Raw genomic sequence first — 72,089 nt, 5'->3', positions numbered from 1 at the left:
AATTAGAATTTGTTTCTCTAAAATATTTGTATAAAACTCATGTATAATTTAGTAATGCATGAATACATCATCCTCATTTAATCCAATAAATTTTTTAAACAAAAGTTTAATTAAAAATATTTAAATTTAGGAAATAATTAAAATTTATTAAATTTCAACGTAATCCATGTTCAAATATTTTAATATAAATTATAAAACTTACATTTGATAATATTAAAAGAAAACTTCTAGAATGGGTGCTTCAAAAAGTATTTACCTTGTAGAACACTTATTCTGGTATATAATTTTTTATCCAAATTATGTGATTTAGAAAATATTTCTAAATTTAAAAATATCTTTCAAAATATACGTTTCAAAAAGAAAACAATGGAAGTGGGTGTTTAGTATATAAAAAAAGAATTCTGAACATATGTTTCGAAAGACATTTTCGGTTCCTAAAATATTTTTCAAAACACCCAGATAAAAAAAATTATATTTTGAAATACATGTTCCGAATGATATTTTCTAATCTAAAAGTATCTTCCAAAACCTCTACTTTGAAAAACATTAAAATTAAGGAGGTGTAGGGATTACATCTATTCTGAAAAACTTTAGAATTAAGGAGGTGTAGGGACTTTGATTATAATTTTTATGAGGTATAATTTAGGAATTATCACTTTTATGTTGGTGCAGAAAGAAAAAAGTCGGGTGCAGGAAGTAGCAGCCTTAAGTTTCATGATCATAGCATTTCCCGATTGTCAGGGCTTTGGTGATTCAAATTGCAATGTTCTGTATGTGTTCCATACTTTTTTATCTTCACTCCCATAATTTCTAATAGAACTCCCATAATTTTTATCAATATAAACCAGAATATAAACAACTTGTAAATTATGTTGACAAACAAATAAAGAAGGATCACACTTGATGGACTAAAACCCATGTTGCTACATATTTAATTTTAGTTTATCAAACTATTGTCTAAGAGCTTCTTTAATATCATGGATTTGTTATGCCTTTTGTTTAATGAGCTGGGTTTTGTTTTTTTGTGTACCATAATAGCTGATGGTGTGGCGGTTGTCAATTCTTTTCTTTTCATGTATGTAAAATGATCATTGGTCTATTACGTGGCTATTTAAAGCCATTACCATAAATGTGAAATATTTCTTCAGTTTTACAGATAATCTAATGAGTGAGTGCAGCGGCTCTCAATTCAACAAAAGAAGGTGGTATCAGAGTTTTATATATTGAATGTCGAGTGAGAGAAAAAGAAAAAGAAGAGAGTGAAAGAGTGAGTGCTTAAGTGTTTGGAAAAAGAGAATGAGAAAGATAATAAAAGTTGTTAACAAAATAAGTGTGTCATAACTGACGAAGAAAATTATACAAGTTCTCATAGGAGAGTTTGAGCATCTGAAGATGGAGCAAAAGAAATGGATAACTGAGTCATAACTCGAGTGGAGAAGGTGGTCAATCAACTCGGCAATAATAGAGAACAAATATCAGGTAATGAGGTTGTAGGAAAAATCTTGAGGTCGCTTAAAAAGATTTCGAGAATATCATGTGTGTCATCAAATAATCGAAAGACTTGTAAGTTCTCACAATGGATGAACTTACTAAATCATTAAAAGCCCATGAGAAAAGAAGAAGGAATTGGGATCAAAGGCATGAATCTTTCAACCAAGCACTATAGACATAACTTGAATGAAACTTGGAATACTTAGGGTCGAGGTCCTAGAGACAAAGGATGAGGATGAGGTGGATGTGGGTGATCGTAGCCAGGACAGTGGTTGAGGTGGTCTGTCTAAGTTAGAATTGGTATGTTTCAAGTGTGGCAAACACAATCATTATGTAAATGAGTACATAATGGGAAAATGCTACAACTATGGCAAGGTTGGCCACATTTGCAAAGTATTGCGAGGTTAAGACAAAGGGGAAGACAAATCTCCTTACAGAGGATGTGGAGAAAGACAAAGCGGAGATAGGGCTCCTATTGATGTCAAGGAGATCGGATGCCAATTTGCATCCATGTTTTGTGAAGAACTAGAGACTAGATGTCGATTTGCATCTGAGGTGTGTAGAATCGTGGAGATTGGATGTCAAGTTGCATTCGAATTGTGCAGAGTTATGGAGACCAGATATCGAGTTGGATTTGGATTTTGCGATGGCATGGAGATCACGAGCCAAACACAATGAGAGCTTGGTGGAGACCTCGGAAGAACGAGTAAAGAGTTTGTTGGAGAGCTCAGAGGAGCAAGTGGAAAGTTCGGAAAGCCTAGTAGAGTAGGTGCGAAACTCGGACATCTTATTGTGGAGGTAAAGTAGCTCATTGTTGAAGGTTCCTGGATAGCTCATTGCTGAAGGAATTGGAGAGCTTGATGTTAGATGTTGTCAACTTACATAGCTTAGAGAAGCATGTAGAAAACATAGACAGTGCAATGCATAAATCGGCAAGTGATGAAAACGAGCTTGGTGAGTAGCAAGGAGAGGTCGACATTGATGGTGGAAATCTTGTACAAAGAATGAAGGTGCTTTGATAGCCTGGCGCAGAGCTCGACAGAGAGCACAGACAACCCTGTGGAGAGGTTGACCAAGCTTACTGAGAAGTCAGACAAAGTAAAAAAGAAGTCTTCCAAAGTTATTAAGAAGTCAGCCAAGATGAAGAAAGAGAACGACCAAAATGAAAGTAAAGAATCTAATTGTTTATAGAAGGAGTAAACTCGATAAAGGATGAAGGAAGGAAAATTTTTAGTTTATAGGAGAGTTTTGTTGGATAAACTTAAAATTCATAGGGGTTTGATTGTAATTCTCTTTATTTCATGCTTTTTGTTTTATGAGTTGTATTGTGCACAATTGTTGGTGAGTGAGTTGTTAGTGTATTATTCCTATTGTTTTGTTTTTTATGTACCATAACAGCTGGCAGATCGGTGTGGCTGTTAGCATTTCTTTTCTTTTCAAGTATGTAGAATGACCTTGATCTATTACGTGACTATTTAAAGTCATTATCATGAATGCAAATGTCCTCAGTTTTACAAAGAATCTAGTGAGTAGGTGCACTGGTTCGTAATTCAATAGAATTTCTTTATTAAGTTTGCAAACCAAAGACTTATCTGATACTTCAATCCACGAGATTGAGTCATCTACATAATGTGATCAAGAGTGCCATTAAGAAAGACATTAATTGTTAATGTTAAGAAGTGAACTTTAAGTTTAACTAAATCTCATAAACTTTAAGTTTACATTTACATATATACTCTAAATTGATTTTATCTTTAGTTGATGTAGGACTTTCAACGTACCCTCTTATGTCGAGGTATATCATCTCGAGCATATGATTAGACATTAATGGGTGGTCTAATATTTGTCTGATAGCGAGTGAAACAATATGTCTAATAAACAACAAATCTCGCTATGATAGATTTTAACAATAGCTTTGATACCATGAAAAGTGGACTTTAAGTCTAACTCAACCACACAAAACTAATTTATAAGGTGAGGTTTGTTCCCACATATATTCTAATTTATCTTATTTCTAGTCAATGTGAAACTTTCAACACATCTCTTTCACGCCGAGATATATATATCTCGTGCATGAGACAAAACATTAATAAGTAATCTGATAACAATCCAATAGTTAATGGAATGATATGCACACAAACACAATTCTCGTTAAGATAAACTTTAACAATGACATGTTAAGAAATAGATTTTAAATTAATTTTTTGAAATTAAATTAGACTTAAAATTATTTTTTAGCCGTTAACGTATAAATGAAATAGTTCCCATCCATTAATCAAAGCAACAATAAAGATTATTTTGATGATAACTAGTTTAATAACAGGAGAAAATGTTTGATGATTAAATCCTTTATAACCAGTTGCTTTATACTTATTCACAGTTCCATCAACATTTTCTTTTACACTAGAAACCCACTTACAGCTAATATTGAGGAAAAAAACTCAAAATAGACACAATTATCAAGGGCAAATTTACTAATACTGAGAAAAATTAAAGAAAATGATGGAACATGCAACAAATTATATAAGTAAAACAAAGTCGTGAGATTAATGAAATGCTTAAAACAAGAACAACCGGAACCAAGGACGCAAACCCTCCCATTGCTAATATAGATTTGATCAGGTCCTTCAAAATGATCAAATTATTGAATGGTCTAAGAATGTCTTGTCACATGAAAACATGTGTTAGAATCTGATATCCAAGTAGATATGTATATCCTTTTAATATTAAATATTTTAAAATATTAAGTTTATATTCATAATTTTTCTTTTTTATAAAAGTAATAAATAATTAATATTTGAAATAATAAGAGATCTAAACACGAGTGGGTATGCCTATTTTCTAATAAGATAAAGGGGAACTTTTTATTTCTTGTCATTCTAATGACACTAGTGGTATACAACAGTGAAAAGGATATTTTAGTCTTTTAATTACTACAGAGATGCACTTAGTAATACAAGAAGTGCTGAAAAGAAAATAAAGTTTGTTTCATGTATATATTCTGAACCTTCTCCATTCAACTTATGGTTGAATCTTCACATGATGCTTTTTCTTTTTGGTTGGTGTGCCATGATCAAAATGTTTGAAAAACAATATTAGAAAGTTTTTATAAATTAATTTTTTTAAATATAATACAACTTTTAGTTTATAAATAAATTATTTTAATTTTTTTCTTATAAAAACATTATTTAATTTCATCCAAATATTTATTAGTCTTTATTTTCAAGCTTCGTATCAATTGTTATTGGCAAAATTTATCCAACAATAATCTCTTGACGATTTTCTCTTATATGCATCTTAAATCTTATCAAACTCAATGCCTAAAAGTATATTAGTGTTTCACTTTAAGGTCACTAAAAATAGCCTTTCTCTCATTGATATTCAAATGAATTTTCTATAGCTATATTATGCATATATTTTATAAAATTTGTGATTTTCTTACCAGATTTTTCTTTTCGAAAAACCAAATGCATAAAACTATTCAGGATATTTTTATTCTAACCCATTTTATTTTTTATATAATTTAATTAAATTCAGTTTTAATTTGACTCACTTCACATATTTTTTAATAACAGTAGTTGTTGGAAGTTCCACTTCGACTAGAGATAAGACTAAATTATAATATATAAGTGAGGTGCAAATCTCACCTTACAAGCCGGTTTTGTGGGATTGAGTTAGGCTTAAAGTCCATTTTCTAATATGGTATCAGAGTCATAATTACAGCCTATCCTAACGATAAGAACTGTTAGATTTTTTTTATTCTATTTTTTAAATCCATTCATATTTAACCGGACCAGATGTTGCCATTATAGCAAGAATTCAGTAAAAAAATGTATGAATTTTTAATTTTTAATTTTCATGTGATCACTTTTTTCTTTGCAAAAAATTAATAATAAACTTTACAAAATCATAGTTCATTATAAAAGTAATTATTAAAAATCATATAAAAAATGTTTTCTACAAAAATTCAATATATTTCATTTTATCGAAATTAAAATTATATTTTAAAATAAAAACTTTAGTTTAATTTAAATTAAATCTATCATCTATATTAAAATTTAATATAACTATTTTATATAATTAACTCTATAAATTAAATGATCAGATATAATTAAAATGTTATATTCACTTTAGGATGAGTTATTATTGATATCGAATCTCACTTAATCAGACCATTAATAAAGACTAATATCAATATCATGAAAATCAATAATATTTACATAATATCATTAAAAAGCTACAACCTAATTTATAAAGAAATTACATTTAAGCATGATGATTGAATTATTTTGATCTTTCCTACATAATTGATATACCTAAATAATGAAATTAGTTAACAAAATAGGTGAGAGAATACTCTTAGGTCGTTGAATGAGTTTGGAAAATTGTTAAAAGGTTTCAATGGTTTTCAAAATTTGGTAAACAATTTATTTTTTAAATTATTGAAAATATTAAGTCGTTGAGTAGGTTTGGAAATTCTTGAAGGTTTCAATGGTTTTGAAAATTTGGTCAACAATTTTTTATTTAATTATTGAAAATCCGGTTTAAAATTTTTATTAATATATGATGTTTATTTATTTATTTTGTTGTTTTTGAAGATTATGTTTATGAAGATTGTTTTGTTGTATCTGAAAAAGATAGTGACTTAATTTTTTTTTAAAGTCTAATTTTCTAAAAAGGAAAATTGGGAAACAATATACTTAAAAATAACGTAGAAGATTCTATAAATATTTTCTCTTATTAGGAAGATTATATTTGTAATAATCTAATATTATAAAAAGGTCTAATATTCTAAAAAGAAAAATAAGCAAACAATATATTTTGCAAAATAAATTATTAGATCCTACAAATATTTTGTCTAATTAGGAAGATTCTATAGATATTTTTTGTAATTAAAAATATTTTATAGATATTTCCTCTAATTACAACAAATTTGTATTAATTTTATATTAAATATTTATTTTTAATTTGTATTAATTTTATTTCAAATGTTGATTTTAAATTTGTACTAATTTTATTTGAAATATTTATTTTAAGTTTGTATTAATTCTTATTTTGTTGCTTTTAAGATTATTGTGTTTATGTAGATATGGCTATAACGTGAAGTGCATCATCTTATTGAGGAGAGAGAGTTCTTTTCAAGGGGAAAGGAGGAGACCCACCGCATCAGCTCGGAGAAGACAAGGAGAAGCCGATATTCTGCACTTCAAAATGAATGTCATTTTCATAGTTGACCTACCTATGCAAAACTTTTGCCTAAAGTCTCCATTTATTTGGCTTTTGATACCAAATGCAGTTTCTGACCATTCATTATAAAACTCATGGAACCATTCTTTGTAAAACTCATGGTGTAGAAACTGCATTAGTATCAAAGGCAAAATAACTTGGGACTTTAGGCAAAGGTTTTGCACAGGCAGGTCAACTATGAAAATGACATTCATTTTGAAGTAGGTCTCCTCCTTGTCTTCTTCGAGCTGATGCGGTAGGTCTCCTCCTTTCCCCTTGAAAACAACTCTCTCCTTGATAAGATGATGCACCTCGCTTTCTAGTCAAATCTGCAAAAAAACAAAATAATCTTAAAAGCAACAAAATAAAAATTAATACAAATTAAAAATAATTATTTCAAATAAAATTAGTACAAATTTAAAATAAACATTTAAATAAAATTAATACAAATTTAAAATAAATATTTCAAATAAAATTAATACAAATTTGTTGTAATTAGAGGAAATATCTATAAAATCTTTTTAATTAGAGAAAATATCTATAGAATCTTTCTAATTAGACAAAATATTTGTAGGATCAAATAATTTATTTTGCAAAAATATATTGTTTCCATATTTCTCTTTTTGGAATATTAGACATTTTTAGAATATTAGATTATTACAAATACAATCTTTCTAATATGAGAAAATATTTGTAGGACCTTCTACATTATTTTTAGTATATTGTTTTTCCAATTTTCCTTTTTAGAAAATTAGATTTATAAAAAGTAATTAAGTCACTATCTTTTTCAAATACAACAAAACAACAAAATAAATAAATAAGCATCATAAATTAATAAAAGTTTTAAAAAATATATTGTTCACACTGAGGAAATCATTCAAAAGTTTTCCAAACTCATTCAACTTCTTAATGTTTTCAATAATTAAAAAAAAATTGTTCGGGAAAATAGCTATATAGTTAGGACTCATAAAAAAATAACCCATTCACCGGAAAAGCTTTTCCCACATCAAGCACTAACCTATTTTTAACGTACAATTAGATGGGGTAATGATCAAAATAAAAAATAAACGAAAACTCGATGCTTTTGGTTTTCCTATTAGAATTAGAACCACCAAGTTCTATCCTTTATTAATCAAACCCAACTGAATTTTTTTTTACGAGCCAAAAATTCAAGGGATTTTCAAAATCATTGAAACCTTCAAGGGTTTCCAAACCTATTCAACAACTTAATGGTTTTCAATAATTTAAAAAAAAATGGTTCACCATATTTCGAAAATCATTGAAACCCTTAATGATTTTCCAAACACATTCAACGGCTCAATAGTTTTCCACTATTTTGCCCTCGTATGCTTTTTAAATCAATGCATCACTATTTTTCCAAACCAAACCAATAATATATATATATATATATATATATATATATATATATATATATAACTATGTAAAATCTAATCATACAAATTTAATCAAAACTATAATAGTACCTGGGTATTGTGGTGATGGAGTGCCACAAGATCAGAGGAGAAGAAGGACTAATACAGGAAGAAGAAAAATGAGAGGGGAGAGCTGCTAGGTCAAAGAGAAAGGAGAGAAGAGAAAGAGTGGAAAAGATTTGAAAGTAAAAAGTAAAAATAAATTCCACAAAATTAAAACCATTCACATAATTGCTTTCTTGGTAAACGAATTTTGAATTTTAATTTTTATAAAAACATTTCAAATTATATAAGTAAATATAACAAACAGTATACTATATGTGAAATTAAAAACGTAATACGTGTCATTAATGAAAAAAACTAAAGTTTGAGTAGCAAAATAACCCGTTATATCAACCTCTCTCATCATAAGTGCCACATAGTGTTTGAGAATATTGATGACAATAAGAAAATACATACTTTGCCTTTTGATTTCCTTCACAAAGCATCTCCTGAATACGAATGAATGCTTTGGTCTTGTACATGTTTAGTTGATGAAGGAGTATATATGTATGTGATGACTTTAATTATGGAATGGATTCTCTGCATTAGTCAAGGAATTCTTTGTTCATGTCATGAAACAATCATACAGACAGTCCATGGCTTCATTTTTAGACCTTTCCCATTCCGACAAATGCAGAGGGATAACTCTATTCTGAAGCAATCAGCAACTTTAAACTTGTCAATATCAGAAACCAACCTCTGGTAAGGCTCGTGCTTCCTAATACAATGTAGCTTGAGTTGTAAAATTAAAGCCTTGGAAAATGCCTAATTTTGCTGCATACTTTGATATGTGATGAGGGAATATAAATAGCTGTATGAGAGAGACAGGCCTTCTCATCCATGCCATGTGAGGCCTTTTACTTGAAAAACTGCCAAAAACAATTATGAGACAACGTCTTTTCCCAAATTCGGCAACTTGGCTACTCAGTTTTGTTCTTAACTAATGGTATACATAATTCAATTCAACAAAAACACTCAAATCCAAGTAGTTGGCCATATAATGAAAAGATAAAATCTTGAGGTGGAACCTCCATATACAAAAGGAAATAATACAACTATGTGTGGAAAGCACGTGTCGATATGCCTTATTTGTGGATGAGTTGAACTCAAGCATTATCTTATCCTTTGATGTAAACAATGGACCCTTTGACGTGATCTAAAAGTCTAACATGGTATGTTCTTGAAGTGAGAGAATGTTGATGGAAACATAGAATTTTCCTTCGTTTGGCTCCCACACCGCATTTCAGTGTTAACCGTTAAATTTATGATGTTTTTCACAATGTTTCTTAACCAATTAAGCCACCTTTCCCTTCACTCAGCCTAGCCTTTATTAATACAACGGATAAATACGATCAACTTTATCCAAATTATAATGGATTAGGTCAATTATTAACAAATAATTTTAAAAAATTGTTCATCTTTATCTCATCATAAAATTTAGTTTAATAAGTCTATATATATAATTTATTCTTTTTATGAATATCTAACTCAATCTCCAACTACTATATTTTTTATCAAAGTTAATTCTAATCAAACTCGATCAGAATCGAATTAAGTCTTACTTAAAGATGTCTCGATCAAACTAATTGAAAAACTATTGATCAAAACATGTTCCATTGATATTAGTAAAAAAATAATTTAATTAATTAAGGTTTTAGTTAAAGATTCTCTAACTTGGATACAAAATTTTGGATTAAGGTAAATCTAAGATGTATAGGCATAAACTAATGTTGAGCCAATAGTCTTACCTAATTAAGGTTGGGTCAAAATTGCTAGTTGGAACTTACACAAAGATGTCTTTAGTCAAACTCAAGTTATAATTAACACCTTAAAAGTTTTAACTCAATAATTAAATAAATATTAGAGTTTAATGTATACGTTGGCAATTACATGTGTGCATTATGAGCAAATACCGAGTCAGTTTGTCTCTTACGTTTATCTATGATAGTTGCTTTGTGAAAAGTTTAGGACTTAATAGAAATGGTAGTGAATTTGGAAAACCCATCATATTGTGTAACCTAATTACACTATGTGATCCTACACTGCATTGTACCAGATTATGCACACTGAAAAATTATACTATATGGAGCTAATTAAGATTTTTCACAAGATTCTAGGTAATTAACATGAATGTATAGGTTAATTGATAACATATTTACCATTTATGTAGAGGAAGAGAGGATTTTGTTGCTTCTTTTGTAATCAACACTTGCAATAATAACTAGATCAAAGTAAGGGGGAAGAAGAGTTTGAATCATTCTCTTTTTCCATTTTTCAAATCTATTTTTTTTAAATGTCTTTAAATTAAATCATTTTCTCCATTTCAGTGTTTTCATGAAAAGCTTTATGCATTTTCAAATATATGAATATACACTTCTTTAGACCTAAGTTAACATATGTGATAAAGTATTCAACTTAACCAAAAAGAAAAGGAAAACTCTCGCGTACCAGGAATTAATTATTTATGTTTGAGTATGTTCTATAGAAATGCATAAATATGTTGGGTGATTTATCTTCTAAGAAAAATATTAGTGAAAGTCTCAAAGAACAAATTAATCAATTGTATTCTATAAAAATTCAATTATTTTGTGCTTCGGAGACTTATTTTAAGTTATGGACATGGAAATAATCAATTATCCAAAATAAAGGATTATATCAAGTAAGTTTAATACATATATATATGCATTTAATTGATTATTTCTAAAAAAAGTTATTAAATGTGGCAATTAGAATAATTCAATATGAGGGTGAATCAATCATGACCGACTAAATTGATTATGTGAATTTGTTTAATATATGTCATCTATTTATGTTTAGAAGATTATGAAATCATTTTAATGTTTATATATTGTTATGAATGTTTAAAATCTTTTATGAATAATATATTATGTTATTGAATTGAGTGTTTGTTACTAAGCCAAAAATCATAGCTAATAGTTATCGTGTAACTTTTTTTACCATTTGGTTTTCATCATAGGATAATTGACATCACTCAAACATAATACTAATAATGCATGAAATATATTGTTTATCCAACTTTGATTTTGAAATAAATTGAACTCCTAAAATATATTTGAATGTTAAAATGAATAGACTCAACACTCGAGTGTACTATGCCTAAAAAAACAAATTCTTAACTGTTAATAAATGGTAATAGAAACAATCATATGAGTAAATGTTTCAATTGTGTGATTATTAATCATAGATAATGTCACTTTATCAAAAGATCATGTAAGTTGAGAAATGTCTACATATATTAAAATAATTTCATTAAACATTTATATCATATACTATTTGACTAAAAGAACCTACATAAATTTTATGAGACTGATCTTAGTAGAATTATGTCATTACTAAAGAGAGGTTATAAGGTGGCTTGGTAGTTAGAAAGGAGGGTGAAAGAGGTTGTCCCACTAATACTTAAGAGTTATAAGATTAGCTTAATGAATTTGGAAATAAGTATGGGAGAGATTGTGGATTCAATTTCTATCCTAACAATTAAAAAATGATAATAAAAAAAAAGTACTCATATCAAAGAATGACCATAATTAATACTTAGAAGATAATTTTATGATGTTTTAACTTTCTGATGTGATCTCAAGAAGAGAAACTAGATAAACTCAAAAGTGCTTATTAAAATCTTAAATGATTAAAGAGAAAAAGACTCTTACGGGATCTAAGAAGAGAATGGCATTTATTCATGAATTTTATTAAAAAAATACATATATTTTAAGTTTGATGTATACAAGTTTGTTTATATTATTGTTCTAAATTTCTTTTTCTTTTTCGGTGTTTGAACATATCTAAAATTCGAAAGTTTTGAATGTAATTGATTTTTTTTAATTACTTATGACTTATTATGTGTTAATTTGATATATGTATAAATACATAATTTTTATTTTGATTAATATTTAATATGATGAATGAAAATCAATCTTAATTTTGAAAGTATAAATATAATATGTTCGATATTATATGAACGTCCAGTACATGTCATTATTCAACCACAAAATAAAAGAAAAAATGGTTATTAATACGAAACAAAATCTTCATTCAGTAATTTCAGTAGAATATGCTTTAAACTTTTTCTATTCCAAATATTTAAACTCAAGAATTTATTTAAAAAAAAAACAATCATATTTAAAATGTTATATTATTCAACAATGAGTGAATCTTCCTGCACCTCTCTCACCTCAGCCTGCACCCCCAAATTTACTTATTTACCCTTTTTTTAATAAATAAATTAATTTTTTTAACTCAAAAAGTAACCACCGCACTTCGAAGTGCGTTTTGCATTTTATAGCCGCACTTTGAAGTGCGGTTACTAAACACTTGCCACCTGGGAGCACTGTATCTAACACCTACCATTGCACAATAACTACTTCACTCTCTAAATTTATATTATATATCTTTTCTCCTTCCACCGTCAAACTCCCTCGAGGTCACCATCATGCTGCATTCATTTCAAATGGGGACAGAAGAAGGAAACAAGATGAAGAAGAATTGCTTAGATTTATATCAAGTATATAATTGATTTCATTAATACGATAATATAAAAAATTAAATCAATTAAATAATATGATGATTAGTATAGGACCATTTGGAAGTGGCACGGCAAGGATCAGAGCCGCAGTCGCTGGAGGTGCACGCCGCATTTGGAAGTGCGGCAAACTTACAGAACCGGACTTCGATGTGCGGCTCGCTGGAGGTGCATGCCGCAGTTCGATCTGCGGCAAACGTAGCTGGAGGTGCACGCCGCAAACCGGACTTCGATGTGCGGCTCGCTGGAGGTGCATGCCGCAGTTCGATCTGCGGCAAACGTAGGACTTCGATATGCGGCAAAAAATGACGTTTTTAATATAGATAATTTTTTAATTCAACATAATATATGTAACACTCTTTCTTTGAATTTAATTGAATCTGTGGTTTGATCACTTCGTGTTGTTGGCATAATCCATGAAAAAAAAATTTAAAATAAATAATCATAACATAAAACAATAAATTTAAATTAAAAATAATAACATAATAACAAAAACATAAAAAAAATATCAAAAAACATGTAAAAAATTGGAAAAAAGATTGCAGGAATTTAACTTAAAAAAAAAACCATGCTCTGGAATATCAATAACCGCACTTCAAAGTGCGGCTACAAAATGCAAAACGCACTTCAAAGTGCGGTGGCTACTTTTTGTGGGGTTAAAAAAATTTAATTTATTTATTAAAAAAAGGGTAAATAGGTAAATTTGGGGGTGCAGGATGAGGTGAGGGAGGTGCAGGAAGATTCACTCTTCAACAATTCACAAAATTCCTTTTATCAAATAAGTTTTTTCTTTTTTTACTAAATATCTATGAAAAGTGTGAATTTCTAAACCTAACTTATCCAAATGCATTGGAATTGAGGTACATCAACCAACTTTCCAACGTCCAAAACGAGCGAAACGCACGTGACTGGTGTGCCGTCGCTCTCTTCATCTGCACACCGTTTCGTTCAACCACTCCCATCCAACGGAAGTCCCAAAGGACGTGCCGGCGGATCACGGAAGTAAGGGTAATTCAGTCATTAACACTCTTTAACGGCTATATAATAATATTCTTTCCTTGTTCAACGTTGATTGGTTCTATTCATGTGTACAGTGTCATCAAAAAGTGATTCACCGCTCAAATATAATGCCAACAATGCCCTCTCACTTCGTCACGAGAATTGTAGATGTTAATAGGTAGTAACGGTTTTGAGTTTTCCAAGATTTACTGAGTAAATATTATAAAAATTTAATTACGTATTTTAAATATGTAAATTATATTATGATAAATAATTTTAGATATATACGTTGTTTTCTTTAATATGTAATAATACTAATTTAAGTTGTGATACTTAATAACTGGTAATTTAATATAAACTATTGCAACTTGATTTAAAAGTAGATTAGAAAGAGACAAAATTATTGAAACTTGATATTTTAATCAAGAGTGGTACTTTTAACAAGTTTGAAATGGTTATTATAAAATCAAACTTATTTAGAAAATACACCAATGGAAGATTGAAACTTTACATCAAAGATTTATTATATGTATACATAAATTATTTTCTCTCTATATTTTATTCTACTTTATGTGTACTAATAAATATTAATCCAACAATTAATTTTAAATATTTTATTATATAAATTATATATACAAAAATTGCAGAATTTAAAAAATCAGTTGATGCTTTAATATTATTCTATTTATTTTGATATACAATTTCCTTATTTTGCATAGATTTTAAAATGCATATCCAAGTGTAAGATTACAAATTTCATATTTAACAGTGAGTGAATTATAAATTTATTTCAACTTTTATTTATTTTACATATTAAATATATATTATTTTAAGTATGTTAACAATAAGTTATTATATTCATTCTAGAAATACAAAATTCGTGGGCACTCACCTACAAAATAAAATTATAGTAAATTTTCATAAAATCAACAAATGAAAATACGAGTTATCAAATAAAAGGTAATTATACATAAATTAATATCATAAGCAAGTTATATTCATAAGATTATAAATAAAAGTTATAATAAATTATTTAATTAATTTCTTTGACCGCAAATCAACACATAAATTTATGTATGAAATAAATATGTATTAAGAAATACTAATAGATACCTTCCATAGTAAGTATATATATTTTATTAGATATCAACATTTGAGTCTTTCTATTGTAAGCATTTCAAGTATCCAAACATCAACAACTTAGTCAAGATAAATTTAAAACATTTAATATTTGACCATGTGCATATTTTCTGGATCTGTAATAAATACAAGTCTTTGTACTTAACATTGATGTATTTTTCATTCATAAGATTATTAGTAACATCTCAATCAAGACAATGTCACTTTAAACCATAACATCATCTTATGTTTGCTTCCTTTGCTTGCAATATTTGACATTAGATGCTTCACGAAAATTGATTTAAACACGAAAATATTTGCAATATTTTTTAAATAATCTATCTTATGCAACACGAATATTGGCAGTGTGAACAATAATATCAAACATATTATAGATTTTGATGAACACGGTTCATGAAAGATGGACCCAGCAGGAAGCAAAAGAAAACAGCACAAAGCACATCACAAAGAAAAAATATCAAAAACACTTTCGCCTTGCCTGCGTGGACATGACTAACCCTCCAAAACCACATTACATTTGTCTCTGTCACAGTAAGAAAAGAGGAAAAAGAAGAGTGATGTGGCAGGGGCATTCTTGCAATTTTAAAAAGTCTCTGAGCCATTTGCGGAAAAGAGAATATTAGATTCCTTCGCTCTTCTTCCTTTATCCACGCAGAACAATCCGGTTTGCTTTTTCATACGCGTTTCCTTTTTCTCTGCAAAACCCACCACCACCGCCACCGAGTCACACTCTCCGAGTCATGAACTCGCTCTTCGTTTCTCCATAGCAAGCACTCTCTCACAACGTAGAAAAGAAAGCCACCGCATATTCATTTGCGAATTATGTTTTCCCGTTTTGCCCCTCGCTCACCTTTCTATTTCCCAATTTCTGCCACCCAACCTAAAACCCTAGTCGGCGCCAACCACACTTCAGCTCGATTCTGCTCTCGATAAAAGGAAAATCCATAATCCATCTTCGTTCCTTCTTAAGTGCGCCAAATTTTTTTGTTATTGATTATTCTGTGAGAAAACAAAAGGGTAAAGAAAAGTGCGCTTTTTTAGCATGGAACAGTCCTTAGGCAAGCCCAGTTCTCTCCGGAACTTTCTCGTACGGTTTCTCCTTTTCGGCGTTTTGATCATCGGCGTTCGTTTCGCTTACATCATCGCTGTTGCTGGTGAGTCTTGCAACATCGGCGACTTCTGTTTTTTCTCTCTGCCACAGACTCTCAGCCTCGTCATCGCCGGCACCGGTCCTCTCGCCGTCGAGTCTGTCTCCGGTGGTGGATCGCTGCAGCCCGAGCTTTACACCAGTAAGGACTGGATCAAAGGCGTTCGGTTCTACTCGTCAGCTTTTCAGGACCTGATTTCCGGCGGTTACCTTTCGCTGCAGTCGAAGTCGCTGTGCGTGGAAACCCCGACCGGACGCGATGTCTCCGCGCTGAGAGAGATCGGCGTGAAAGATGCCGTCGGAATTGCGCGGAAGGGGGTGAAGCCGCTTGTGAAGTTTGGCCGAGGTGAACGGATTCCGTTCGGCAATAGGACCTTCGATTTCGTGTTCTCCGGCGAGGATTCGTTCTTGCAGTCGGCGAAGCCGGCGGATTTCGCGGCGGAGATCGACCGGACGCTGAAACCTGGAGGGTTCGCAGTGTTCCATTTTTCAAACCCTAAAGATACGTATAGTTTTAATTCGTTCCTTGATTTGTTTCATTGTTTCAGAGTAGTGAAGTTGCATGGCTTAGAAGGCTTTGATTCTTCAATACCGTATATACGTGAAATTGTTTTGAAAAAAGAGTGTGGTGATGGTGCTGGTAAATTTGATTTTGGTGATTCAAATGGAAAATGTTACGTTCCTGGTTATAAGCATGATTTGGTTAAGATTGCTGAGCCTTTGATTTCGGAGGAGCCTTTAAAGCCTTGGATTACTTTGAAAAGGAATGTGAAGAACATAAAGTACCTTCCTTCAATGGCGGATATAAGCTTTAAGAACAGGTATTTGTATGTTGATGTTGGAGCTAGAAGCTATGGCTCTAGCATAGGGTCTTGGTTTAGGAAACAGTATCCTAAGCAGAACAAGACCTTCCATGTGTATGCTATTGAAGCAGACAAGACTTTTCATCAGGAGTATGCGTTGAAGAAGGGGATCACTTTGGTTCCTTACGCTGCATGGGTGAAGAACGAAACATTAACGTTTGAGATTCATCGTGATCCTGGGGAGCATGTCGATGTTAAAGGCAGGGGGATGGGTAGGATTCGGCCTGTGCAGTCTTTGGGGAAGGAGGAGTTTGAGGGCGAAGTGGAGAAGATTCAGGGATTTGATTTTGCTGAATGGTTGAAGAAGACTGTTACAAAGAACGATTTTGTTGTGATGAAGATGGATGTTGAGGGTACTGAATTTGATCTGATTCCGAGGTTGTTTAAAACTGGAGCTATATGTTTGATAGATGAAATTTTCCTCGAATGTCATTACAATAGATGGCAGAGATGTTGTCCTGGGCAAAGGAGTGCTAAGTATGAGAAAACATATGCTCAATGCTTGCAGCTCTTCAATTCCCTCAGACAAAGTGGAGTTCTTGTTCATCAGTGGTGGTAATTGCCCTAATACGATAGGTGAAATTCCATACTCCTTCTGTAACGTTATTTTTTTAACCTTCTACATGTTTCTTTTTAAACATTTTTTCTTCCCTCACTTGTTACCCCAGATAATAGAGAAGTTTACTATGTTGTTTCAAACTCCTTCATGTAACAATTGCAACTAAAAAATGAAATCATTTCTTTAAATCAATGGTATTTGTTGCCGGACTCTTCTTTTTATTGCCCCTTGTATGGATATGGAAATGGATAATTGGATTCTGTTGTCTCTTTTTTTCTCCGAAGTGAATTTAATTGTTGTAATTTGTCAGTGCTTTAAATTATAAATTGAAATTTATAATTGTTGTGTATCATAAGTCAAGATGGTTCTTATTTTTTCTTTAAGTTCCAATTCCCTGTATTGGATGACGTTGTTCATTCCGTAATTTGAGAATATTGGTGATTTATGACATTGGTATGTCAATGTCATCCTATATCCATATTGCTGAAAACTCAATCAATTGAAAAATATCTGGAGTCTGGAGGCAAATATGATCAACTTTCCTATATATCAGGTAGTTCTTTCCTTTGTAACTTCGAATTATCGTACAAAATATTCCTAATCCACGAACCAATGAATAAAATATTGAATGTTTCTTAAGTTTTAAAGATATTAGATATATTTACTTGTCCAACAATATTTTCCTCAAATTACTAGGAAGATTTGTATGAGGATGTAGACGGTAGTTTATGTACACCCATTTAGTTTCTTTTTCCAGGTAATTTTTGAGACATAAATTAGTAAAGAGTCCATATTCTTACTTTTGTTTTATGTTCTTTGACTACGGGTGGGATTTGATACGTTACGACATCATTATCATATCCAAGTCTGAACTTTATTATTCTTTAAATGGTTCTTTATTGGGGTTTCATGATGTGTTTATTGGGTATGCCATTGATTAACGCCGTTATGTGAGACTCAACCAGTGCGTTTTATGAGACTTCCCTTGCAGTCACTGATTAAAAGGGCTATTTTCATTTATATCCATAAATAAGGTAGTAATCATATTTTTCATGGGACACACCCACCCCTTCATCAACATTACAAAAACAAATTATTATTCACATGCTATTTACGACACAATAAAAGTGATTAGAAATATAAACTTGTTTATTGAAAAGAAGAGAGAAGAAAAGAAAGTTGTGTTATCTTGCATTGAACAGCCCTGCAACTGCGAAAACGTAAGTAGTATATTTCTTGCAAAGATTCCTGTTTAGAATTATTAGTTGAACAGAGAAGGTAAGAATGGGTTTGATATCATAGTGGTGGTGGCGGAATGCTACAATGATTTACTTATACTTCATTACTTCTTTTTATGTCCCAAGTTCCTAGACACGTTACTTTCCCGGTGGGTGTGAAGATAAGTTCAATTGGCTTTCGATCGTGTATGTGGGGTTGTCGCAAAGGCTCATGGTAGTTGAAGAGAGACTAAATGCACAGGAAAAAAAAATCTCAATGTGTGACTCCATTATTAGTGACAGCTAAAATATGACCAAAATTCTTAAGTGTGAGTTGCAACTTAGCTGGATATTGATTACAATCAATATTCCACATGGATGTGAACCACATGTTAAGTGAAGAAAAGAACACAAAAAGACAAAACATAACCGAAAAGGACCATTATTGGGATTAAACCAATAAAACTGGTTCCATTTTTTTTTCTTTGATCACTCGGCTTCAGCTAAAGTAATAAGACTTTATCCTTTATTAATTATTGTATCTTAGTTTCACAACATGATCACTCTTTACTTGACATGGTGTGTGTTTGTTTTATAGTTATGTTGTAGGCACTCCCATCCAATACTACATTTACTTCTTTTTTTGGTATTCAAAGTGTAAATTGTTTATTTAATGTAGTTTCAATATTTTCGTAGCACTTTTAATCAATCATTTTTTTTACAAGCTCTAAACTTGTGTTTAAAATAAATTTAGTTTGAGATCGGATGTAAATAGTAACACTCATTTTAATCACTTTTCACAATCAGTTTAAAAATGATTTACAATCAACTTCATTCAATAATACTAAATAGTGCGTATAATTCCTCTTTAAAATATGGCAAGAGCCAACGAATATAGCTCATACACAAAGGGTAAAATCTATGAATTAAGCAAGTTTTAGCAATAGCTGTTTTAACAGTTTGGGCCATCTGTGTTGGACGTAATGGGTGATATACGAATAGTTATATTTGAGAATTCCCCGATTTCCCATGTGTCCCTTTGAATTGAAGGGTGCACCTATAGAATTTCCTTGTACTCACTTCAAATGCCATGTGAAATATCAACCAAAACTTTCCTTCTTTGGTACGATGTGGTTTTCAATTCATTTATTTGGAGTTTCGAATTCATGAACTGACCAAACAGTATCAATCATTTGGAAAGTTATTTACGATTGAGTTATGTTTTTTTCTTTTTTCCTTATTATGGTAACAAGCATTAATGCATAAACTTTTGAACTGGAGATGTCACGGGTAATAACATGTTACGGTAGATTTTCTTTTTTGGTGATTGGTGGTGTTGTAGTTAGCATCATGAACGAAGAAGTGTGACTTGTGATCAAATTTTTGGTTAAATGTCCACCAATGTAAGTGGTGGGTTTTGTTTCAACATCACTATCATGAAAACATGACAGCTCCACTTTCCATTATCTTCCATTGGTTGGCTACTGCGACCTTCACGGACTATGCCTGTAGATGTTGGTTTTTGATCAAAATTAAATTTGTAATTATTGTCATCCATTGATAATGATCTTTCTTCCAATCAAAAGTTGTGTGTGTGCATGCGGTGAAGCAATTCACAGGCCGAATGAAGAAAAGCAAAATTTGATCAAGAAGCTTCGAATCTCAATCAGTAAGTGTATAAACACAAGTGTTGGATGATACAAGTGAGAACCAAATATTCTTAATACTCTTCAATTAAACCATTATCATTTATTAGTGGGACATGTCATTTGTAAAACAGTGTACAATAATAATATGTACAATCAAAAGAGAGAAAATTAAGATTTTATTTTTGTTGTTGCCTCAACTAACTTATATACTAAATTTGAATATTTTTAATCTCGTTCACTTAAGTAACAATGTAAATTTAAATATTATCAATTGAATTTATATTAATTTTTATATTTTTTAAATGAGTTTCAACTCTTTAATTGAGTGATTTAGCTGTTATTTTGTATGTTATCTTACTAAAACTTATTTACGTATTAAGATTTCTGAAGTTCTCTAATAATATTATGTTTAGTATAAAATGAAAAAATAATTTTATTTTTTATTGAAAATATATTAGATGAGACTTTTATGTTTTATAGTGAAAAAGAAACTTCTTTTAGGTGTCATTGATCAGATTTATTTTGTTATTCAATCACTACAAGAAAATACTATATTACTGACAAAATTTTACCAATAGAAAAATTTATCAAAAAATTATCATTGATGAAAAAATCATCAAAAAAATAGAATTTATAAAAGAAATTAGGATTTTAATTATCAAAAGAAATATCTATCGATAAAATTCGTTAGTAATTCTAAAATTTTATTATCAATGAATATTTTTTTTGATAAATTTTGTCAATAAAATGTGTCAAAATTTTCGCTTTAGCTTTGACCATGTTGTAGTGATGTTTGGTAGTAATGATTTTTTAAAATTCATTAATAAATGCGCCGATAATTAAATATTTTTAAAATTTGTTAACATTTAAATTTTTGAAATTCATCTATTATTTAAAATTTTTCAGTAATTTCATCAGTAAATTCATCGCTAAAATAAATGTTAATTTGTTCACCAAATTTGGTAAACTATGTATTATAAATTAAATGGTTAAATATATTTTTAATCTATTAACTTTCAATTAAATTGGAATTAGTCACAACTTAAATGTTACAATAAAACATGGTCAAATAAACCAAACAAAATTTAGTTAAAATAATTAAATCTATGCATTTTTAAAGTTGAGAAATTAAAATTAGACTAAAATTTTGAAGATAGACTATTTTCAATTTTAACTAAAAAGTTAAGGGATGAAAATCATATTCAAACTTATATTAAATAAAAATGAGTGAGAAGAAGAATATAAAAAAGCAAGGAAAAAATAAAGATGAAAAAGAAGGAAGAATATGGTATGATAAGAATGATGATGGTAATAACAACATTAGAGGAACAAAAAATGAGAGAAAAACAAAAATTGCATACATAACTATCATGACGATAATAAACATACCTTGTTATATTTTTCATCTTGAAGGTATCAAGTATTAATATTTTACATTGTAATATTTTTTAAAACTTGAAATATGAGATTTGTCATAGTCTATTTTTTTAATTTTTATTTTTTACCTTACATTTTATAAACCATTTTTTTCATTGGTAGAAATAATTCTATCTAACTACGTCAAATTACATATACTTTACTTTTATTTGTATATTTGGTTTTTAACTGTTTGGACTTTTCAATCTATTGTTTCATATTTGTATTTCTAAATTAAGTTTTAAAAGTATTTGCTTAATATTATATAATAATCTTATATCGTTATTTAAGTTACACGTTGTAAATTTAAAATATAACTTTTTTATATTTAAAGATATTTATCTATCATAAATTTTAATTAATATATTCAAAAATATTTTTTTATGAGTTTTAATTATTTAAACAAAAACATTTGTCATGTGTATTACTAACTCACACGCTACAATATTATTGAGATTTAATATTTATACAATAAAATATTTATGCAATAAAATATATTGTATTAATGGATAATTAGTAGGTTGATTATGAGGCCTATAAATACGATATTAATGTCCAGATACCTTTTTCCAAATTGATACTAAAACTTGAGCATTGGAGTAGTTTCTGCAGGTCAACCACTGACCAAGAGAACAAGTTGCTCACTAGGCGACCGGATTGGCAGATTGAAGGTCAGATCATTAAGCAGGAGAGGCTAGGAGAGAAAACGATCAACCTCGGACCCCTTCAACCGAACCATTTTGTTTTAACTTTAACATCACACTCTTCGTCTCTCTACATTTGTAAATTTTTTGCAAGTTTCTACAAAACATTTCCTTAATGTTGCGGAAATAATATTCTTAATTATCCGTAAATTATTACTTTTGACGATTTTTAAGTAATTAAAAAATAAGTTATATAAATAGTATAACAGTTAGTATATTAAAAATAATGTAATATTCTAAAAATATTTCTACAATATGGATATTTTTTGTATTTCTTATTCTATTAAATTTAAGGTTTGATTACACCTTTTAATTTTTTTAAGGTATTGTAACGGTGTGATTCTAATATGTGAATAATTGTTCTTTACGTATATTAGTGAAATTTCAGTTTTTTAAATGTATAATATATAAATGAGTATAGATTTTATATTATAAATTAGTTTTATAAAATTGAATTAAATTTACAATTTATTTATTGATAAAAATAATAGAGTGAATGTGAGAGTGACTGTGATATAGGAATATGTGTTGACCAAAGAGACAGAGAAATTATGTTTCAATTTTTTAAGGTATTGTAACGGTGTGATTCTAATATGTGAATAATTGTTCTTTACGTATATTAGTGAAATTTTAGTTTTTTAAATGTATAATATATAAATGAGTATAGATTTTATATTATAAATTAGTTTTATAAGATTAAATTAAATTTACAATTTATTTATGGATAAAAACAATAGAGTGAATGTGAGAGTGACTATGATATATGAATATGTGTTGACCAAAGAGATAAAGAAATTATGTTTCATATTTGAGTTTAAGAGATGATTTTTTGAAATATAAGTGAATTGTAAATTATTTCAAAATAATCTGACTTAAACTCATATAACTGTGGAATTAAGTAAGATAAATTATTTTTAACATTAATTAATAAAAAAAAATTTAACTTGGTTTGATTTGAATTTATAATAAAAAAAGTTGACTTATGAGTTTTGACTAATAGTGTTAGAGTGATGTTAATGAGATTAATACGCAGAAACATGTATAATGGTAAATAAATATGGTTTGTATATAATTTGTGGAAATGATAACTATTTTGTAAGAAATGAATTATAGATGTAGAAATTTAATATTTTGTTGATGAATGAATTGAGTTTACTTCCAATTAAATTAAGAAATGAATATTTTAAATTATATCAAAAAAGAAATTTTTAGAATTAAAAGGAAGTTTGTTTTAATTCAATTGACAATCAAAACTAAGTTATGATTTTCAGTATGTTTCAATTGACAAGTCATATTTATAGTTTGGTTGTTTTAAACATATGCTTTGAGATAATAATGATTGAGTAATATGTTTTATATCTATTTTTATGAGAAATTGTTATTCAAATGAATGAGTATAAATTAATATATGTTAAGATTCTGTTGGTTATGAAGTGATAGATATTTGTGATGGTTTGATTTGTGTGTTGTTAGGATAAGTACTGAAATCCATTAACGAAAAAAAATATTTTATCTAAATCATATAAATTATAATATTAATTAAGTAGTCATAAACTAAATGAAACACATCAATTTGTTGAGTTAACGAAATGCATTACCCTGACTGCGTTGAATTTCTGTGAATATGGTGATACGTGTTTATATTCTTTTTTGTTTTTTTTTTACTGTGAAACTTGATTATTGATGTATTCCCGATAATGTCATATTTGATCATTTATTAAAACCATGAATAACTCTGATGAGATATTTTATTGATCACTTCCTCATGTAAGAAAAATAATTTATGATATTACAAAGATTTTACTATTATATTTTGTAAACCTACTCTGCCATATGGGCTGGACACTCATAATGATACGGGTGGTTAATATGATCGGACGAACATATAATTACTTTCACTCTGACCAGAAGGTCAAGGACGAACAACCGTAAAAATTCTATAGTCAAAATATTAAGATAAACAATGATTAAAGTCATTGGGCCGAAATTGAATCCTAATTAACATCTCACTAATCTCAGGTCCATAGTAAAAACTATAAATACAGGTCAAAGGTAGGAGGTAGGTGGTTCGCATTTATTGTACATTTATTAATGTTATATTGAATTGTTGAGTGGTCTATCTACTGACTTTGACATCAAAAAATCTTTAAAGATAAGCCTACGGACAGAAGAGCGAGACAGGGACCAAAGAGCGAAATCGATCAATAAAAAAGAACAAATTATGACAATCGAAACACGTACTATATTTCAGTAATAGAAATGTATTTATAACTAACAATACTATGTGGATAAATATGGGAGGTCAACATCCCGATTTCGGACTTTTATTTACATATTAATATTACAATCCTGAAAAAAATAACAATCTTAAAAGGAATTCTACTACATATTTTATTGTAATTTAATATACCTTAAAATAGAGATAACTTAAAACTTTTCTCCTATCAAAAGTTCTCTTAATGGAATAAATTTGTCCATGTTACAGTGGCAGATACATTGACATTAACTTGTTCTATTCCTCTTTTTTAACCTATAATACCCCAAATATGGCAAAAGAGAAAAAAGAAAGAAAGTAATGTTAGGTTTTTGCAATTATGAGAATTATATATTTATTTATTTATTTCATTTTGTTGCCCACCCCACTAGAAGAAATTATTGAATTGTTTAAATTGGTGAGTAAGTGGGATTAATGGACCTTGTGTGATGAACCCACTATTGTGTTGTTGGACCATTATTCATTAAGACCACAAATGGTCTAAGCCGTTTTTCAAAATTCCTTCCACACTACACTTTTCAGTATTTTTCTTGGTCATTCATCCATCAATACATCAAAAAGTAATCAATCTCATCATTACAATTAAAATCTAAATTTAACCAAACTTTTATTCCTATTATTTTAACTAAATGTTCTATACTTGGAATTTTTATTACATCTCTGGTGCATAAAATATTACTTGTTTCATAAATAATCCAAGTAATACAATCATCAAATTAAAATTTAAAAACAGTTAAGACTAAAATACTTAGGAATTTAAAGTAAAGCTTTATATAACCATTAAGTTTTAAGAGTTTACAAGATATAAATAAAATTAATAAAAAGATCACAATCTTCCTATTCTTAAATATATTTTAATTATTGCATAATGTTAAATTAAGATTGTGTTGTGTTAAATAAAAGCAACACCATTATTATTGTAGTTATGAGAATTATAATAATTTTCATTATGAGGTTTTCATCCTCATTACATAACTTTTGTTTTCATATTTATCATTGTCATCTTGATATGGATGAAAGTAACAATGGTCGCAATGATAATCATGACATAATAATAATAATAAAAAGATATCTAAATTATAATAGCAATAAATTAATGATGTTCTTTAAGAAAAGTAATATAATCCATAGTATATTTTACGATTAATAATTAATATTTCGTATAGATTTACTTTTTATTTAATAAATCTCTTCAAATATCAATAATTATGTCATATTTTAATTTAATTGGGATTATATCATAATTTAATTTGAAGCCTTAAGTATTTTAAGTTTATTATTATATTATATTAGATTTTAATATGATACTTATGATGTTATATTATGGTATCCTCTCTCTCATTAGTGTTAGAGTTATTTACAATCCTCAATCTAAAGGAATATATTTCCTTCTTTTTTTTTTCACTTTAGAATTTTTTTTTATCAAAGTTAATCTTCAAATTCAAAATCAAAGCTATCAAATTATAATTCATTCTCAATTTCAAATTTAATATTTCCTTTGCCTCTTCTTCTGGTAGAGATTGAAGTTTCAAGTGAGTCTTTGTTATAAGTGTTAGAATAATCAATAATAATACCACCATTTGATGATTGTTTTTCTTTTTGTATAAATTCTTGATTCTTCAATATAAACTAATCAATATTTGAGTGAGTTCAATTGTCTTGGATCAATTGATCAAAACTTTGAATTTCTTTTTTGTTAAAAGTTGTCATTTTCAAGTATTAAGTTAACTAAAAAAATGACATAATTTTTACAAAAGTCAATTCAAGACTTCACTTTCAACAAATTTAAAAGGAAATGCATTAATTAGTAGTGTAAGAAGACTTTTCTCTTGTTGAATTCAATAAATTTCAAATTCATGTCATTAGAGTTGTCTTCACATCCTTTTCAAATACCTAACATCCTTTGTTTCTTATCAACATGTGAAATAAAGTTAGTGATTCCATATATATTTTTATTATAGCTTAATATGACTTGCTACAATATTTACAAAAATTGCATTGTAATCCTAAGCTTTGAAAGAGCTTTTGTAGCCTATGACATGGTTCAAATGACTCTGCCTAAGTAGGAACATTTAGTATTGATGGTGATCGAACTTCAAATAGAACAAGTTGAGTAAAACCTAATAAGGATGTTATTGACTGCATAAGACTTTAGGCATTAAAATTTCCCATGTCAGTGGTAGACTCTGTACATCTTACTTTTTTCATCTGTGTCAACACTAGAACCATTACAAATTATCAAAACCATTTTGAACACTTTGTTTCATATAAGAATAATCAGTAATGATTAAGGAAATAACAATTACGTACAAATTAACATTATAATTATCCATTCATCACGTCCACTAATCCAAGTACAAGAAAACAATATAATCACTTGTTGGTGGGTTTTTTTTACTAGAGGAAGAGCTTGTGCTATTGCAAATTATCAATAAGGTAAACAATAAGAAGATTTAACATGGTAAAGAAGAAATATAATGTTTTTATCTAAAAGAATAAAAAACTAAAATATAAAACATAATTTGCACTTTAAAATTAAAACATTTATAAATTTTATATTTATCGAATATCAACAGAGAAGATACATATCTCAAGAATAGAAGATATATAATAAAATAAATTAAAGAATTTACAATTAAAGAAGATATCCTTTTTATCTTTTTCATCCAAAAAAAATATATATAATAAAGAGAAAACTAATATCTTCTAAGACATTGATACCAAAATATCGTAGAATAAGAAGATATTAAGTAAAAACTATCTTCTAAGAGATCCATACCAAAGTATCGTAGAATAAGAAGATATTGGAATATAAGAAACTCTAAGAAACTAAAATAGTTATTTCCTCCCACCAACCATTTTGCTGAAACCCTAACTTCCTTGAACTCCATGGAGACAACGAAGACCGCGTTGACTTTAATGTCAAACATGTCAGAGATAGATACAACATGCAAGCAAAACAATGTGATGTGTACTATCATATTATTTAATGTGAAGACGCGGTCTTTCCATTGCATTAATGTTTCTGTCTTCTTATTTTTTTGGTATTCAATGCTAAAATTTATTATTCTGTTAGGAGGCCACTTAAGTTGGATATAGCAACTGTGTGGCTAGGTTTGTAAGAAAATATATTTTTTAATGAAAACTATTTTCTTGTAAAAATTTAAAGATTTCTCAATAAGTTTTGGTAATAGGTATAATATAAAAAAAAAATTAAATCGTGTTAAGTATATATATATATATATATATATATATATATATATATACTTAAATATATTCTTAATTTATGTAAAATTGGTTTTGAAACATGGTCTAGTTCAAATGTAAAAAACATGGGACGAGAAGAGAAGAGGATAGCATTGTATGAGCATTGAAGCCAAATGCAAGATGTCCCCAATTTACTTGGGAAGGATTCATGTTGTACTTTGTCTTATATATACTTAAATAATTCTTTATTTATTTTATTTTTATTATTGATAAAAAAATCAATTAATATCAATGAAAAAGTAACAACTATTTGAAAAAAAATGGTTGATATCCATTTGAAAATAGTCTCACTAATCATAGTCAAAGAAGCCTTAACAAATTTACTGAAGAAATAACTTTGATCAATATTGCCAAATAAAAACTCTCAATAATATCAATGTTGACTACAAAATCAAAATCATGACTTACATTAGTAGAAAAATATAGTATCATTGACTTTAATAAATAATTATGGTTTCATAAATTGAAAACTAATTTTAGTTATACTAGTAAAGAAATAACTTCGACCTATGTTATAATCAACATTGGTTGAATAATAATGCTAACATATATCAATGAAAAATAATCCCAACTAACATCAATCAAAACAATCGTTTTAAACATTAATAAAAAATACACTATTGATTTTGACAAAGAAAACTCTTATTAGCATTGTATTGGAGAAATAACAATGACTTATGTTGACTAAAAATTTTTTATGAAGAAAATAAAAATTTAACTATTATAAATTTTAACATAAAAGAAATCTCACAAATATAAATGAAAAAAAGATGTCGAGTCCGTTTTAACAAAAATTAACCGGACAATATCCCAATTGAAACTTAAGTAAGTGAAGAGATAAATTTGATAAAAGAGTAAATATGTAAAATTTAAAATTATTGATTTTTAGATGATATTTAAATATCTCTAATTTTAAGTGATAAAATTATTTCCATAAATTTCTATGATTTTAATTTTTTAAAAAATTCTCCATTCGATATATTTTGTCATATAATGTTTTAAATTGTTTATAAAAGTAATTTTTTTCTAAAAAAATTTCGTTTAAAAAATACTATTATTATATTAAAGAAGAATTAATTTAGTTAGTCAAGTTTTCGTCGGTTTTTTTTTCACAAATATAAAATTAATTACCTATATTAACCTTTAGTAAGTTTTATTCGGCCTTATCCATTCTAAAAGTTAAACTTAGGGTGTTGCTCCCTCCACCACCACAGCCTTCTCCCTCCACCTCCCCTTTACTATTTTGCCCCTCAGTAAAATTTTATTTTGAGAATTATTATTTTTTAATTTTACTCATTTATAACATATTTCACTAATAACCTACGTAGTTCCTTGTATGAGTAAAATATTTTTCTGCAAAGCTCAGTGATCGTGAAAAAAATTATCAAGCAATCTTCCTCTTGCTTTCGGTGCAGTACGTGGTGCAGTGCGTTTGTGGTGTAATGTGCTTGTCGTGGTTCCTCTCCAGGTACGTAATCATAATCCTTCCAATAATCCTAAACCCTAAACCCTAAACCCTTCCAATAATCCCATCCGTTTCGCCTTAAACGGATGTTGACATCCGTTGAAGGATGTCATCCGTTTAGGCTTTGTTTTAATTTTATGTTTCTGTTATTATTTTATTAGATATTTTAATATTTTGATTTATTATTTTTGAATATCTTTTTAATATATTTTAATAATGTATATTTATATTAGTTTATATTTAAATATTAAAATATTAAAATAATAAAAATAAAAAATTTTAACTTTAAGGATATAATTGGAATTAAAGATAATTGGGGAGGTGGAGGGAGAAGGCTGTGGAGGTGGAGGGAGCAACACCCTTAAACTTATTCATATTAGTAAGTTATAAAATAAAAGAGAGATCTACAGCTCTTCATGAAAAATGAGAGAAAATTTGGCCTTTTTGCTGGTGATTTTTTCATCAAACAAAAAGGAGAATATCATATCATATTGTAGTACTGTGCAAATTTATTTTGTATGTAGATATACTTATTGACTTCTTTTATATTTTTCAATTTCCATAAACAACTTAAATGTCTCTATTTTCATAAACTCGTTTACGAGAAAGACATGATTTCTTATGAAAGAAAATTTCAGACATTAGTAGAGATCATATTCACATGTTTGTAGAAGTACAAAGGTTGATAAGAGCACTCTTGATAACTGATATGCATATAGTTAATTCTTCCATATACTAGAGGTTTAATGTTTATACTCAATGTCAACCAATTACTTAATTTTCTTTATTTAATTACAATTAGGAAGTTAAACTAAAATAGGATATCAAGAATTGAAAATTATATTTGTTTTCATTATAATATCACAATGTTAATTCAATGTAATAAATGAGAGAGAAAAATGAAAAATATTTCTATGCTAACTTCTACTGTGAAATGACCGCAAGTATTTTAATTTATTTTAGAGTTTTGTCTGACGTAATTTTGTTTTTTGTTTTAAAAGACATATCGAATAGTAGGATGAAGGGGTATTTAAACTCTTTTAAAATTTAACTATTAAACAATATAAAATTATTGAATATGATAGGAAGAGAAAGGAAAATTAGTTTTGTTATATTTTATTCATTTAAATCTTATGCACTATTCTAATAACTAACAATATATTGGATATGTATCAAAAGGATGACTCGTCTTGTTAGTTAGCCATTCAACCACCGAACATACGTACTTTTGGTACAAAAAATAGCAGTATTCAGAAAGTTGGTAACCCATTCAAGAATATTTGATATAAACAAAGTGTCTTGTTTATTTGGAACACACTAATTTACATTATGTTAAAAATCAAAGTTAAATTAACGGGTATATGAAAGTATAATCTATTATGTATGATTATATAACTAATTAAATTAAATTGAATTTCACCAATTATATCAAAAAGTTAATATACTTATAATACATAAAAAAGAGTCACAACTTGCACATATGTGCCTAACATATGTCACCTTTTATAGTTAAATTTGAGTCATGTTTTTATTGTAATGTGGAAAATATATGAAAATAAATTATTGGAAATGATAGAATTTTGGTTGAGTCGTGAAATCTTTATAATTGAGTTATGCATGTCACATTTAGTTGTCGAATGAGATCAATCTATAAAGAAATCAAAGCGATAATAATGTGAGATTGAACTAGAAATATCAAAATTAATTTAAAAGTAAGAAAATAAAATGTTGTTTAAAAGATTAACATTTTTGTAATACAAATAAGTAATATAATAGTATTATAACTTAATTCGTTAATACTTACAGATTAAATTCAAATTATTAATTATAATGAATAATTTAATATATAAAAAATAGTAATTTTAATTTACCAATTAGAGATTAATTAATCAATTAAAATTTAAAATAAATATAATTAAATGTGTTTATATATATAAAGACTTTTAGCTCGTCTACCCATACTGAGTCATTGTACCCCTTTTCTGACAAGGCAATAAATATTAATAAGATAATAAAAATATTTTAAAAAGTATTATGAGATTGACTGTTTTGCTCTATGTACAATATAATCTCAAGAGTCATTCTTCCTGCACTTCAAGATCCTCGTCCTGCACCTTCAAAAGAAATTTTAATTCTAACTATGCCCTTGCCACAGTCAACGAAGAGAGAAGAATATTTTGGATTTTTAAAAAGTTTAGTAAAACTTTAATCTTCTGCCGCATCTCAAACCCTACACCTACACCCCCTTTCCAAAGAGTCTCCTCCCTCTTTTTCTCTCTGTCGTCCTCCTCTCTACCATTGTTCTCTACTTCGTGCTACGTTACTCCGTTGTTTTCCTCACAGATCTGAGGTGTATCTGGCGTCCAGGTTAGTAGCCTTGCATCTGGTATAATTTTATTTGCTGCTATAATTTTGTTTGCTGTAATATGGTTCGTGTTCGGTTCGTGATTCGGTCACCGGAGCTCGCTTGAGTTGCACGTCCGCAGTTGGAAGTGCGGAAAGGGCACAGAACCGCATTTCGATCTGCGGCAAGGAGAAATGCAGTTCGATCTGCGGCAAGAACAAACCGCAGTTCGATCTGCGGCACAGATAAAGAACACCGGATTTCAAATGGCGTTTAGGATATATTTAGCTTTTTTAATTTTTTTTTTCAAATGGCGTTTAGGATATATTTCAAATGGCACAGATAAAGAACACCGCAGTTTGAAACTTAGCTTTTTTAATTTTTTTTTATTAGGTTAGGATATATTTATTTTATTAGGTTTTATTTTTATTAGGTTAGTATAATAAATTAAATATGTTAGTTGTTATTTTCGTACTATATTATTTATTATGTATTTAATTTTATTTATGTTTTTTAATTTTTTTGAAATTGAAATAATAATTAAATTGTTTATTGAAATAAATAATAATTATTATTTTGGATTTATTTGTAATAATTTAATTATTATATATGTAATTTTTTTGGATTTTTATATTACTTTTTATTTGTTTGAATATTTTTGATTACATTATTAATTACTTTTTGTATATAATATGTTAATAATATAATAGGTTAATAGATATGTTAATAATATAAGAAATCATAACATAAAACAAGAAATTTAAAATAAATAATAATACCATAATTAAAAAAAATGAAAAAAAGCATGCAGGAGTATAATAAAAAAAACATTATACAGAAAAGAAAAAAACCATGCATGAAATAAAGAAAAAAAACAAGCATGCATAACAAACGCACTTCGAAGTGCGGCTAAAATATAAAAAACGCACTTCGAAGTGCGGCCCATAGTTTTCGCAGCTCGAAGTGCGGTTACGAGAAACGTACCTGTCTTCTCCCTCTCGTCACAGCACCAATGTCCAGATCTCTACCACCAGATAACCACCAACTCACCACCACCACCAATGTCCAGATCTCTACCACTAGAGAATGATAACCACCAACTCACCACCAGAGACCAGAGAATGATAACCACCAACTCAAGGAGTGAAAAAAAATAACAAAAACAGTACACAATGCTTGCTATGCTACAGTGAAAACGAAGAAGGCTGCAGCTTAGCTTAGGGTTTATAGTCAAAAGAAATTTTAATTGTAGTTGGCAGTTACGAAAATGTTGGTGGTTAAGAAACATTAATTAAGTTTTGACTTTTTTATTAAATGAAGGATAAAAAGGTAAAATTGGAGGTGCAGGATGAAGGCAGTGAGGTGTAGGAAGAATCACTCTAATCTCAAAGACAAGCATATCAGTATACCTTTATTAATAATTATTTTATCGAGATTCGAGTAGTTGGGAAGGTATATAAGCTTTCGACCTTGAAATCCAAATGACTTCTGTTGAGCAATGAATAATTTTGTTGGCTCCTCATTTTTTAGAATGGAAAAGCTTTATTATTTTATAAGATTAATGAATACATAGATCACGATTTTTAGTACATATTTTTCTTTTTATTTTTTTTGTCAAGAGACTTATGAGCGCATATATATATATATATATATATATATATATATATATATATATATATATATATATATATATATATATATATATATATATATATATGCATGTATGTATTATAGTATTTATTTATAAATATAGAAACACAATTTTAGTATTGTTTATAAATATTATTATTATGATTTTAAAGATGGAATTGCAAGAGAATGATTGAGTGAATTTGGAAGTATTGAAAAGTAAAATTTGTGTTGTTTAAAATTAAAGAGATTTAAAAGTACATTTGTCAAGTGAAAGATTTCATATGATAAAATAAAAAAAATGTTTTAATATATTAAAATATATGATTATTATTATTATTTATTATTATTATAATCATATTAGTTATGAAATCATTTAGGAAAAGAAAAAAAAATATTAATGAGATTTAATCCTAATTATACAAGAGATTTACACTTATGGTGTTTTATGTAAGATCTATGAAAAATGTTCACCTTAATAGTAATAATTTTATTACTAGTAGTAATACATTTCTTTGTGAATGGAAAATATAATTAATATGTAAGACCCATGAAAAATATTTACCTTAATATTAATAATTTTATTACTAGTAGTAATAAATTTCTTTGTGAATGGAAAATAATAAGTTTATAAAACGTGGAAAGATTAATAAGAAATTTTGGTAGCTTAATTTGTAAGACTCATGAAAAATATTTATAATAGTAAATTTTAGCATTTTATTAGTAATAATAATTTTAATGGATAGAAAAATATAAATTTTGGATATAAAATTATAGTAATTCTAGAAGGAGAGGTTCAAACTTTTGATAACTTATTTAGGATTTTTTTAAGAAAATTGAATAGTAAAAATTGAATAGTGAATAGTGAATAGTAAAAAGTGAATAGTGAATAGTGAAAAAAAAAAGATAAGAATTCCTTAGCATGGAAGGAATTAGGATCAGAATTCCTTAGCATGGAAGGAATTAGGATCAGATTTGATCAAGTGGATGATTAAAATATTATTTTTAAATAATATTAAAATAATAAATAATATTAAAAAATTAATGAATAGTAAATTTTTTTACCTATAAATAGCCATGGGAGGGAAGGGTATTCTACACCAAGAGAAGAAGAATCAAGTGAGAGCTTGAGAAATAGAGAAGAAAGAGTTAGGAAGAAATTTTTAGTTGCACAAAGAGTAGAGGTTCTGAAGAGTTTTCGGGGAACAACTTCTAGTAGGAAAATAATTCTGGAGAAGAGGTAGGGGAGCTAACTCTTCTAAACTGTTATATTATGATTTAGCATTGCTTTATTACTATTCATGTCTTGAAATTCTGTGTGAATACTGTTAATGCTTACTGTATATCTATCTATATTGAATTTATGTGTTAATATTATATTATTTTGTTTTGAATCTGTAAATAAGAAATTTGTTAAAAACTAGTTGAGGAACACTTTGGCTAAGGAAAGACTTGGTACTTGAGTTGTCCATTGTGACGCACCTTTCTTTCCTGGAAGTCTACTCGACAAGTTTTTAACTTAAATCCTATTGAACAGATTTTGTACTGTTAAATTATTGTGCAATATATCTTGTTGGAATGGAAATGTCTGATGAATTCATGTTATTGTGGTAGATATGGAATTATGAATTATAATTGTGATGATTGCAGTTTATTATATTGCAATTGAATTTATGCGTCTGAACATGATATGAGTATTATGGGGAGATTTTGTAAGGGTATAATGTGAGTTGAGGAATATGAGTATGGTATGAGTCTCGTGGAGAGATTCAGTAATGTTATGGTATTTATGTATATGTTGATGTTGAGGGTCCCGTAGTTGGAGGTTATCTTGATACTCTAATAATCATCCAGTTTCAAGTAGAGAAGGATGAATTATGTGGTGAGAGGAGGTCTTGGTCTATGTGCCGGTTTTGGACATAGTGAGGGGACTAACCTTGTGAATGGTATGGTGTATTTTGGAAGTGCATTTGTAAGAAGAAGTAGAAGTCATCACAAGTGCATAACCTCCCGTGACCGCTCATCAACGTATCATCCGGATGAGTGTCTATTGGGTATTGTGGTGTTTATTGGGTATTGTGGGACGAGTGTCTAATAGGAATTGTGGTATAATGGTATGAGGTTGTATGACATAATTATTATATGATGTTAGTATCAAAGCAATTATGCATGTTTTATAAATGATTTGTTGCATGTTAGTTCACCCTACTTGTTTGTGTTTGGGTATGTACGATGATCGTATAATACGTTATATGGGAGTAGATGAAGGAACGTCGTCTGATCCAGTACCAATGAAGAAAGAGATCGAAGAATAAGTTAGAAGAATTCGAATTAAATTTATGAGTTTATATTTGAAATCTGAGTTTAAAACATGTATAAACATATATCAACTATGAATTTCTAAGTGTGAGATTACGGGATGTTACCGTAAATGTAATGCTACAATACATAAATTATGAATTTTCAAGCGTGAAAATTTGGGATGTTACATAATACGCTTATATAAATAAAATGTGATAAGTTAAACAAAAATTTAAAGTAGCTCAGATGGTAAACACCTTATGAAACTTGGGATATGGGTTTAAACCTAGTAAAATACATTTCTCCAAAAATATAGTTTTATAAAATAAATTAATTAATATATATATATATATATATATATATATATATATATATATATATATATATATATATATCAAAACAAAGGAAAAAACAACTTTTGGGATGACAAAGTGCAAGGAAATGACATTGGTTTATGAATGGATTGGTTGTGATATTATTTATGAGTGGAGATATATTGTCATGACTAATTATGAGTTGTGTTTCATGTTGTTTTACTATGTTATATGCTATGATGTTATTTCTAATTGCTCATCCTTGCATGTTTATGATCTTATATTTTAGGGATAATGATTTACTCTATTTACAAGTTTCAGACTTGACATCTTTACTGTAAAAGGAATTTATTTGATATTTCGTTTTGAACAGACAACGTTTATAATTATTTTTTGCTTCTGCATTTTAATCAAATAAAGTTTGATCGTCTTAAAAGGTTGTGTTATGGAAAAATTTTGAGAAAATTTTTACACTGTGACATTCTGAAATTTGGGGCGTTACATTTTGGGAACAACCTTTGATCAAGAAACCAAGTCTGGAATAGAGGTAGGGGGAGCTAACCTTTCTAAGCTTTTATTGTTGTATATTTATTGTTGTTGTATTTACTATTCATGTCTTGAAATTCTGTGTGAATACTGTTAATGAAAAACATATGTGCTTGTTGTATATTTATTTATATTGAATTTTTGTGTTAATATTATATGCTGTTGTTTTGAATCTGTAAATAAGAAATTTGTTAAGAACTAGTTGAGGAACACTTTGGCTAGGAAAGACCTGGTACTTAAGATGTCCATTGTGACGCACCTCTCTTTCCTAGAAGTCTACTCGAAAAGTTTTCAACTTAATTCTTATTGAACAGATTATATATTGTTAAGTTATCTCGTAATATATTTAATTATATTAAATTTGTGATGAATGTATTTTCTTATGTTGAATTTGAGTTTATGCATTTGAACATGATATGAGTATTATGGAGAGATTTTATAGTAGCATGGTATGAGTTAAGGAATATGAACATGATATGAGTCTCGTGGAGAGATTCTGTAATGACATGATATTAGTGTATATGTTGATGTCGAGGGTCCTCTTATTGGAGGTTATCCTGATACTCTAGTAATCATCCAGCCTCAAGTAGAGAAGGATGAGTTATGTGGTGAGAGGGGCAGGAGGTCCTAGTCTATGTGCCGGTTTTGGACATAGTGTTGAGGACTAACCTTGTGGATGGTATGGAGTATTTTGGAAGTGTATTTGTAAGGAGAAGTAGAGGTCATCACAAGTGCATAACCTCCCATGACCGCTCATCAACGTATCATCCGGATGAGTGTCTATTGGGGATTGTGATATGATGGGATAAGTGTCTATTGGGGATTGTGGTATGATGGGATGAGTGTCTATGGTGCGATTGTTGTATGATGGTATGAGGGTGTCTGGCATAATTATTATATGATGTTTGTTAAGTGTATCAAAGTAATTATGCATGTTTTATAAATGATTTGTTGCATGTTAGCTCACCCTACTTGTTTTTGTTTGTGCGATGATCGTATAATTTGTTATACTGGAGCAGATGAAGGAATGTCGTCCGATTTAATGCCAATGAAGAAAGAGATAGAAGAATAAATTAGAAGAGTTCGAGTTATATTTATGAGTTTGTAATTGAAATCTGAGTTTAAAACACACACACACACACACACACACACACACACACACACATATATATATATATATATATATATATATATATATATATATATCATGTATGCAATCCTTTATATTCATTGTGAATGGTAGTGTAATGCTACAATATATCAACTATGAATTATCCAGTGTGAGATTATGGGATGTTACATTAAATGTAATGCTATAATAGATCAACTATGAATTATCAAGTGTGAGATTATGGAATGTTACATTTTACTTTCTCATTTCTATCCAATGTGGGATTTAGATGCATTTGAAATTCTAACAAATTCATGTATTTGTAATGCTATTTGACTACGAAACATATTGAAGGAGTTAAACTTGTCACAAGTGGAGCTAGCAAAGATTTTCATGAACAACAAATCGACAATAGCTTTAGTAAAAAATCCAGTCTTTCATGATCGAAGTAAGCACCTCTACCCTGTTACCATTACATTAGAAAATGCATCAACAACAAGGATATGCAAATGGAATATGTGAAGATGCATGATCAAGTAAATATCTTCACCAAACTGCTAAAGAAGGAAATCTTTATAAAGTTGAGAAAATCAGGTTTAACAAGGGTGTTAGAATGTAAATTGATTTTATATTTTGGACCTATAAGATAAAAGTCCAAGATTAAAAAGTATTCAAATAGAATTTTTGGAAATTCTATCTAAAAATTTTTTAAAATGAAATACAAAAATATCTAGAGATGTTTATCTATAAAATGTTTCTAAATAACTTTAGAATTATAAAAATATTTTAGAGATCTCTAAAAAGAAATAATAATTACTCTTAACAAAATGTTGTGACAGCAAAATTTTAACCGTTAAGGAAGTGTTAGTAATTTAAATAAAGGTGATTGTATCATTTATATTTAAGAAAAAAAATTAAAAACATTCAATAAAACAAACATTTTCTTCTCTCAAAATCTTTCTCAATCTTTTAAACACTTCCTCTCAACAAAACCTGCATGTTGAAGATGAAAATGAAGATTGAAGAGTGTTGGTGGCACCTGTGCGGGAGATGCTTTTCGATGGTGACATTGGATGGCAGCATAGCTTCTTTGATCTTCGGATAGCCAAGATCTCGATTTCACAGCACAAAGAAGAGACCAACATTGAATACCATAAGAAAAGAGAGAGAATGGTAAAATTAAAAACATTATAACTATAATAAAGGGAAAACACGAAAATTTAAGTGGGAATTAAAGTGAAAATTTTGAAATCTGTGAATTTTACTGGGATTTCTTCAAAAACCCTTAACACGTACGAGGATTTTTAAAACCTCCATTATGTTTATTTTTTTTAATGAAATTTCTCCAAAAAAAACCCTTAACACTTACGAGGTTTTTAAAATCTCCATTATATTTTTTTTATTGAGGTTATTATAACCTTCGCTAATAAATCTATGTTAAAATCAAATATTAGTAAATACAAATATCTTATATAGTGTTTCACAAGGAGAAGTTTATGACTTAATAAATTTGTTACCAACTTTTGTCTAATTTATCTCCTATTTTTTTTATGAAAAATTGTAGTAAAAATTTAGAAAAAGTTCAATTAAAAAAAAAATTTTAACTAGCAATCTACAAAGTCATATAGATATATTTTTTTAGTTGTTATGAGTTATTTTTCTTGTATTGAAACTTATAATACTTTTGTTTGCCATCATCTATTATTTGTCTTTTTGTGGAGAAACATCCATTAAGTTTTTTCAACTTCTTCACATTTTTGGTCTCCTTATTCAATAATAATTTTGTATCCCTCTTTCTAATAACATATCATATCCGTGTTCTTTATATTTTCAATTAAACTCAAATCAATTTACACATTAAGACTGTGTTTGTTTGTGGGTATGATATTATTAATAGCGAGTGTTGAAAGGATTTATAAGTGACTAAGATGTACAAATTCGCATATTTAAGAGTGAGAAGGATAGATTTTGCAAGATGGAGAGGTTTTTGAATATTGCTTAACTCAGGTGATTTGAGAGTGATAAGTATGAAAATACATTTTTACTCCTGAATTAAATCATCATTGCTTCACGTTTTTCTCCATGTACGTGGTGTTGGCATTTGAGTTATAGGACATGGAGTTCGCGATTGAAGATGAAGGAGAGGGAAACAATTCCCATTGAAGTGGAACTTGAAGCTGTGAGAAAACACTAGAACAAGAGTTGAATAGTGTTTTCATAACTCTTTTTTCTTTTTCTAGTGAACTAAGCATGATGTACGTAACACTTATGAGTTAGTTATACTTTATTTATAAATGCAATTCCGTAAAGATCGTTTACAAAACTAACTCAATATTTTCGAAACGATATCTAGGCAGTAACTTGTTGAAGATGTAAATGCTAGCTAAGAATACAATCTAACTTGAGATCATATTATGATCACCTTCACTAAGATCCAATCGTTTACTAAAGGACTACATCACATAAACAACTTTTATACTGGTTCACTTGTTAGAGCTACATCCAGTTCTCCTCTAAGTTAACTTAGAGGGTTCCATTAAATATTCAATGAAATACAGTTGAGTGTTTTAAACCACTCCTAGTGTTCATAGTTGTATTGAGTAACCATTGTTACTTTTGACTAGTTGAGTCTGAATCACTCATGATTGCGTAGTATTATTCACCACTCTTGTATCCATATACGTTTCTAGTATCATTGTGGTACATCGTCTAGTTGAGTATCACCCACTCCTGGTTGTGAAGTATTCTTCACTACTCCTGGTATCCCTGATCAACGAATAACCTCCAATTACCCTAGACTAGTTGAGTATTCTCACCACTCCTGATTTTTCAATCAACAAGTCGTTTTTAGTTATCCTTGAATGGATGAGTATTCACACTACTCCTGGTATCCTCAGTCAACGAATAACCTCTTGTTACCCTAGATTGGATGAGTATTCACACCACTCTTGGTGTTCCTAGTCAACGAATAACCTTTGGTTACCCTAGAGTAGTTGAGTATTCGCACCACTCCTGGTACTAGACAATTCTGGTATCCTTTGATACGCTGCCTAGATTTCCTTAACTCTCTAGAGTCAAGTTGCAAGTGTTTTTTATTCTCTCTAGAATTGCAATCAACGATTTCTTACAAGTCGTTTAGACTATTACTCTCATAGAGAGAATATGAATACAATACAATACAGTCTAAACACTCGCAGGTGTTTCTCTCTTCACTCTTTTCTCTCATCTTACAAATGTAAGCAAATAACACAATAAAGCTTGTAAGTGTTGCTTGACTTCTCTTTTTCTCTCTTCTATCTTCTTACAAAGATAAGTAGATATTACAATAACACTTGAGAAAATTTCTCAGTGTTTCACTCTACTACTCTCTCTTCTTTCTTTAAGCTAGTGTTCTGATGAAGCTTAAGTGAATTTCCTTTTCTTTAGCTCTTCTCTTTGTCCTTTTTCCTTGGGTAGAGGAAATTTTGCTTTAATAGCTCAAAGAGATTTCCTTGCTCAATTAATGATGGTATATCTTCATATTCATATTTTCTTCATCATCATCTTCTTCTTCTTTTTGTCTCTTATTTATACATCTTGAGGATATATCCATTTTGACGATGCTTGCCTTGAGATTTAATGATCGTTTTGACGTAACTTGTCTCGAGATCTTATCTCTTTTGGCTATTGGTGTATATGTCTTATCATAAGGTGGAGTCTTTTTGTCAGAGCTGGCGTGCTTTTTAAAACTTTATCAAAAGCATATTTGACTTCTCATTTGGCACAACTTTTGATGAACGAATCATTCTTCTTTTAACTTTTTCTTTCCAACGTTCATTTTAATTCTTATAAGATGAGACGGATGAATGTTTGTAGTAATCTTCCTGAACAAGATAGAATAGAAGTATGTATTGCATGTATGTCCTAATTCTTGTTTGCTTTGATGTTTTCAAATGTTTTCATCATTTGTTCAAGATTTTATGTTTTTTATTGTTTTCTTTGTGGGTGCAGTTGATACTGTTTATTTTGTAAGACACTCTTTTTTTCATTAGTTGTGTTTTACTTGTTGTTTTCATGATTTGTTTAGACATAGGTACTATGTTACAATTTCCTAAGACAAGAACATTTTGTGGATGTCTTCCTTGTGACAAACACCTACTACTGATCTATTTAGGGCTTTGGTGTGTAGTCCATTCATCAGACATCACTTTTGTTGTTTTTGAACGTTGGGCATTTATTGTCATTTAATGCTTGCTCAATACAACAAAATGTTTTTAATTTTCCACTGTTGTAGTAGCGTTAACAATTACGCTTTTCTTCTAAAGATACCAAGCGTTGAATCATAACTTCATCGCTAAACGAAGTAACAATTTATCTTATTGTATCGTTTAGGCTGATGCAAGCATTTTTTTTATTTTGTCTTTTTAGAGCAATAGCATTTAACATGTTATGTTTTCTTTGGTGTTTTAGATTTAGTCTTTTAGAATGTTTTTGTCAGAGACATTGTTGGTGAATTAGACACGTTGTTGACATTTGTTCTTTCTAACTTAGGGTTTCTCTCCTAGTATTTGATGTTTGTTTTCTATTCTACGAGACTTTTTCGTTTCATGTTGTTTAGTTAAACTTCAAAATCAAGGGTTCTATAAAACGAGCTTGTCTTGTTTTAACAGAACTGATTCCCCTGAAATCATAGGAAAACTTTAGAAAGTGGGGAGGTTTGAATAAAGTTTAGAAATCTTTTCACAATTTAGTGTTAGACACTGTTTGCAGGGGTTAGACGGTCTATAGACAGTTGAACACTTAAGGATTTTCAGAAAGAATATAGAAAGCCAGTAAAAAGATAACAGAAAGAATATTTGTTTTCATACTGGTTCACTCCAACTGAGCTACGTCCAATTTTCATTTAAGCACTCTTAAAGGGTTCCACTATCTTTGAAAATATACAGCGAGTTTTACACTCTTGGTTTACAATGAGTCTAATCATGTCTGGCATAAAATAGTCCAACTGATTATAACGTGTAACTCCCCTGAGTTAAACAATCAAGTGTTTTAAATCACTTCTGACTATCCAAAGACAACAAAGTGTTTTAAAATAAGTACATGTTGAGAAGCTCTCTTAGAGAGAAATTAAATCAATACAAAGTATATCTAGAAAACTTGTTACAAAGAGTTTTCTTTTTCAAAGAGTTAGACAATGCAAGAGAATGACAATGTAAGAGTATATGCAATTAGTTGTTCTTCATCTCTTCATGCGGTCTTCTTTATATAGGCAACTTCAAAAAAGATTCGTTAGTCAGAAGCATTGACTTTGATGTAGGTGTTGTAACCTTTTGTACTAGGTCAGATGCTATTTTGCTTTTGCAAGGGAACTGTGCTGCTTGTACGGATTGAGCAAACAAAAGACATTGAAGAAACATTCTTATAATGTCTTCGTATCCATTAAAGTTTTTCTGAACCAACACAAAAACATTTGAATAAAACAATTGTCCTTATATGATCTACGCAGATAAAGAGAAACAACACAATAGGCAAAAGAATATTATTCGTACATTTGAATTTAAAATGTTAGACGTTCATTATAGTATTTAACATGGTTCTTGTACTATAGAACTTATGCTAGTTTATTTATCAAATCATTGCGTTTAGAGTAATATATTGCATTAATGCTAGACTCTTCCTTTTAGCTCTTAGGATATTATTTAATCATATATAGGGTTTAGCTCGTTATTCTAGATGGTCATTTTTATAGACACTATGCTTTCATTAAATTTTAAAATAAAGAGTTCCTAGACTATCTTGCCTTAACACCACCATGGAGCGAACACAATATAAGAGAATCGATTCCCATAAACGTTGTAACCAATTCTAGTTAGATGCATATATGAGAAGGGAATCGATTCCCATGACCTAGAAGCGATTCCCAATTAGATGCATTGATAAGGGAATTAGTTCCAACATGCATGAAATCAAGTATGATGTCCCAAGAACCAATTCCAGTTCATCAAACATAATTTTTAGTGTTTTTTATAATTTTAGTTTTTCAAATAATTTTTACAAAATAAATATAACTCATATAAATATTATTTTATATTACTTTTAATATTAAGAACAATTTAATAATCTTAATTTTCTATCTATTTAAATACTTTTTTTAATATATTATTTAAGTCAAATCAATCATGTACAAAATTTATTTTCAAATCCATTTACTACCATCTTTAAATTCTTTAAAAGAAATAACATATACTTTATTTTTAAATGCACTCAAATTCATAAATTCACATATTCACGTTAGAATCATTTTTGTAAATAAACACAACCTAAATCATTGATATTCATTGACTTGTAAAATAGATTTAACTGTTTATTTTTTTTCAACATGCAACTTAAATAGTTTATCCATAGTTAATATTCAAGTAAGTAAAAAGCATAATTATTATGAGATGAGATAAAGTGAATATGAGTATGAGATAGATGTCGCTGACTTTGGTGATGACATTCTAATATATAGGATTTCTTATTTAACGTCACAGAAATTGTATTGTATATTATATACAAATTAAAATTTAAAATGACGACAAGTGGAACAATGTTTATATTCTTCATCACCAACCTTTTATAGATTTTATTATTACAAGTTTATTTTCAATCCAAGATAATTTATCTTTCTTGATATTTATTCTTAGAATTTTATTTAAATCTCTTACAAATTATTTAGAATTTAATTATTATTTGTACTGAACCTTCTTTAAAAAAGCTTTAGAATTCAAGTTTGATTGTTGTCGTAGTGTGTAAGTTTAGTAGATTCTTATCCTTTTTAATATAATTAATAGACTTCATATTATTATGCGTTTTTAAGATATATATGTTTTATAAAAGTTATCGTAAAAATGTCTTCAATATCATATTTAAATAAATTTAAATCTATTTTTAGTTTTCCAACTAAAGTAATATTATGTATAACTATAAATTTTCACATCTCATTTGTGATACTTTCAAAATCTATTAATATTTTCCATCACATAAATATTTATTAAATAAATAAAATAGTATATAGTATTGGAGATTATATCGAACCCATGATAAAAATTATATTGGACAAACTTAAATTAGTTAACTTAAAAACATAATAATTTGCTTCACAAAAAAAAAAAAAGCTTTTGAACTATGTAGTACAAAGATATAAACAATGGTGTCATATCTCTTTAAAACTCCAAGGAACCATTCCTAGATTCAAAAAACTATGACATACTAAACAAGAATAATTTTTCATCAAAATCATTGAACCTCCTCAAAGCATGCTCTAAAATATAAATAGCATAATATATACAGTATAAATAGAATTATGTACTCCTAAAAAAACTTAAAAATTGTCCCATATTCACTTCAATTTGTTTTAAATATACTAACACATAAAATCAAACCAGAACAACCTTATTTACCATAAACCAATTAGATAAAACTTGTCATTCCATAAATGAAATCATTGTACTCTCTTTAATTTGAATATTAAAAAAATTCATCATTAAATAAAGTTCATACAGTATTAGTCATATTTTTTAAAGTTATTTTCAACCATTGACTCCTTAATTTAAAACATAATAAAAAAAATAATTAAATTAAAAAGATTATTATAATTCATATCTCTAAATCATCCAAATAGTTACAATAATCATATTATATGTTTGTTTATTTTAGTTTGTATAATTTTGTTCATTTTTTAAAATTGAAAATAACTTTTTTACTCCAACAATATGTGATCCCATTTAACTATTTACAAGTATGAAAAGACTTATTAAAAAAAATATAATGCGATTATGGTAAAACTTAGAGATCGGTTAACCTTATCATAATATCTCAATAACGCGAACAAATATAAAATTAGGGTGATTTTTTCTTTTATCAAAGTTTATGAAAATGTTTTATTTTTTTATTTTACAACTTCTTAATAAATATTTTATCTATTTCAAATTACCTATAGCTAAGAAAATTTTAATTCATTTTCAAATATTTTTCATTTTAAAAATATAGAAAATACAAAATACTTTTACATTATTTAGCCGGTTAAAATATACATGCAAAACAAAATGAGATTCTACAAATAAAACAGTTTGATTAGATTGAATAACTTCAAATGCTTTCTCTTAAAAGTAATTGTATCAAAATATAAATAATATTTACACTCTATTCATATTTCACTTCACTTTATTCACATTTTTCTTCACTCACAAAACACACTAACTATAATATATTATCAACAAACAACTCTATATTTCCACTAAACAGATAATGTATCAACAAAGAGTAGATACAATGATATTTATGAAAAAATTGGTAATGGTATCTTAATTAAATAAAATTGGAAATTGGTATAGTTATTTAGTGCTAAAAATAAAATAAAAAATTAATATAATTAAGATAACGAAAATATATATTTGAAATTAAGATAATTGAATTTAATAAGAACAAAATTTAATTAAATGAAATTTTTTATTATATAAATAAAAATAATTATACATTATTTTAATTTTTCATCTAATAATTTATTTTTAATATTATATTTTATTAAATATTTTACTTAGAGTTTATCATTTAAAACTTCTTAATTTTGATATTTTAATATTGAACCACTATAAAGTATTTTGTAATATGTCATAAATAATATTTTTACCATTAAAGATAAAAACTAATAAAATATTTTTAATTTTTAGAATTAATAATTATAGTCTATAGAAATTTTATGTCGTTTAAAAATTAATCATTACACCTTTCTTTTTCCATCTTTACAAAATACACAGCTTTAAATTTATGTAAATATTGTCCCATCTCGGTATAATCTCTTTAAATTTTTTGTTACTTTTAAGATATTGATATTGATTTTTATTAGTTTTCATTATATATTAAATAAATAATAAGAACAAAAAAAACATTTTCTGCAATAATTTATTTAATTTTAGAAAATACATTATTGCTTCCTTATATGGGATAATTTTCTTAGCTAAAAGAGTTATCAAGAAATATTGTTTACGAAGAACGCAATGTTTTAAAAATTTAACTGAATATATAAAAGAAATATCAGACATTTAACTTGGTATTATTCTTTCTTTTTATTTATTTATTTATTTATACAGATAAAGTAAAAAGTAAATACATTAATTTTAATAAGATCCGATGAATCAACTAAAACACACAACTCAAAAGATTTTCAATTATCTATGTCAAAGTATTTTCAATGTAATAATTTATCTCCTTTACTTAACGTAAACTGTTGAAAAAAAAAAACAAAGTGTGTTACTTATTGTTAATGAATGACTGTTTATACATAAACAATTAATATTGCTTAACAATTCTTTTAACAATAAATAATTTATATATGTAAAACCGTTTATATAACTTTTCTACTTAAAACTAGCTAAGTAATATTTCCATTCAACAAAATAATAAACAGTTGAATATGTTTCATAAATATTCGGCAAACTAATTTTGATAGTGATATGCTATTAATAGTTATTAGGATAGATGTTCTGGTACCAACGATCATTATCTATTGCGGAATTCTGACTTATATATAAACATTAAAGGAATGTATATGTGTAAATAATAAATTTAGAAAGATTTTGTAATCTTCTAAAAAATGAATTTATTTAGAAAAAATCTTCTGTAAAACTCGTGTATGTTTAAAAATAATATAGAATTACTTAAAAGTTAAAAAAAATTATTAATTTTTAATTATTTGACTATATACGAATATTTATTTTGATAGACACAAATTAGAGTTGATAGAATTTATTTAGGTATATTTTGAAATATAGTTATTATTTGGCCAAAATTATTTTTCATTCCTTTTATCTCTGTTAGACTTTGACTTTTGCCAACGGAGAAAAAGCAAACAACAAAAAATACAACCTAAGAAACAGACAATAATATAATAACATTCATAGTTTCAAGTTTCAACCTTTGTCTCAACATGCCAACCTCTTTTCTCTATCCTTCTTCCATTTGTATATTTTCCAAGTCCTTCCATGCATTTTTGGCCTTCGTTTTATGCATTTGTCCGTCACCTTTATACGCCTCTGCTTCACACTGAATTCTGACCCTTCATATCTTTCTACAAAACAAAAAAATTCTTCTTTCTTTTCTCCCTCGCTTCTTTTCTCCCGAATATCATCTGGGTATTCCCTGGATTTTTCAGGGGTGCCCTTGTTTTCTTCATCGGAAATTGCTGTGACTGGGTTGCAAACATGGGAGGCTGTTGCAGCCACGAAGTTTCGGTTCGAGGGAAGGTGGAAAGCGAGATAGATGATAGAGAATATGAGTGTGATCATGAAAATCATGAGTCTTATGAACGTGGTGGAGCATTGGTGAGACTAATAGGATCTTCCAAGTTTGTTTCAATGCACACCCAACAGGGCCAGAAAGGTGTGAACCAAGATGCAATGACAGTTTGGGAGGTATGATTGCCCATCTACTTATTTTCATTTTTATTTTTCTCTATTTATTCCATCAATTTTGATGGCTTTTTGTGCTTTTTGATTTTTTTTTAATTGCCATTAAAGTTTTCAATCAATTCCTGTGGCCTGGATTGTGGTTGTCTCTTTCGCCGCGAGCTTTTGTTTCTTTTGGTGAATTTAAAGGATAAGATTCTCATTAGAAAGTTGTTTAATGTGTTAGTAGTAACCCGTTCTTCAGTTGTGTTATTTTTGTTCAACATTTTTGCTCCCTTTTGTTTTTTCATGTTATTCATAGTTTTCTCTGCCTTAACTTTCCTTTATTACCCACGTTCTATGTCTCCTCCTTCTCCACCACTTTTTATTGAACCAAAAACATGAAAATTTGTTGTCGCTGACCAGATATAGATTTGAAGTGTATAAGAATTTTATCCTTGTCTTCACTTTGTGTTTCATAGCTTTATCCTTTAGTTTCTATGCTTTTTGGTAATTCCTGAGTGTCTCTGGTTTCTCTGTTTGATGATAATTGCCATGATTTAGAAGTAACTCAATTTTAACCATTCTTGATGTTTTTTTTATAAGCCAAATATTAAGATGGTCTATGAAGAAGAAGATAAACGGTTGAAAAGCAACCTGCAAGCACTTTTACAGTTGCATTTGTTCTTCCCCTTGGGTTTGGGGAATTGCTACCAAGATTCCATTTTAATGGTCATTTCAGTACTTGATTGTTTTCTTTGGTTTTATGGTTAATAATGAAAGAATTGAGTTACTCCGTGTCTGTATCCTATTATTGCCTTTATCACAGCATGGTGTTTTTAATAGATAAGACATGTGGCTTGGACTAAGATTTGATATGGAACATTTATTTATAGGACTTCGCAGGAGAAAAGGATGTGATTTTTTGTGGTGTGTTCGATGGCCATGGTCCTCTAGGCCACAAGGTTTCACAATTTATTCGTGACAATCTGCCCTCAAAACTGTCTGCAGCAATCGAAATTTCACAACAGAAGACAATAAAGTTTTATGATGCCACTGATGCAGAAACTGCTAGTTTTGAAGATGGCTACGATGACGGTAACCAGATGTCCCTTGCTTCATGGGAGGGATGCTTTCTGAAATCCTTTGATGAGATGGATGAGCACCTTGCTCGGGAAATTAACACTGACAGCTATTGCAGTGGTTGCACTGCTGTGACTTTAATTAAACAGGTATAACTACTTGTTCACAATAGCATTCCCTACCAGTCAAACACTTTTAAATTATGGAAATAACTATATCCATCACTTTCCCACCTAAAATTCAGGGCGACCAGCTGATAGTTGGCAATTTGGGTGATTCTCGTGCAGTTCTTTGCACAAGGGACAGGGACCAACTCGTTGCTGTTCAACTCACTGTTGACTTGAAACCAGAAATTCCAAGTAGGTCTAGGATTTTCCCTCAATTTCCAAGTCTTTAATAGACCTTAAAATCTTGAGTTTAAACCATATTTTCTTCAATTTCTCTCAGGTGAAACCTCTAGAATCGTTAACTGTGAAGGAAGAGTGTTTGCAGCAGAAGAAGAACCAGATGTGTACAGAATATGGATGCCTGATGATGACTGCCCTGGACTGGCCATGTCAAGAGCCTTTGGGGACTTTTGCCTCAAAGATTATGGCCTCATATCAGTTCCTGATGTATTTTACAGAAAAATTACCCCACAAGATCAATTTGTGGTTTTGGCAACTGATGGGGTAAGCAACATTACGATGTCACCTTAGTGTAATTGATCTCAAATTCCAAGTTCTATTACAAATTACTGGTTGTTTCTCTCGCTTCATATATTTTCCCAATCCAAATGCATATTCAAATAGGTTAACCTGTTCACTTGATTTTTATGATTGTCCCCATTTATAGTTTTATCCTCATAAGAGAGAATTGTAAATTTGAGTCCCTTCACATACATAAAAGTTAATTATCGGTCTCTATTGTTAACATCAGATAATACTTTCTCTCTGAAAGTGGTAAATCGCCACAAAAAACTATTAAGGAACTACAACTTTTGGTTTCCTCATAAAGAGACTAAACCTTGAAATGTGGACAACTGTAGGGCCTAAGTAACAGTTTAACCTATGCTAGTATTTAGTCAAATCATGGAAGCAATGAATTACTTTTACAAACATCAATTGGAATGATCAAAATTTTTTATTTTCTATTTTCTGCACAGATATGGGATGTGCTCACTAACCATGAAGTAATAAGCATAGTTGCTTCAGCACCAAGGAGGTCCATCGCAGCCAAGTTGTTAGTGAAGCGTGCTGTAAAAGCTTGGAGATACAAATATCCTGGTTCCAAGGTTGATGATTGTGCTGCCATATGTTTGTTTCTGAATGAACAACCTGTTCAATCCAACTCACAATCCCATATGAGTAGACAAAATAGAAAGAGCAGCAAGAACTTGCATCACTCTAAAACCACTAGAAATGAAGACACTGAAACAGTGGATGGCAAGGTTGGGTTGGAAATAGATGAAGAATGGAAAGCTCTTGGAGGGTATTCGAGAGCAAACTCTTTGTCAAAACTTCCACGCCTTGCCAGGGGTATGAGTAAACGGCAATCGTCCAAGTACTATTCACCGCGTTGAAGCTCACTAATTAAGGGCCTTCAAAGAAGTTGATGTATGTTTAGAAGGAAACAAAACGAATATTTTAGGATCATATGAAAAATTTAATGATGAGCTTTGTATGAAAATCTATGTTCAAACATGTTCATTTCACTCGATCTTTAAAAAGATACCAAACTGCATGACTACCTCAAGATGTAATGGTTGTGCCTTCTCAAAACATTGTCAGGGTGTCCATAAAGTAAATTACATACCATTATGACTGTCACCAATGGAAAGATTTGTTTTCTTCATTTTATAAATTGAATTTGCATTGTGAAGAGTGACTTCTGACGTATAAACTCAAATGGAAGTTGTCTAGGTTCCATATTCTGTCAATGCTCTTAATATCTGCAAAATGGTCTGCAGATTGATTGTTTTTAGCTCATGGTATGACCAGTTCCATGACAAAATCGTTTGGTCTCAAGAGTTAAAGAAAAAACTGAGGGACCTCATTCATTTATTTATTTATTTATTTGCTATGTAAATTAAGGTTGTTGATTCCTTTAGTATATCATGCCCACTAAAGAGTTTAAATTATTGCCCTTTGACCATCCGGAGCAAACAAGGTTCCTCCTCTCTTATCTATAATCTGTCACTTTTCAGAATCATAACTTCAAACTCTGCATTTATTACTACTTTTGTTCTACTTCAAATTCTCTACCACTAGGAACAATTGGAAAAGTGCCCCCGACTTTTAAAGGTATAATAATGAACCATTGGAACACCCTGGCTTCATTGCTTGCATTGAATAGGAAGTGTTTAATGCCCTTGGTTAGTGCATCAGTGACCGTTCTTGTTGGTTGCAGTGGTGGTTTCATCAAAGTCTCAGAAGTTTAGCTTTTGCTTATAAATTTTGTCCAGTAACAGATTTTAGACTCTGAAAAAACCTTTCAGTGGATCAAATCACATACAAAAGCAAGTTAGCTCTGAATATAAATTGTCATCATCCTTTACTGAACACAGATCACCTAAGGCAAATTACATTGTAAAATCCTAAGGATTTTTGTAATTAAGGTTAATAAAACAAATACAGAATAATTGAAAATTCCTCGGGATCACTAATCTGCTTACCATGATTTTGGCACTGAGGAATCAGATAATTCTCAAGCTTCCCAAACACTCACTACTCCTAACTTTATTGATACGATCGGAATCATAGTTGATGCTAATCTTGATAAGCTAATAGTGAAGTAATTATAGCATTTCATAGATAAAAAAAGCTGCATATAGAGGGTATGCACCTAATATCAATGTGAATGACCTGAACCCTTACCCTTTACAAGAACAAGTATTACATTACGTTAAATCTAATTCTACAAAGTGCATTGGAAAAGAGAGGGTTGGTGCAAGTGTGGACTAATCTTCATGGTCCCATAAATCCGCCGCACACTTAAATGGACCATCGCTCTTGTTCACAAAGACCGGTTCACCGTCCAGAACTCTTCTCTGCAATGTATCAGTAACCAAGGAAAGAAAAGAAACACATTTATAGGATAGAGTGAATGAATGTGTGAAGTAAAGTAAAAGATAAGGTGTATGATTTTTTTGCTACAAGACTAAGATGAAAGACCAAATAATGTCAAAAAAACAAATGTTGAGTGCCTACCTGCTCCTGCATGCTGCTAAGGGCCTTAAAATCTTTTGCTGGAAGTTCCCAATTGAAGACACTGACATTCTCCATGATCCTGTCTGGCTTGACTGATTTGGGGATGACACTTGTCCCTCTCTGGATGGCCCACTTCACCAGCACCTGCCCTGGGTTCTTGTGAGATTTGTTAGCTATCCTATCAACCGTTTGATCTTTGGTCAGATTCGTCCCATTGTTTGATGAGCCCAGTGGAGAGTAAGCCTACAACAGTCAAAATTTTCATTTCAATCATGACCCTTTGTCATAAAAATCAAAAACCAAAAAGAACAAAGTTAAGCTAGCAAAGTGCTGATTACAGTGACATGGATGTCATTCTTCTTGCAAACCGCAAGCATCTTATCATTTCTCCATCCAGGATGCATTTCCATCTATAACAAAATAGCAAATATACAAGTTCAGAAAAAAGGTGGTGGTGGTGGTGGTGGTGTACCATTATCCAATGCAATACTCAACGTTTGAGATTTTTCATTGTTCATTCCGGATAACAGAAATTGAAGTAACAAAAAAATCTGTACTTATATGAGTTCACCTGGCAGACAGAAGGCATTATTTGAGCAATGCTCAGCAGCTTTTCAAGCTTTGCTAGAGTGAAATTGCAGATTCCAATGTCTCTGACAAGCTTTTCCTCCACAAGCTTCTCCATTTCTCTCCACACCCCTTCCATGTCAAACTCTAAAACATCTCCTGGTCCTGGGGGTCTGCTGGCCCCATCTTTTAGACGAAATGGCCAATGAATCTGCTGCAATTTATACATTAGAGTCTGTCTTCTATTACACATACCAAACCACGTGCATCATGAATGGAAGAAAAAGGTACAAAAAAAACATATATTTCAGACATGATAGAAACTCATTACCAAGTAAAGATCAAGGTAGTCAAGTTGGAGTTCTTGAAGGGTATTGTTGAGAGCAGGTCTAACCCTTTCAGGGGTCAAGTCAGTGCACCTAGTAGATATAAAAATTCACCATGAGAGTTTCTTTAAAATGTTTAGATAACATTACTCAAATGAATTTAGAAGGATCAGCCAAAGATTTTGTATACATCTATTTGATTATATTACCATAGTTTGGAGGTGACAAATAGATCCTTCCTTTCCACTCCTGCTTTCATGGCTGCTTGGAGTGCTTGTCCAACCTATAAGTTGATAGATAATTTGAACAAATATGACTAAAATGGTGATCTAAATCAAGATAAACTACTAGGAAACACAATAATACTTCTTTTTGAACTCCATACTGCGAAGCAGTGTCTATGTGTCTATAACCAGCCTGCAGCCAAAGTTGGATCATATCAGACACAGCTCCACAAAAAGACAAAAACAAACTTGGTTTTCTTTTTCTTAAATGTTTTTCTAGTACCCCAAATAGACAAAAAAAATTGTTTTTAATCTTTCTAAAAAATAAATGATCTTTTTGTTACTTTTGGACTTCTTAATGTGGGGGGTAAAAAAAGCATTATCCAAGTACAATAAAGTCAGAAACTGGAGATCCTCAAAGAGATGTGAAAACTCTGAAGGGGGTATTGAAGTTAAGAAATGCTCTTAAAATCTGAAATTTGTTCCACAAAACTCTCTGTTTTTTTATAGTATGTTAAAAGTGCAACATACCCTAAAGCTTTAATCATTCATCAATGTACAATGATGACACCCCACACCCAAAACCAATGTCCCAGAAAATGCATAAACAGACGTAAGAGTGAAAGCAGGGCAGTGTAACTACATCAATAATGGCAGTGAAGACAGAATTCGCTGCCTCTGAACCAGACTTCCATGTCCCCAATCCAACAGCTGGTATGGTATGACCACTCAAAAGTGTAAACGCCTGTGTCTTCGGTTCATGTGGCTTAACAACTTGTGTCATCTTTCAATGTTAGCTAATAAAACTGGTGTTTGTTTGTTTTCACAGATTATTACTATTATACAAGAGACTCTTTCCAAGTACCCGATCACGTAGGAGATGAGTGACACATATCTGACCAATTTGCATGCAAGACACGTTCACAACACTTGAGGCTGCGTGTTCCTTTCTGCCTTCACTGGGCTCACTCTCTTACACGTTTCCAACGTCTTTCTCTCTTTGCTTCTCTTCCTTGACACATGGTTGGGAAACCGAACAATGATACTTAAGTGTGTCTTTTCTTAGTCGTTACAAAAAACATTATCCTATTTTTAGTTGTTTTTGTCTGCTATCTGGTGTTATAAAAAGAATGCTAAAAACATGTATTCTTTATTTATTTCCAAAAAATTAACTCTCCCAAATTATATATTGTGATTTTTTTTTTCAAAATAATGAGATAATGAATCTGGACCCTGTTGGTGTTCAGCATGAACTGACATGCTATGGGGAAAGTGGAACTGTGTAAGGTATCTGTAAGTATTCTGGTGCTAAATTCAGTGAAAATTTTTAGATAAGTTGACGTATTTATAAGAGTAAATGCGAGCTGAATTCTTATATATTCAGGTTTATATCATTAAAGAGAATAAGTGTTTTCTTTAATAGTAAGGAAAAGGTTCCTTTTAAAATAAATAGGATTGTTATTAATTTAAAACAACGACTTAATAAATAATAAATATAATACAAATATTAATTTTGAAATAAATTTATTTACATTTTATTACTGTAATTATTATTTTTTCAGCTAATTTTGGCTCTTGAGTAGCATTGTGAAAACTCAAATTTTATCTGCAAAATGATACTAGAAGCACTTTTATATAAACAGTTAGGATACAGGGTATTTCGGATAAAGGGTATAATGGAAAATGGGATTAGGATAGAAAGTAGAGGAATTGTATAAATAGATTGTTTGGATAGTTAGAAAGCAGTTTTTGAGTACATTGTTTGTTAACAGGCCATTGACCTGTGAAGAGGGTTATGCCTATGGATCTTGTATACACACTATTCTTTCTATTAATAATACATAATTCACCATATATTTCTCTTTGTTTTTTGGGTATGAGAGACTGTGAGGGAGTTCTTGATTAGGTTCCCAGTTTAGGAACCTATCAATTGGTCCGACCTGCCGGATCGAGACGCCGCCAGAATTGGGTGAGGGTGAAAGAAATTGCGGTTAATAGAATGACGGTGCAGACAGAGGAGTTGTGATCAGATTATGCAGCAATTTGCCAAGATTATGCTGCAATACGCCAAGATTATACTACAATATGCCAAGATTTGCAAGAAATCATAAGGATGTTGGGTGGTCGAGGCCACAATCAGGACGACCAACATTGGGACCGACGAAAGGAAGAGGAAGGGGGGAGAGTGGATGAACGCCATGAAGTGCAACCCAGCGGGGAGAGAAGAGTAGATTTACCCGTTTTCGAAGGGTTTGATGCAATGGGGTGGATTGTTAGGGTGGAGAATGTTTTTGAGACCTAGGGGGTGAAGGAGGAAGAAAAGGTGCGCCGGGCAACCATTAGCATGGAGGGAAGTGCGGGTTACTGGTTCAGAGACTGGAAGGAGAAAGCCAAGAATCGTTCTTGGAATGGTTTGAAGGAAGCCCTGGTGATATGGTTTGGAACCATCGTTGAGGGTTTGGCAGCATCCAAACAGAAAGGGACGGTGGACGAGTCTGTACAAGACCTCAAGATTTTGGCAGGTCACGGGTTAGAAGACGAGTCATTTGGGGGACGAATGCAAGGAGCCATCCACAGTTTCATAGGCAAGGTACTAGTAGAGGATCGGGGTTTACCCATGGAGGATACCCAACCGTACCAGGTGAGCTTGGGGGATGAGTAGAGGAAGAAAACCAACACGGACCGAACGGTTGAAGTTAGCGGGAAGGAACCGAACAATAGATCGAGTGTTGCCGAGCGGTCTGAAGTCGAGCACAATATCCCAGGTGAGGTTGCCGAGCGGTTCGAGACAGAATTAGACCTGAAGCAGACGGAGTTGTCCACTCTCTCGATTGGAGGCCCTATTCAGCCAAAAGCAATGAAGTTGCAATGTTCGATAGGGGATCGAACGGTATTGACCATTAAAGGACGAAACCGAACGGTGGTCCACATTATAGGAAGAAACCGAACGGTATCGGCCATTATAGAACGAAACTGAACGGTGTTGACCAATATAGGACGAAACCGAACAATGTTGACCATTATTGGACGAAACCAAACAGTATTGACTAGGGTGTTCAATCAAAGAGGGAAGAAGGTATTCAGCAAGGGGGATCCAACACTAGCAAGGTGGGGGGAGCCAGAAGCTTTGTTAAAAATAAAGGAAGTAGAACCGTGGACCTTGGTGTGGAATTTGGGGGTGATAAGAAGGAAAGAGGAAGAATGAAAGTCATTGGAGGAGAAATGACCACCACCCAAGCCTCCAAACCTGAATTGGAGGGCAGCATCCAGTGGGTTCCCTTCATATGGTAACAGGTTGATGAAGAGGAGCAATGAGATCGAGCTTTCCAGTTCCAACTTTGAGGACAAGGTTGTTCTGAGGGGGGTGTAATGTTAGGATATAAGGTATTTGGGATATAATGGTATAATGGGAAATGAGATTAGGATATAAGGTAGAGGAATTGTATAAATAGATTATTTGGATAGTTAATTGTTTGTTAACAGACCATTGACCTGTGAAGAGGGTTATGTCTCTGGATCTTGTATACACACACTATTCTTTCTGTTAATAATACACAATTCACCATATATTTCCCTCTGTTTTCTGAGTGTGAGAGACTTTGAGAGAGTTCTTGATTAGGTTTCCAGTTTAGGAACCTATCATAAACACAAATGATTAAGTTATGTTGAAGAGAATGAAAGTATTGAAGGTGAGACATGAATGATTAATGATTAAGATAGAAGCGTTAAAAACAAAGTGCAAGCATCATTTGATGATAAAGACTACACATGTAAGGATTGTTTTAAAAATATGTTTAAAGAAAAATAGCTAGATTAAGAATACTTTAAGCAAATATGGTAATGCATGAAGTTAATATCAACTTAGGACTTGTAGTGATGATGTCACATGTCAAGACCGAATCAATAATTTGCATTTATATACCGAAAATGATATTTTGACACTGCGTACAACTTTTGACTACGTGAACTAGATTCCTATGATTAACATTCCTTATAAGCTTCACTTCACTTTCAAATTGGTCATCGATCTTCCCGAATGGGCTTAGAATTAATTTCTTCACTGCAATTGTATGCTTATTTTATTATACTAGTTTAATTTTATCACTTTAAAGTAGCATAACAATGTATGATCAAATGACATTGTACAAGCTTTACATCTTAATTTCTTCTAACTAAAGTATAACCATGCAACTATATTGTTATCCTTTTTTATTATGTTTTTGTCTTCTTTAATTGCCCTTTAATCTTTTAAAACTTCTTTTCTGTAGGAAGTTTAAATATTTTTGCTGATATTTTTGTATGAATTTGGAAGTTCTCGGAATCAAATAGTTATTGGATGTTGTAGAAGATTGTAAACCATGATGGCTTTAGTTGCAATTTTAGATTCACATGCAACTTCACCAACCTCATAAAACTGCTTACACAATATAAAAGGAAAACAGTACAAAAGAAACAAAAAAAAAAAAAACAATTTAATTCATACATAAACGCATAGAGTAAACAGAGTAAATAAATTATTAAGAAAGGAGACAAGAAAACCCTGTCAAAAGAAAGCAGGAGAAATGAAGTATCAAACTGTAGTGTATTAGGCTCAAATAATCTATACATTAAAACATCATTCTATTAACATTTTTTATTTTAAATAATGCGAGACCAAGATCTGATATTGAATTTGAAAAGTTAGAATGAAGAGAGAAGAAAATTTAAGAATGTAGTTTATTTGTAATTACTGATATTTTAAAAATGAGTTGACTCAATTTTGTAATTTGTAAATATAAGAATAAGAGTAAAAGACTAACTATTGAAGATAAAATTTAAAAAATAATTATATACACCAAAGAAGTGTATTTTCTTCATGTATTGTTATAGATGTGATATATTTATTTAAATAATATATATATATATATATATATATATATATATATATATATATATAATTTGAATGAAAATAATATTAGAAGAACAATATATATTATAAATATATGTAAAACAAATATGCAAATATATTATAGTAACTAATGTAAACACGTTATTACGGCTATGTGTAAATATTTTTTAAATATCTATAAATTATTTAAAATTAAAAAATAATAATTAAAAATGTAAAATTGGATAAGCAAAAAATATATACAGTTATAGATATAGTTATAATTATATAAATAAAATATAGTTATTTTGTGTATAAATCAAACAATGTTTTAGATTAATATTTAAATTATTCATATCATATGACGAATTTTTTGTTTATTACATAAAAAATTAACACGTTTAATTAAAAAAATTATACTCATTATTTTTAATATTTAAAATAAAATATATATATATATATATATATATATATATATATATATTCATGTTAAAAATAAATACAAATTCAAATTTCGTGATTACAAACGTATTTAATTTTACAAATAATTATAAGAATTCGTAACTTTCAAAATATTATATTAAATTTGAATATATGGGAGTGACATGTTAATATCTCAAAGAATAATGACTATGGAATTGTGTGTATAACAATTATTTTATTAATTTTATATGAGAAGATAATTCTATGCACATTAAGTTTTATTGACTTTTTTTACGTCTAAATAAATAACGAACCTCCCTCCCTAAGTTTTTTACTATTTAATAACTTCATATGAATAAGATTATGAAAAAAAAAAAGATTGAATGTCTCGTATACACACTATGCACAAGATTAGGTTGTCTTGAGGCAATTCGCCTTTCACGGAATCATCCCAATTATCATAACTCAATAGACACTATTCATTTGCTATTTATTTATCATCATAAGGATACATTAACAAACATAACCAATTAATATGAAATAGTGCATTGGTCTACGTAACAATGTATTTATTAGAACATTCAAAATGACTTGGATGGATAGTAAACATGTTTTTTTCAAATAAGGAATCACATTTGAGAAATATTCTTTTAAATAAGTATCATCCTTTAAATAAAAATGACATTTCTCTTCCACCCTCATTCGCGTGCAAGTCTTTCTCTTAAAAGGATGTGCTACTCATCTAGCATGTGTTTGTTTTTTTTTTTTTTAGTGGAGTTGATTGGAAATAAATGTGAAAGTTGTGTTGTTTGCGTTAAGAGAAAGATAGTAAAATTTGAAGAAAAAAGAAAAGAAAGTTCATAAAATTTAATGAGATGAATGTGATAAATTAAAATAAATGATTTAATTAATACAATTAATGAGTGATGAGATGAATGCTTTATTTTTTGCCTTTCAAAGTTTTTAAGAATTTATCTATTATATGATCTTTAATTTTGTATTTTGAATATTATTTATTACATTTAATTACTCTATTAGTGAGAAAATTTTAAGTTGGTTTTTGTTTTTGAAAAGGTTTCAATTGCATTATATGATCAATTAGGTTTTTTTTTTAAAATAACTAATGACATTGACCGCATGTCACATGGTTTTTTTTACTTTTTAATTTTAATTTTTTTTAAAAAAATTACAAATTTTTTTGTCACATGTTAGGTCTTTTGTGTGACATGTGACACTATTAGTATCACTTGACTCAACAATAGCACATGTCAGTGCTAGTGTCAAGTGTAATTGTTTTTCTTTTAATTTAGTCTCTAAATTTTTTCAAAATAGAACAATATTGTTCATCTCCAAATTGAAAATAAATTTATTATTTGTATAAATGTTATATTGATATTTTTATTAAAAATATTTTTTAACCTATTAGATTAATGTATATTATTAACTCATGTTTTGTTAATCATGACTTTTACTACTATATTTTAATATAAATATTAGTATAACATTTATATCAATAATAAATTTGATCCTAATTAAAAGAGAACCAAATTTATTATTTATATAAATGGTATTAATTAAGTTCTTCTTGTTAAAAAAACATAAATTAATAATATATTGGTTTTAAATACTTACTTTGTTTTTTTTAATAGGTATACTTAATTAGTTTTAATCTTATAAAAGAATATGGGTTAGTAATATATAATGATTTAATATGCTAAAAAGTCATTTTTAATAAAAGTATCAATATAACATTTATACAAATAATAAATTTGGTCTCAATTTCGAGAGGGACGATAACATCCCAAATTATATTTTAAATACTATAACATAAATTACCACATACTTCATATTCAAGAACAATCAATCGATTAAGAACCTATAAACCATTTATTATAGTCATCCAAAGTATAACCATAATTCAAACATTTATAAACAAAAGTCTCGAGTCCTAAATGTTAAGACAAAATCGTCTGTGTCTAAAAGCTCTCATGTTTTGAAGTTTAATAAAATAACATTAAACAGAATAATAATTCGAAAACAACATAGAAAAAAAACATAAGACTTAGAATCAAAAAGTCATTTAGGAAATAGAAAAACAACTAAGTTAAAACACTTCAGTGTAGTGCTAGACGACTAACAAGTCAAAAATGTCTAAGAGAGTTGAAGCTAAATGCGTAAAACTTATCATACCTAAAAGGTATTCATTTTAGCTCTCAGGAAACCAAAAGATTGTCAAAACGATGTCCTTGACAAAACACATTAAAAGACTAAAACTTAAAACAACAAAGATAACACAAACAATGTTAAACATTGTCTGTCTAAACAGGCAAAATTACAAGATGCGTTTACACTGTCTAAATGATACCATGAACTAAAACATTACTTCGTCCAACGATGAAGTCTTTACTCAATGCTTGGTATCCTTAGAAGAAAAGCTTAATTGTTTAATGCTACCCCAACGGTAGGAAATAAAAAAACACTTTGTTGTTCTGAGCAAACACTAAATGTCAATAAATGATTAACGTTAAAAAACAACAAAAGTGGTAAGAAAAGACATATTTGCTGCAAGCACAATCTACTCTATTCTTTGTAGAGGAGCTATTCTACACGCATCCACGAACTTCAAATCAAAATATCAAAGGTGGACGTTAGAGACAAAAGAGATATTCACAAAAATGATCTTCACTTAAAACAGTGTTCAAAAGAACGTACAACCTACTTCAAGCAAAGTATTGAAAAAATATGTCTGCTCTAACAAGTTGACTTTATCCAACGGCTATTGTACACAAAGAAAGAGAAAGCACAAGAATTAAGGCCAAGAGCTTTGTTTAACGAAAATTTATCCAAAAAGTTGTTAAATAGAAGAGCTTTCTAAAGAAAAATCAAGAGGATAACATACAACGAAATATTCATCCTAAGAAGTGCTCAAAAGAGAAGCAAAAGAAAGAGCTCAAGAGAAAGAAAATGTCTGAGCAGAAAAAGAGAAAAAGAGAAAAAGAGAAAAAGAAGAAAATAAATACTCTCGAGCTTCATTGTTATATTGCTTACTAATTGTAAGAAAGAGAGAAACACCTGCGATTGTTTAGACTGCATTGTATTCTAATCACATCCTCTCTGTGAGAGTAATAGTCTGAACAACTTGTAAGCAATCTTTTTTATTGCAATTCTGAAAAGAATTAAAATAGTTGTTGAACTCAGTTGAGTTAAGAAAATCTAGGCAAGGTTCCTTAGTACTAGGAGTGGTGTGAATACCCATCTACTCTAGGGTAATCAGTGGTTATTCGTTGATTGTAGACTAGGAGTGATGAGAATACTCATCTAGTCTAGGGTAACAAATGGTTATTCGTTGAGTGAGAAGATTAGGAGTGGTGCGAATACTGAATTGTAATCTTGTTGAAGATTGTAGTGAAAACCTTCTGGAGAAGAGATTGGACGTAGCTTAGTTTGAGTGAACCCGTATAAAATATCTATGCATTTATCTCTTCACTTGCTTAAATGCTTCTCTTATAAAACCTGCAATTGTGCTTGTATTTCTAAATACAAGAACCTTCCAAAGTAAATGATTACTCTTCAACAAAGGAAGTTCACAAACTCTACAGTGTACATTCTAAATAGCATGACAAAAGAAATTATTGTTATAATCTCTTTTTAGGTCAAGCGTATAAGTGTTTAAAAGAAAATCACAAAGCTTGACAACGTGATATATCAGAAGGGTTGTGAAAAGAATTCTTTTCATTAACACTATTCAACCCCCTTCTAGTGTTTTTCAGTTCTAATGTCAAGTCAATTTAAAACAAACACATATTGACACACAAATTCCTAACTCTAGACCTGATCATCTGAATGCATATATTATTGTCGAAATATTGAGGAAACCTGCACATGTGTGGTGAAAAAACATACCTCAAAATTTTCACACAAGGTTAGTTCGTCAAACACCTATGGTCAATCTGACCCAAGAGTAAGGACCTTCTACTACTCCTCACCATATAACTACCCCACTCTACTTAAGATTGGATAGCTATTGGAGTCAGAAAACATTCCCCTATTTCAAAACTCTCATACCAATATAGTAGACAACCAAATCATAAGGGTCTTCCCCACGAAACCCCATTTTTACATGCTTAAACAAATCATATCCTTATTAAACTTTATTAGAATCTCATTCATATATCTTCTAAACATTTCATGTTATACATCAAACCTTCTTAAATCATCATAGTATTAGTCAAACCAAAATGACTAACAGTTCATCCTAGCTCATCTTTCCTCAACATTTAACCAAATGTAAATCGACTAACATTTCAATCACAACATTCACCATAAAATCTTGAGTTTACCACAATATCATTCAAGGTCAACCAACATCATGAAATCAAACATACTTACACAACAACAATTCACATTAAGAACGAAAGGAAAAAGTAGTTGCTCTAAATTAGAAACCGATCGATAGATAATGGAGATTACACTATGGTGATCTCGTAAACACTTCCTGATTGTCAAATAAATGATCTAGGAGTTAGAATTTGTAGAGAGAAGGAGAGAGAACTCAGAAGATGAGTTTTAGAGAGATGATTGATATTTTAGATAATGAGACGAGTTTAAGAATTTCTATTTATATTAGTAAATTATTTTAAACTAAAATACTCGATCTCATTATTTTAAAACACCTATTTACTCTAATACTCTCTTTTGTAGGTTCTTATAGGGACAATATTGTTCTTTTTTTTTTTTAAAAAAGAAGGACTAAATTAAATCAAAGAAACATGTATAAGAACTAAATTGAAATCAAAACAATGACACTTAACACTAAAATTGACACATGACATTGATAGTGTCACATATTACACTAGAGACCTGACATGTGACAAAAAAATTTCAAAAAGAAAAATTAATACAAATATGTGCTACCCTACAAGCAATGGTTTACTCTTGTTAAATTTTGACTTATATTTACTTTAGATATTAATACAAATATTATTTATCTAAGTTTAAACAATATTTTTGATCATGATGATATTTGATAAACTTAAATAAATTATAGTGATTAATTTAGATATAAATTTACAAACTGAAAATTATTGATATTTAAAATAGTTTTTATTATGAATAAAAAATTATGATTAATTTTTAAATTAAATTCTAAATTAATCTCTAACATTAATTATCACAATTTTTTTATTAAAAATGTTAGTGTTTAAATTGATTATTAATTAATTAAAGATTTTCTTGTATTAGTGATAATAAATGATGTTACATCAGTAATATAAGATATAACATATTAAGCGTAGAAAATAAATTTAATTAAGTTTCAAAATTTTAATATATAATCAATTTTTATTCTGAGTAACGAATGATATTTTTTTATTTAATAATTTCTAAAATTTTGACTAAAATATTTGGAAAGAATATTTATTTATATTTTATCTATAGTATTATGAGAAGTCATTAAGTAATTATTTGACAACGAAAAACCGAAAATTATCTGTAAGTTGTGTTTTAGAATAAAAACATGCGACTATAAACCAATTTTCTTAAACCTAATTTATAATTGTACTTTTGTACAAACATTTGTTATAACCAAAGAAAAAGGTACTATTACGGAGGCTGAGTATGTGGACTGAAACAAAAGTAGGGTCAGCACTCATCAGAAAATCAATGCCGGTCCTCATATATCTATAAATCTGAACAAGCAACTGCTGCTACAGTTTCGTAACTTAGAAATATTCTTCTAAATACAGTAACTCAATAAACCTACACACTGTTTTCTACTATTTTTCTTACTATAAGACGGAAAATTCAACGTCTTAACCCTTCAAATTCCCACTTCTCACTAGAAAATCCACATTCTACTACTCTATTCAATCTTCCGCTGGTTTTTCACTGCCTAAAATCGTACATGCCCATCACTCATTTTTAAAGTACTTCAAGCCTCTTTATTGTTTGGAAATGTTTTAATAAATCTATCAAAAAGAAAAAGGACTTGATTCATAGTGCTTCTGGAAAAGCAATTCGCATGTGGGGGTACTATCTACAATATTTTCTGAAACATTTCCACAAAATATTTACTTTTAACAGTACATAGTGGGGCAAAATACTTAAAATATTCTGAATCTGATTTTTAAATCGCAATCTTTAAAACAACACCATTTTAAAAACTTATTTCCTATAATTGCAATTGATAGTTTTAAAAAAATCCGATTCTGTAATACCAAACCATTGCAGAATGCAGACATCACCATCAATGCATAAGTCAAGGAAAGATGCTGCATAATTGAATTTCAACATCCAGAGCCCGTGAAGTCTTCATTAGTCTTTGATCACCGTTCACATGCAGGGACCATATATCATATCATATCAAATCCATTCATAGCAGGTAACACTCAATTCAATTCTCTTCTGTGACCAAACTAAAGTACTTTTACTTTCCTCACACATGCCACTAAATAACAATGCCGCTGACAAAAGTCATCACAGTCACGACCAAATACTAAAATTGTATAAGCAAACCAACTTGCTTTTTCTTATGTACCAAATCATCATGCTCTACCACGTTTCTTCCATTCTTTTTACATTATACTAATACAATACTACTAAGTTAACACCTTTAACTTGGCTCCACCAAGTACAGAATCATAACCCAAAAGAGTTAAAAACTTAGAGAATTCATTAACTGCATCAGTAAAAGATTACATTTTGTGTAGTTGGTACAATTATTTGGGGCTTAATTGAAGCTCTGAAGATGATGTGTTGTTGCATTTGCGCACAAAATAGCGATAAGCAGCAACTTTTTTCTTCCTTGAGGCAGAGTTATCAACAGAGAGTACCATTTTGCCAGCTTCTTTTGATGTGAAAGAGTTGTGGATTGCTTCTTCTGTGGCCATAATCTTCCTTGCCTTATCAACTGCTAAGGTGTAGCTACCTTCTGCAATTGGGACAAATTCAGCACTGTATTCCAGGTCCCAGCCTCCCACCACTATATCCCATGTAATTGTTGCACCACTCTATCACCCAATAACAACAAGTTAACAACAAATCTATGATCTTTTCCATATGTACCACAACACAAGCATTTCAAGAGTTCAACCACCATCATACACACACAGTGTAAAACAATTTTACATTTTCTTTCGATCACAACTTAAGATAATGACAGTGTAAATATCTTTGTAATACTGATACATTTTGATTAAATTCAATTCTTTAGCTTGACAATTCTCATAAGGGTAAATGAAAGGAATGAAGTTAAGAAAATTGTAACCTCAATTCCTTCTATTTGTATGTTCACTTTCTCTCCCCCTTTAACTGTGAACTCAGAAGCAGGTTTTGGGGGACCATTTTCCAAATCGCTGGATCGACTCAATCCACCATACCGAACAGGAATATTCTCGGGCCTTATAAATCTGAACAAAAGACAATAACCCCATCTTAAACTACAAAAGCAAGAGATATTGTGGGGTAAGAAGCATTTTGTGTGGTACAAGTCTGGTTTAACACAAAGGGTAACAAGGAAAGACAACTTCAACACAAAATAAAAAATCATGAATAAAACAAAACTTGACACAAAATTGTAAGGAAGATAAAAGTTGAGAGCCAACTTGAAATCTTTCTATGAATAAGTTTTAAAAGAAAGAAGGCGTTCCCGAATCAAACTTTCAATAAAAATTTACTTGTAGAGTGTCTCTGCAGCATTTCCCTCCTTAGAGATCAAAAACTTGCTCTTGGTTCTTTGGGTCAGAAACGGACTGAACATTGAATACAACAAGCTGAAGTACCATGGCACATTGATGAAAATCTGAAACCAAGAAAGTAGTGAAATTCTCATCACACCAAAACTAAAAGGTGTAGATGACATCACAAAAATAACAAGCAAAGAACAAATGATCAGTTTGAACTAAACTTCTGTACTAAATTAAAACTAACTTGAAAAAATTAAAGAATTTCAGCAAAACTTAATACATACATTTTTCTTTCCAAGATTTTAAATAGCAGTAGCAGTTTCATCCTGTTCTTTAACAAGACAAAAAAATGCAATCTATGCAGTCACATTGTGGTACAATCCTTGACATTGCCCATAATTGCATTCATGAAGCAGCTTTAAGATCTCGGTTTCTGTTCTTTTACATAAAAGTTTTATTTATTCTAATTTTTGTTTGCATGTTACAAAACTGAATTATCCACTGGCTTCTTGTTCTTCAATATCAAGTTGTAAGAAACCTCATTAGCTACATTTAATAAAGTCTCCACTTTCAATCACATTTTCTAGTCGACAACACTCCTGGAACAAAGAACTTGGTTGATAAAATACAAAACCACTCTAACCAACACAGAGATGGTAAGCTTACTAACACTTGTCGATTTCCAGCTAAAACCAACAATATAACATAACAATGTACCTTGCGAGCTACCATTTCAGGATAGTTATCTTGGAAGAGAGAGAGTATCTGGTTAGAAGCGACCCTGAGTTCTCTCTTGGGCATGTCCTTGAGGTCAGTGACCTGAATGAGCGAGTTGACCCCACCGGGTTTGAAGTGAAGCATCTTAACCCCTCTCTCCAGAACCTGAACCCTCCACCTTAAGAACCTCTTCAGCTTCTCCTCATCCCCGAACACTCTCTCATACATCTCCTTATCCTTGAACACCCCATAGGCATTGTAGCAAACAGGGTGCCCCTCTCTATCGTACCCGTGAGTGTATGCCACCACTCCTTCGAGCTCCTTGAATCCCAGCTCCTCCTCCACAATGTTGTCAGCTCCGAACTCGGTCCTCCACGCGAGGCACTTGAGGAGCATGTTAAGGGCGTCGTGGACCCTGAAGTCCCTCGCTCGGAGGAACTTCAGGAGAAGCACGTCGCCTCTGTCGCCGCCGTCGACCAGGGGCACGCCCCACATCGAAACGGGGTTGGAGGAGTCCGAGGAGGCGAGGAGTTTGTCCCTGAGGTCTTGAAGGGCCTTTTTCTCGGAGGGTTTGAGGTGGGAGACGAAGTAGGTGTCTTCTTTGAAAGAGGGGGCTGTCATGAAGGAGGTGAATGTTGTTCTCTTTGAAGGCTTTGGAGAAGCTTCTGTAAGGTCCTGAAAAGGTGTGGAAGAGGGTGTGGTGTCCATTGACGGAGAGTGGGGATGACCCAGATGGAGTTTTTGCATGGGAATGTGGAATGTGGGTTGGTTTTGTGGTAAAGGACACAGCTTTTGTACAAGGGAGAGGGATGGAAGGGAAGGGAAATGAGGACACAGAAAAGGAACAGGTTTCTTATATGCTGTTAAAGTGGTTTTTTTGGTTGCTGACCTTGTTTTTTTAACTCGATCTTCTTTTTGTGTGGGAGTTGAAGGTGTGAAAGCAAATTTGAAAGCAGGTGGAGAGAGTGAAGGCACGCGCTGGTTTGAAGCGAGAGTGAAGTGTTTCGAGATTCAAGTTTTAAGTTTCAAGTTTCAAGTTTTCAACTTAAACCGAGTGCAGTTGGAAAGTGATTGGGGGCAGACACCGCTTTGTCATGCATGCTAATTGAACAATTAGTAAATAAATCTTTTTTTTTATTAAAATATGCTAATAATATAAAATGAAACATTATTTGTTTAGTTGTTTCTCTTAAGAAAAGACCTTAAAACATTTGACAAACAATTTCAGGTAAAGATAAACCAAAATATATATATATCTTGCGGAGGACAATGGCAATTGCTACATGTTAACGAGTTTATCAAATACTCAAAATTCAAAAAGACAGCAAACTAATTGTTAAAATTATTTGATCATCGTTATCACAAGCTTTTAAATTAAGAAAATGCCTACAATAAACACGTGTTTGTCTAGAAATTCTCCTCACGTAAATGAACTTGCTGCTGTTTATAGCGGGCTTCTATTTCCAGAAAATCAGGAGCAAATGTTATAGTGAAAATAATAATTTGATAGGCCATAGATAATTAGTTAATAAAAACATAAAGATATTACATATAAACTCAAACAAAAAACCATGAATGTCTTTTACGATATAAGCTTTTGCCCTAGGGCATAGGTAACCCACTGTATTTGACTTTTTGTTCTTTTTAAACATTAAAATCATTTGAACTAAATAAAAACATCCAACAAATACCGCGTTACAATGCCACAGCCCACAAGCTTTGCAGACATTGTTTGATCGAGGGACAGAACCTATATTTGTCGTATGTTCGAGGGAACAACTTTTGTCTGCATATGCATATGCATATAGTTTGGATGAAATGCATGCATGTATGCTATGGCATGAATAATCAATTTATCTGATGCAGAACATTAAATTAAAAAAAGATTTGACAGAGCATAAATCACTTTCAAATGAATTTCTTTACCAAAGATATTGATACAGTGACTAAGAAATATTAAAACTTGAAAGTGATTGCACAGAGGTTTGTGCATGTATTGTCAAATATCGAACGCTGCATGTGAAACTATTGCACATCCAAGAGTGGTCACGTATTGAGCAGCAAATAATATATGTGGCCAACATTGTCTCCATTGTGACGCTGATTGAGCTTCATAATCATGCATGCATGAACAAGCAGCTTCTTGATATATAGGTCTTCTAATTTAGTTCAAGGCCACTGTTTGTGCTGGAAACTGAGCCACTCTTGGCATGACCAAAAGTATGAATAAGGTCTTGCAGGCTTTGGATTTTGCTCGCTCCAAAGCAAGAAACATTGTAATTATTACTCAGACAGCGAATCTCTCTACAGTTTCCAGTGTGGGAAGCTGAGAATATAGCGTGGTCCAGTGTCTGTGACCGTGACCATGGCTCACGCCAGGGAAATTAACTGTATGTTGAAAATTTTTGGAATCACACCAATGGAAAACAGAAATCCTTTTCTATACAAATTCACTCAAGTCTATATATATATATATATATATATAAATTAACCCTAGTTTGTAAGTGTGTGCTATGAAGCTTGCCTGACGTATCATGTGTCCTCATCTCCAACACGAATAGGGCACATACATCCATTCCACACATATAGGTCAAGTGTCTAATTCTAAAGTTTGTCTAACATGATTTTTGCAATGTTAATAAGGACAAGGTGAATGATTTTATGAAAACCATAAACATGTTGTATAATTTTTTATATGATTATAGAAATAAATAATAAATCTTATATTATTTTTCACTTTTTCAATATTAGATAAATAAATTAAATCCATTTTCATGTTAAATGACAATATAGTTAAATTGTTATATTTGACTAACTTTTATTTATAGATTATTTTAAGTATATAAATATTGATTGTTTAATTAAAAATTTACAATGATATAATATATAGACTCGTGTCTTCATGTTCTATATTTTGAAAACTACAAATATTTGTTTTGTTGTGTCATGTATACTGTAGATTATGGTTAATGGTAAATGAGATTAAGCTTTCTGAAATTTTACTGAATAGTTGTTAACAAAAGATGAAAAGAAAGAGTGGTGTGTTTTATTTTGGTTGGTGTTGTAGAGATAAAGGAAGATAGAAGAAATAATTGAGAGAGTTGCCTAAAGGAAAAGGCATAGGAAGATAGCAGTAATGGGTTTTATTGTGGGGTGGTAAGAGTGCCGTGAGACTGGAGAGTACTGGTACTGGCTTATTCAGACACAACCTGTTGGATACTCTTATACCAAGTTCCAAGACAAGCATTTTGTGTCCCCATCATAGCCACTAAACTTAGAAACATGTAGCAAGAAGGACTACTACTACTACTACTACTAATACACCTTCTGCAGAATCACATACTCTGGTTTGAAATGTCTGAAGCATTGAAAGGTCAGGAATATCTCAAATTCCTGAACATGGCTAGAAGCTAAAGTGGAAGTACACAGCCCTTTGTAATGGGTTAAATGATTTGGTTTCCAAGTTTTTAGAAGCAAAGTAATAATTTTGCAATGTGCAAGTCTTGAAGTGCAGAATGTTGGTGATAAAAAAGTGAAAAAGGAAGTTTTGGTACTGAAGCTGATGATCAGCTTTAGAGTTCAAATGCTTTTCAAGCAAGTGTGAACATTTGACTAGACTCTCTTCAATGTCACACCTAGCTAATAATGTTTGGTTGAAGTGATTGAAAACAAACAAAAACGATACAAAACACGTATATTGATCTCTGTTTTATCTTGCCTGGATGATTTAATAGAAAGAAAGATTGGTAACGAAAGCCAATGTTTTTATCAATTAAGGTTATAAATATTGGTAAAAAAAAACAGAGGAAAGGGATAAAAGATAGTCTAAAATGATATAACTTTCTTCACGTGAATACATCAATGTCTTCTTAATTAGTTTTTAAAGCTAAATTCTTTTTATTAGAGCATCACAATGATTAATATGTTCAACAAACCAAAAAGGTAAATTGGTTTTTTTTATGCAAATGGTACTTTTAATAATTTTCTTGTAAATATAAAAATTTCTTAAAACAATTTAAACAAATTTAAAGATTAAGGAAGAAAGAAAATTGCACAGGTAATTTTTATATGGGTTTGAATCACACCGATCCTACATCCACTTGTTAATCTCAACCAAGAATTAACGCTTTACTATCATAAACCAACAAATTGTTACAATCACAAAGAAAATAAACAAGTTGAAGGTTAGAACACCTCTCTTGTTATCACAAAAGATGAAACTCACTTCTCCTGAAACCCACAAGGGATGAACACCTCCTCCGAATGCTTCACGAAAGATAGTCACCTCCCTTGAATCTTCATAAAGGATGAACACCTCCTTTGAATCTTCACAAAGGATGACAAACTTTCAACTCAACAATAGATACAACACTCAATCACACTCCTAGTGAAAGTTTTCGCTTTATGCCAACACGTCAAGTTCTCAAAGCCACAATATAAGGGTTACACAAACCCTAGAACACTTATCACCATACACTACAGATAAGAATTTCGAAATACACTTATTTTGTATGTTGTATTTTAAAATGAGAGTCTCAATCTAATTTATAGAGATCTCACTCAAGAATACCTCTAAAAATTCATTGTCAGCTAATTAACATGTGATAATCGATTATCCACTTACGGTAATCGATTACGCATTTAATGAATGCGCAACTGTCAAAAACTTGCTTAAAAATTTCATAATTGCTCGTGATGATCAATTATGATGATTATTGATAATCGATTATTATAAGTTGATAATCGATTATCTTGAGTATAAAATGAGGTTTTCTTATTCAAAATGAATTTTAACGCAACTTAAGGCAAACAATACATAGAATTAAAGATAAATCACATCCTATACATAAATATACTAAATTACAAAAGCTTTAACACAAGACAAGTCTTCATGAAGATCTTCTTGCAATAAGAGCACTTTAGACTTAATT

General features: G+C 30.0%; 4 protein-coding genes across 5 annotated transcripts; 2 read left to right on the top strand and 2 right to left on the bottom strand.

Annotated features, from left to right (window-relative positions):
* Positions 1–15,494: 15,494 nt before the first annotated feature.
* Positions 15,495–17,707, top strand: LOC124823852 (methyltransferase). Its single transcript, XM_047296161.2, has one exon. It carries the CDS (start codon positions 15,914–15,916, stop codon positions 17,438–17,440), a length of 1,527 nt encoding a protein of 508 aa, XP_047152117.1. The 5' UTR covers positions 15,495–15,913; the 3' UTR covers positions 17,441–17,707.
* Positions 17,708–47,609: 29,902 nt separating this feature from the next.
* On the top strand, positions 47,610–50,832 carry LOC124823853 (Protein phosphatase 2C family protein). 2 transcript variants are annotated; one of them, XM_047296162.2, is made up of 5 exons: positions 47,610–48,108; positions 48,978–49,313; positions 49,409–49,523; positions 49,612–49,835; positions 50,309–50,832. In XM_047296162.2, the coding sequence occupies exons 1-5, from the start codon at positions 47,899–47,901 to the stop codon at positions 50,723–50,725; spliced, it is 1,302 nt and encodes a 433-aa protein (XP_047152118.1). In that variant the 5' UTR covers positions 47,610–47,898; the 3' UTR covers positions 50,726–50,832. The 2 variants fall into 2 exon arrangements, with proteins under 2 accessions (XP_047152118.1, XP_087967251.1); XM_088111125.1 differs by lacking the exon at positions 47,610–48,108 and adding an exon at positions 48,330–48,813.
* Positions 50,833–51,673: 841 nt separating this feature from the next.
* Positions 51,674–54,291, bottom strand: LOC124823855 (NAD(P)-linked oxidoreductase superfamily protein). Its single transcript, XM_047296164.2, has 8 exons — positions 54,113–54,291; positions 53,612–53,662; positions 53,455–53,528; positions 53,251–53,338; positions 52,924–53,130; positions 52,691–52,762; positions 52,353–52,595; positions 51,674–52,192 (listed from the first exon to the last, which is right to left on the bottom strand). The coding sequence occupies exons 1-8, from the start codon at positions 54,251–54,253 to the stop codon at positions 52,103–52,105; spliced, it is 966 nt and encodes a 321-aa protein (XP_047152120.1). The 5' UTR covers positions 54,254–54,291; the 3' UTR covers positions 51,674–52,102.
* A 10,948-nt stretch (positions 54,292–65,239) lies between these two features.
* LOC124847451 (patellin-6-like) lies at positions 65,240–68,116 on the bottom strand. The gene is made up of 4 exons (XM_047324943.2): positions 67,159–68,116; positions 66,433–66,557; positions 66,024–66,165; positions 65,240–65,766 (listed from the first exon to the last, which is right to left on the bottom strand). The coding sequence occupies exons 1-4, from the start codon at positions 67,903–67,905 to the stop codon at positions 65,476–65,478; spliced, it is 1,305 nt and encodes a 434-aa protein (XP_047180899.2). The 5' UTR covers positions 67,906–68,116; the 3' UTR covers positions 65,240–65,475.
* Positions 68,117–72,089: the final 3,973 nt, after the last annotated feature.

This window comes from Vigna umbellata, chromosome 3 (assembly GCF_029865625.1).
Source record: "Vigna umbellata cultivar VRB3 chromosome 3, Vumbellata_1.0, whole genome shotgun sequence".
Taxonomy (NCBI): Eukaryota; Viridiplantae; Streptophyta; class Magnoliopsida; order Fabales; family Fabaceae; genus Vigna; species Vigna umbellata.
This window is presented reverse-complemented; position numbering and strand designations above follow the sequence as displayed.

Coding starts and splice junctions, on each gene's coding strand:
- LOC124823855 (XM_047296164.2), bottom strand. CDS start 54,253: ATGACACAAGTTGTTAAGCCACATGAACCGAAGACACAGGCGTTTACA. Junction 53,663..54,112: donor TCTTCACTGCCATTATTGAT/GTAGTTACACTG, acceptor CTTTGGCTGCAG/GCTGGTTATAGACACATAGA. Junction 52,763..52,923: donor TAATGCCTTCTGTCTGCCAG/GTGAACTCATAT, acceptor ATTTTGTTATAG/ATGGAAATGCATCCTGGATG.
- LOC124847451 (XM_047324943.2), bottom strand. CDS start 67,905: ATGCAAAAACTCCATCTGGGTCATCCCCACTCTCCGTCAATGGACACC. Junction 66,558..67,158: donor CTGAAATGGTAGCTCGCAAG/GTACATTGTTAT, acceptor TCTTGGTTTCAG/ATTTTCATCAATGTGCCATG. Junction 65,767..66,023: donor TACAAATAGAAGGAATTGAG/GTTACAATTTTC, acceptor ATTGGGTGATAG/AGTGGTGCAACAATTACATG.
- LOC124823853 (XM_047296162.2), top strand. CDS start 47,899: ATGGGAGGCTGTTGCAGCCACGAAGTTTCGGTTCGAGGGAAGGTGGAA. Junction 49,314..49,408: donor CTGTGACTTTAATTAAACAG/GTATAACTACTT, acceptor CCTAAAATTCAG/GGCGACCAGCTGATAGTTGG. Junction 49,524..49,611: donor CTTGAAACCAGAAATTCCAA/GTAGGTCTAGGA, acceptor AATTTCTCTCAG/GTGAAACCTCTAGAATCGTT.
- LOC124823852 (XM_047296161.2), top strand. CDS start 15,914: ATGGAACAGTCCTTAGGCAAGCCCAGTTCTCTCCGGAACTTTCTCGTA.